Source organism: Pelophylax lessonae (assembly GCF_965119305.1).
Source record: "Pelophylax lessonae genome assembly, chromosome: 5".
In the NCBI taxonomy this organism is placed as follows: Eukaryota; Metazoa; Chordata; class Amphibia; order Anura; family Ranidae; genus Pelophylax; species Pelophylax lessonae.
The window spans coordinates 558,976,708-559,048,796 of NC_138772.1; the positions used below are offsets into that span (position 1 = coordinate 558,976,708).

Consider the following 72,089-nt stretch of genomic DNA (forward strand, 5'->3'; position numbering starts at 1 on the left):
GGTGAGGGGTATTGCCTGGGTCGTCCTGGGTTGTGGTGAGGGGTATTGCCTGGGTCGTCCTGGGTTGTGGTGAGGGGTATTGCCTGGGTCGCCCTGGGTTGTGGTGAGGGGTATTGCCTGGGTCGTCCTGGGTTGTGGTGAGGGGTATTGCCTGGGGAATCCTGGGTGTGGTGATGAGGGGTATTGCCTGGGTCATCCTGGGTGTGGTGGGGTGGGAAGGAGTGTATTGCCTGGATTGTGGTGAGGGGCATTGCCTGGGGAATCCTGGGTTGTGGTGAGGGGTATTGCCTGGGCCATCCTGGGTTGTGGTGAGGGGCATTGCCTGGGGAATCCTGGGTTGTGGTGAGGAGTATTGCCTGGGCCATCCTGGGTTGTGGTGAGGGGTATTGCCTGGGCCATCCTGGGTTGTGGTGAGGGGTATTGCCTGGGCCATCCTGGGTTGTGGTGAGGGGTATTGCCTGGGCCATCCTGGGTTGTGGTGAGGGGTATTGCCTGGGCCATCCTTGGTTGTGGTGAGGGGTATTGCCTGGGGAATACTGGGTGTGGTGAGGGTACTGTCTGGGGAATCCTGGGTGTGGTGAGGGGTATTGTCTGGGGAATCCTGGGTGGTGGTGGGGGGGGGGGGGGGAGGAGTGTATTGCCTGGGTTGTGGTGGGGGCTATTGCCTGGGTCATCCTGGGTTGTGGTGGGGGCTATTGCCTGGGTCATCCTGGGTTGTGGTGGGGGCTATTGCCTGGGTCATCCTGGGTTGTGGTGGGGGCTATTGCCTGGGTCATCCTGGGTTGTGGTGGGGGCGTATTGCCTGGGTCATCCTGGGTTGTGGTGGGGGCTATTGGCTGGGTCATCCTGGGTTGTGGTGGGGGCTATTGCCTGGGTCATCCTGGGTTGTGGTGGGGGCTATTGGCTGGGTCATCCTGGGTTGTGGTGAGGGGTATTGCCTGGGTCATCCTGGGTGTAGTGAGGGGTATTGCCTGGGTCATCCTGGGTTGTGGTGAGGGGGTCATCCTGGGTGTGGTGGTGAGGGGTATTACCTGGGTCATCCTGGGTGTCATGAGGAGTATTGCCTGTGGAATTCTGGGGGGGGGGGGGGGGGTGGTTATTGCCTGGGGAATCCTGTGTGTCGGATGGGGGGGGGGGGAGTATTACCTGGGTCATCCTGGGTGTAGTGGGGGTAATGCATGTGTTTTTTGTGGGTGTACAGGTTGTGCCCGTATTGGTGTGGGGGTGGGTACTACTCATGTTCTGATCACCATAATATGACTTACCATGAAGTTTTCTCTTCCTTCAGGTCGGTTTCCTTATTACCCGCCATTCACTCTCTATGGAAGAGCATCCAAACTCACTTCAATGACATTTCCAAGCTGTGAGTACCGGCGTTTCCCCCCCCCCCCCCCCCTCTTACCGCTGTACCCGAGTGCAACCTCCCTATCCTTTATTACTGTACTTGCCCCTCCCCCGTCCTCGCTAACATACCCCAGTGCTCTCCCCTGTCCACAATACCCTCCCGAGTGCACTCCCCCCCCTCCCTTACCTGTCCCGTGTCTGTCCCTGCTTGTGGTTATACCAGAGAACTGTCATGGGAAATAACTTTCTCTCTCGGTTTCTCCTCAGTTGTGATTGGAACCGATACAACATGAAGTTTGCGGTTTGCCTGTCCCGCCAGCGAGGACTGAAGCGGTCGGCGGAGAACGGGGATATGGAGGGCGGAGACAGTGATGTGGAAGGTGGGGACAGTGATATGGAGTCTGAAGGGGCGTCGTCAGAGGACGTTATGGAAGAGATTGCCTAGTGATGTGATGGAGATCTCAGATGGAAGAGAAGAGGCGCTCTCTGGACCTCGGAGAGAAGTGATTGGGCGTCTGTTGTGTCCTCACCAAACCTCTTCCATGTCTGCCAGAGGAAATGATAGGATTCTGCTGGAAGATAATCCGGTGTGCGCAGGGGGCGGAGACTGGTCACATGGGGGGGCGACTGTTGGACTTGTCTCAGTGATACACGGGGACACTTCACTCTTTGTAATTCAAACTCCCAAATAAAGTTCTATATATTTTCTTATGTTGTTGTCATCAGATGTCTAATCTCACGCACAGCGCCTTTAACCACTGGGCAATTGCAATGCTCTTTCCTGCCATTCAGCGTCAAGGAAGCTCTCTGTGCCTGTCTCTGTACACTCTGCACTCCACACTGTGCCTGTCTCTGTACACTCTGCACTCCACGCTGTGCCTGTCTCTGTACGCTCTGCACTCCACGCTGTGCCTGTCTCTGTACGCTCTGCACTCCACGCTGTGCCTGTCTCTGTACGCTCTGCACTCCACGCTGTGCCTGTCTCTGTACGCTCTGCACTCCACGCTGTGCCTGTCTCTGTACGCTCTGCACTCCACGCTGTGCCTGTCTCTGTACGCTCTGCACTCCACGCTGTGCCTGTCTCTGTACGCTCTGCACTCCACGCTGTGCCGGTCTCTGTACGCTCTGCACTCCACGCTGTGCCTGTCTCTGTACGCTCTGCACCCCACGCTCTGCCCGTCTCTGTACACTCTGCATAAAGGGCAGATTTGTGGAGCGCATGACTAATAGTTGTCCTGTGGACAGATTCTCCCACCTGAGCTGTGGATCTCTGCAGCTCCTCCAGAGTTCCCATGGGCCTCTTGGCTGCTTCTCTGATGAATGCTCTCCTTGCCCGGCCGGTCAGTTTAGGTGGACGGCCATGTCTTGGTAGGGTTGCCCGGCCGGTCAGTTTAGGTGGACGGCCATGTCTTGGTAGGGTTGCAGTTGTGCCATACTCTTTCCATTTTCCCATGATGGATTGAACAGCGCTCCGTGAGATCTTCAAAGCTTGGGAGATTTTTTTTATAACTTAACCCTGCTTTACACTTCACTACTTTATCCCTGACCTGTCTGCTGTGTTCCTTGGCCTTCATGATGCTGTTTGTTCACTAAGGTTCTCTAACAAACCTCCGAGGGCTTCACAGAACATCTGTATTTATACTGAGATTACATTACACACAGGTGGACTCTATTTACTAATTAGGTGACTTCTGAAGGCAATTGGTTCTGCTAGATTTTAGTTAGGGGTATCAGAGTCAAGGGGGGTGAATACAAATGCAGCCACACTTTTCACAGATTTATTTGTATCATTTTCCTTCCACTTCACAATTATGTGACACTTTGTGTCACTCTATCACATAAAATCCCAATTGAATACATTTTACTTTTTTGGTTGTAACATGAGAAAATGTGGAAAATTTCAAGAGGTATGAATATTTTTTCAAGGCGCTGTGAGTTATGCAGTCAGCAAGTGGGTAAAAAAATATTGCGTTTAAAAAAAGTGTAAAACAAATTGCAACACCCACCAATTTCTTCTTCAGGGTCTTCTTTTAAAAAAAAAAATACAGAATTTTTGAGGGGTTCTAAATAATTTTCTAGTAAAAAATACAGAATTTTACATGTAAGCAAAAGTATCAGAAAAAGGCCTGGGGGGGTCCAGTGGTAATAAACCGCCTCTGCCATTTAAAAACACATGGAATGTTCACCATAAGCCTGTTATAGCAGAGGAAAAGTTTCACTTACATAGTTAGTCAGGTTGGAAAAAGACACAAATCCATCCGACTCAACCAATAAAAAAAATAAAAGAAGCACTTGCACTTTTCCAATTTTCACACAAAATTTGATGTTAATCCACCGCTTCAAATTCCTGTCACTCATTTTCCACCAACAGTACAGACCTCTTATTTCTTCTACTACTCCCTAAAGACCGAGTCCACTGGCCCGTGACCCCAGAGAGAGCGAGTTGGAACATGTCAGAACACGCTGAGTGCGAGTGGCCGTGTGACTCATCACCATAACGCCACACCGTGGCCATTCCCGGAATTAGATTGTCACACCTCTTATATTTAGGAAGCTTCCCCTTTCTTCTTGGTAGCAACGGTGAACGATAGGGGTGACACTCTTCTTGCCGAATCCTCCAGCGGGGGTTTAAGTAGGAATGATTTGAATACGCAGAGCGGGATGATCACCTGGCGCTGTGAAGCCCCCGCTCCACATTAACCCGGATGGTGCGACTCATTTACACCCGGCTCATGTTCAATATTTTTATTTGCTGATCATTTCCTTCTAATTGCTTCTCTCAGGTTAATAGAAGTCGGTGTAAAAGCGCGCTAATTGGGGTGTAATGATTCATTGCGAATGTATTAGGCAGAGGTGGCTTAGCCGGCGTTACACTGGGGAATGCGGTGAGGAGACAACATTGCATTGTTTTCCCGTCTCTGCTTTCTCTGAACCGTCATCTGCAGAGATACGAGACCTTCCCCCGCCAATCATAGAAGGGTGACCCCCTTGACTGTCATTTCTAGGAGCCATGACCCCCTGACATTTTTAGGAGCGATGACCCCCTGACTGTTATTTCTAACAGCGGCGACCCCCTGACTGTTATTTCTAGCAGCGGTGACCCCCTGACTGTCATTTCTAGTAGCGGCGACCCCCTGACTATCATTTATAGGAGCGGCAACCCCTGACTGTCATTTCTAGCAGTGGTGACCCCCTGACTGTCATTTCTAGGAGCGGCGACCCCCTGACTGTCATTTCCAGAAGTGGTGACCCCCTGACTGTCATTACTAGGAGCGGTGACCCCCTGACTGTCATTTCTACAAGTGGTGACCCCCTGACTGTCATGTCTAGGAGCGGTAACCCCCTGACTGTTATTTCTAAGAGCGCTGACCCCCTGACTGTCATTTCTAGGAGTGGTGACCCCCTGACTGTCATTTCTACAAGTGGTGACCCCCTGACTGTCATTTATAGGAGCATTGACCCCCTGACTGTCATGTCTAGGAGCGCTGACCTCCTGACTGTTATTTCTAGGGGTGGTGACCCCCTGACAGTCAATTCTAGGAGCACTGACCCCCTGACTGTCATTTCTAGGAGTGGTGACCCCCTGACTGTCATTTCTAGAAGCGGTGACCCCCTGACTGTCATTTCTAGGAGTGGAGACCCCCTGACTGTCATTTCTAAGAGCGCTGACCCTCTGTCTGTCATTTCTAGGAGCAGTGACCCCCTGACTGTCATTTCTAGGAGCGGTGACCCCCTGACTGTCATTTCTAGGAGCAGTGACCCCCTGACTGTCATTTCTAGGAGCGGTGACCCCCTGACTGCCATTTCTAGTAACGGTGATCCCCTGACTGTATTTTCTAGAAGCGGTGACCCCCTGACTGTCATTTCTAGGAGCGGTGACCCCCTGACTGTCATTTCTAGGAGCACTGACCCCCTGACTGTCATTTCTAGGAGCACTGACCCCCTGACTGTCATTTCTAGCAGCGGTGACCCCCTGACTGTCATTTCTAGCCGCTGTGACCTCCGACTGTCATTTGTGGGAGCTAGGACCCCCTGACTGTCACCGCCCCTGCAAGGCGAGTGACCTACTTCTGGCCATCGCATCAGAGCAGCGCAGTGACGGTTCATCCTCGTGCTGGCAAGGATCTCCCTCTCTCAGCACACAGCAGCATTTGGCAATCGGCCATCCAGTCTCCAATCCTGAAGGTGCCCCTGCCTGGCTCTAGACCTAGGGTGGTATGTACCTTGTTGTTGTCCCCCCCCCCCTTTTTAATCAATAAACTGAGCTTTTTTTACCAGACATCTATTGCATTCCCTTGGATCCTGTTTGTGTTGTTCCTATTCGCTGCCATTACATGTTATATCTTGCTCCAGCATCTATCCCATGCCTCACTGGCTGGCAGCATAGTGACTTCCTTGGTGGCTCACTGGCCAGTTCTTATCCTTCATATAACAGGCACCCCAGGAGCACCTGGTTATTTGTTTTAACTCCTGAGTGAATCCTGTCTCCCAGCTCACACTCCGCTTCCTGGGCTGTCATTCACTTTGCACCGCCTGCACAAGCAAGTCACTGCAGTGCCTGCAGCCTCATGGACACTGTAGTGGAGAAGTAGTTTAATCTACAGGGTCTCCGCTGGTAGACAGGAAAACAGGTAATAATCCAAATAGGCAGGTACAGCATGCAACAATCCAGGTAGCGTTATACCATCCTTCCCTCCCAAGAACTAGACGACACATAGGCTGGGAGTCAAAACTCGATTGAATTGTTTATTGAAAACACAAGAGATCTACACTCTGCGAAAACCCCTCCCTCTTTGAGCCATCCCCCACACAAACACACATCCCATAATAAGCTTACAAGGCACACAGAAACACTAGGACAATGGAATGCAGGTATTCACAATAACAAATCCCACCCCACTGGCATGGGTCTATGAAACACTTCTACCATTTTCTAGCCATCTGCAATACATTAAAAATCATAAGTCTTCCATTATTCGGTACCTTTAAACGAGTGGACGATCGGTAGATAGCTGGGGTCTGAGCACACTTTTCGTGAGCTGTAAGGAAGGGTCTAGGGCCACCTCCGACCCAAATTCTAGAGGGGGCGCCCAGGGAGTGACATTAGGCATGGGGGGCTCATTGCTTACCTGAGCCTCAGAGTGGTTAGGTGGTGCGAGCCTGCTGCCGGGTCACAACCGGATAAGCTTCGTGGATGGCAGATTGGGGAACAAAAGCTGAAGTCAGCTCCCCCAGGTCGTTGCCCAAAATAACGTCTGCGGGTAAATCCTGCATCATGCCCACCTCCACATTCCCATTCCCTGCTCCCCAATTCAGGTGTACCTTGGCAGTGGGGATCTTGTAGATCGCTCCCCCTGCTACACGTACTGCCACACACTCCCCTGTGAGGTTGCGCTTGGGTACTAGGTGGTTGCGGACCAGCGTTATAGTAACTCCAGAGTCTCGCAACCCCTGTACCTTTCTCCCCTCCATCTGTACCTCTTGTTGGTGCCCTTGGCGGTTGTCAGAAGCTGCTTGGATAGGGTTGACTTCATGTAGCGTACCCAGAGGTTTCCTCGGTGGAAGCTCGGAACCTCGAGTACTCTGTAGGGTTCCGCTTGGGCACAATGAACCGCTGCCCAGTTGTCGGGTGCCGGGGTATTCCAGCTGGGCTGTGATCGGTTGCAGGGGCAGTCCCGCTGCATATGTCCCTGCTGGTTGCAGGTGTGGCATCGTATCGGGGGGCGAGCCTGATACCTGGGGATGTAGGTGTTATCGCTTACCCCCGGGCGTGCTGGGACGGCTGCGGTTACGGCTGGTACTGGTGCTGCCCCATAGGCTGCTCTTGGTTGAGTGCGCTGTTCCCTCCTGGTATCTTGGAAATCATCCGCTAACTTGGCTGCGTCTTGTAGAGCGCGTGGTTTCCGATCTCGCACCCAATTCTGCAGATGAGCGGGTATCCCGTTAAAGAACTGCTCCATTACCATTAGCTGGAACAGGTCTTCTAGGGTGTTGACTTGGGTGGCTTCCAACCATCCTTTTGCCGCTCGTTGTAGACAGTGCGCCCATTCTGTGTGAGTGTCTCTGGTGAGCTTTTTAATATCTCTGAACTTTAGGCGGTAGGCCTCTGAGGTAATCGCATACCTAGCTAGAATGGCCTGCTTCACCTTGGCATAGTCTGTACTGTCCTCGTCGGGTACAGCACGGTATGCCTCTGCTGCGTGACCAGATAATCTCCCTGCCAGTAGGGGTACTCGATCCTCCGCACTGATATTGTGCAGGTGGCATAACCTTTCGAAATCTTGTAGGTAATCATCCACCTTGCCGTCAGTTTCGGTATAGCTTTTAAACGCCTGGTACGGAATCTTGGGCCTCCCCTGGGTAATGTGGACAGACGTTGGAGCTCTCTCCTTGGCTCGCTGACTTGCTTGGTGTTTGACCACCAGGTATTCTTGTACGTCCGCCATCAGCCGGTCCAGTATTTCTCTTGAGTGGGGCTCTGGGTAGTAGGCCAGTCTGCCCTGTAGCTCCTTGTCAAATTTGCTGCGTTCTGCCTCCTGTGGGCCTGCTGCAGGGGTTGCTCTGTCTTCCTCCATGAGTTCTGCTACAAGGGTCGCTTTTGTTTTGTGGCTGGCGTTTCCCCCTCTAGCTTGCAATAATTCCTTCAATGTAGTTCTTTTCAATGCTGCATAATTCACCTCCATTCACCAAGCGTTCGTATACTTTGACATATTTCCCGAATGCTGGTTTTATCCGAATGGCTCGTTCCGTTGTGCTGCTGCCTCTCCTCTTTTTTCGGTAGGTACTGCCGATCGTGGATCTGCTGAGCGGTTTGAAATCCCGTTGCTTGCCACCAGTTGTAGCGGAGAAGTAGTTTAATCTACAGGGTCTCCGCTGGTAGACAGGAAAACAGGTAATAATCCAAATAGGCAGGTACAGCATGCAAAAATCCAGGTAGCGTTATACCATCCTTCCCTCCCAAGAACTAGACGACACATAGGCTGGGAGTCAACTCGAATGAATTGTTTATTGAAAAAACAAGAGATCTACACTCTGCGAAATCCCCTCCCTCTTTGAGCCATCCCCCACACAAACACACATCCCATAATAAGCTTACAAGGCAGACAGGAACAATAGGACAATGGAATGCAGGTATTCAACATAACAAACCCCACCCCACTGGCATGGGTCTATGAAACACTTCTACCATTTTCTAAACATCTGCAATACATTAAAAATCATAAGTCTTCCATTATTCGGTACCTTTAAACGAGTGGACGATTGGTAGATAGCTGGGGTCTGAGCACACCTTTCGTGAGAGTATCACTCAGATCCCAGCTGAAATAGCCGAACGCCGTACCAAATACATTTTACACTTGAGTTCACTTCAAACTACCGATGGAACCTAGGGAACCACATTACCAAAAGACCGGGCTCCGGAACGGTATGGAAGTCCAGCGGTATTTGTGCCGTTGAGTAGCAGATTTTAGTTCCAGGCGCTCGACGACCAAATACCGCTGGACGAACAAAGGATCCAAAATGGCCGACTGCTGCTTGGTCGGTAGTCGAACGACGGCTACCCTGAATCCTCTTAAAATACAGATTGCTTGTTTGATCCACATTACAACCACTTGGTTCTTAAAGGTATACACATGCAATAAACATAATGCATACACAAAGGACAATATACAGTGGCTGTGTTTGCCACAGACACATTCCAGCATCAGCTACATACCAGGCCAAGATGATCCTTGTCTCCTCCGCTGCACAGCGCCAGTCTTCCAGTGGGCACCAACCGAACTCCTGTGTCCCACAGGACTGACTCCGGTGATTGCATTAACTTTCCAGGCACTCCGCCAACAAGTGGGATAGCCCCTGCGTTCCGGCTTACTCCAGCATCTGCCATCTTGCTCCTCCACACACATGTCTGCTCCTCAGCTACACCCCAAGGCATGATTGATGTATCTTAAAAAAGAATAGCGCGCAAATGCAAAAGAAATAACTACCAAATCTGAAGACAATCCATAAATAAAAATGGGGGTTTGGTCCCACCATATGGCCATATCGTGCTCAAGCCCACTACTGCGTCAAAGTATTGATTGATGTATCAGCTCTCTTCCTCCGCTCGGAGACTAGCTGACCCTTCGGCGGTGGCTCCTCCAGTTAGGCAGGTCTCTTCCCGCGCGGCACAGTAACCTCTTCGCTGCTGCTACAACTCTGCTTAGCCAGCACGAACGTCACTGCGTGGCAGATTGTGTTAAACGTCACACACACATCTGCCCTTTCCGTCTGTACCTGGGCCTCAGCTGCACTTCTTTCTTCCCAAGCCAACTGACCTCCCATACTGTTTAGGAAAACTGTCCCGCTGTCATGAATTGCACGGTCAACAATTTTCTTCACAATACATTGTACAGACATGACCCCCGACACACCGATCCCTGTGTCCTGGGCAGGGGAGGACTGGGCCAGGGGGCAATTGCCCCCTGGGCTGTTCTGATGCCCCGTAAAAAGGCTGCACCGCTTCTGCCACAGGCATGCCTTAGGGATTCCTGGTGAATCCACATCCACCATCCACACTTGCACTGATTACTGTAAAGCAGACACAGTCCTTTTGTACAACACAGTGCATTTCTTCTCCATCAACTCTCCTGCATCTTACTTGAGAACACATGCTGTTTTCCTGGGTAAATGTCTATTTGTTACTAACTTGACTTGTCAGCACACTTTCACTGATCACTGTAGAGCAGATATCATCCTCTTCACTGACACTCCAGTACATTACTTGGGAAAGCATAGCATTACTTGGCGGGATTTCTCTAGCAACCGTTGCGGTAACCCATGGGTAGCACTGCCACCTTGAGGACTGCTGGATATTACACTTTCGGGTCCCCCCCGGGTTACCGTTTGCAATACTGGCATTCACAATTTAACACTTTATTTCTTGGCTCAGTAAATGATCAGTCCAGGGGCATGTAGTTGTTTTTGGTGTTTATTTAGGGATGGTAGAAGGAAATAGTGGGATACTCCAAATAAACTATGCACAAAGTTGGGAGGACATCTATCTGTAGATACAGCCAGGCTGTTGATCCACCTTGCCACTTAGGTGGATTTAGGGTTAAGTCTCTTTCCAGATGACTTGATGAACTAAAGATATCTTCAGGAAACTCTCCTAGTATCCTCTCTCGTGACCACTGACACCCGTCCACTGACTATCCTACTCCAGGGTGGCCCCCCTCAGGTCAGGCCCCTTGACACGATCCCCTGTACTCACGATACTGTTTTTCTAGGGTCTCCAGTGTCTGCCCCTCAGTCAGCTTTTCCTGGACCTCTGGGTTCAGCTCCGTTCCTCTGGCCCTCAGGATGACCTCCTGATGCCACGTGCCACTGTTACAGAGGAGGAGGCAGCCACCACCCTCCCTAGGAATGGAAAGGGGGGAGGTGGGGAAGAAGAGGGAATAGAGAAAATATGCATAGAAAAACAAAATAAAGTATAACCAACTGGTGTATATATAAATTTCACACATGTAACTGCGGAGTTCCGTGTGTGGGGGGCGAGATCGAGCAGCTAGCCATGGCGACACTTGTGGTCCAGCTAGAGATGTGGAAGGGCCGCTTGAGCTTGTTGACCCCAAAAGGAGGGGGGGCGTAGAATTTAGAAATGGGACACATCAAACCACGTGGCAGATAATTCCATCCAATGTACAGCTATAAAACAGAGAGAAACATACAGGCAATGCCAGTAACAACAATTAAAGATGGCAATTAAAGATAAACAGTAAAATATGAAAAAAGAAATAAAAAATAACCATTGTGAAGATCCGGGTACTCTGTGTACTGCAAATCGAAGGAGGAGACATATAAAGTCAGACACCGGTAATAATGCAGGTGACAGTGTCAAGAATAGGGATGATCGAACTTTTGAAAAGTTTGGTTCGACCAGAACACCCGAACTTCCCTTCCGGATTCCAGAACCCCATTGAAATCAATGGGACCCGAACTTCGGTAATCAAAAAACACAATTTTAAAGCCCTAAAACCCAATAAATGCCCCTAAAAAGTGCCAAGGGTTCTGGGTCATGCCCCAGGGACTATTAATCACACAAAAAAAAGTTCTTAAAAATTGTCGTTTTTGATATAGAGCCAATTATTGAAAAAATTATTGAAAAAAAAATGAGATTTCTTTAGACTTAGTGTCTGGGGGGTCTAAAAAGTGTACCTGTGAAGTTTCAGCTCTGTAGCATGTCCAGAACCAGAAAAAAAAGGATAATTTTTTTTAGAATTTTTATTAGCGCAGGGATGGGGTTCCGTTACTTTCACACCTGGGCGTTTTTGTTTCAGGCGTTTATTGGGCATTTTTTGGGCTTCTTTGGAGGCAGGTATGACATCTGAACTTCTGTATAAGGGTATATATACACACACACACACACACACACATATATATATATATATATATATATATATATATATATATATATATATATATACACATACACACATATAGGTGTGAAAGTAGCGGAACCCCATCCCTGCGCTAATGAAATTATTTGCAGGGATGGGGTTCCGCTCCTATCACACCTATATGTGTGTATGTGTATATATACATATATGTGTGTGTGTATATATACCCCTATACAGAAGTTCAGATGTTATGCCTGCCTCCAAAGACGCCCAAAAAATGCCCAAAAAACGCCTGCAACAACACACCTGGGCGTTTTTGTTGCAGGCGTTTATTGGGCATTTTTTGGGCGTCTTTGGAGGCAGGCATAACATCTGAACTTCTGTATAGGGGTATATATACACATACACATATATATATATATATATATATATATACACATACACACATATAGGTGTGATAGGAGCAGAACCCCATCCCTGCAAATAATTTCATTAGCGCAGGGATGGGGTTCCGCTACTTTCACACCTATTTGTGTATATGTGTATATATACATATATGTGTGTGTGTATATATACCCCTACACAGAAGTTCAGATGTCATGCCTGCCTCCAAAGACGTCCACAAAAAAGGCCAATAAACGCCTGAAACAAAAACGGCCAGGTGTGACAGGAGCGGAGCCCCATCCCTGCTCTACTATTAATTCTAAGAAAAATGATCTTTTTCTTATGGCGGTCACCCTGACATGGATAAGTTCTGTCACCCTGGCATAGCAGTCAGAGTCAGTTCACCCTAAACTATACTACGGTCACCCTGACACTTAACACTTTCCCTACAGAAACTAGAATATTGAATCTGACTATAGTGGTATATAGTACCCTAACTACACTAGATATCCCTTTCCTCACACTAATAATTGCTAAATGACACTTTTACAGCAGGAGTAACAGAACTGCTTCTACTCTCTTCCACAGCCCTGTATTACAGTGCTAGAGGTTTGGCGGGGCTATGTTATATACTGGGGGGCGTATTCTCTTCCGATTGGCCTCTGGACCCCCTAGTCACTCCAATCACATTCCTAGCATCCTCCTGCCCCCTCAATTGGCTTTTACTGATGTTTCTGGTCCAATCACTGGCTTTTAAAGCCCAGTTCCTGTCCCATTGCATTTTGGGCGGTTCTGGTTGCCGAATTCCGAACTTTTTCCGCAAAAAGTTCGGAATTCGGCCGAATTTCGAACAGTCAATGTTCGGGTCGAATCGATGGTCGACCCGAACCGTTCGATCATCCCTAGTCAAGAATACTTAGGAAATGTTAGGGGAGTAAGAACACAGTTATCTTATCCATTCTTCTGGGTAGATCCAGGGATAGAGGGACACTTTTTCTTAGATGGTGTCTTGCACCACTGGGAGTCAGGAATGACCGAAAAGACAGGGATGGAGTCGTGCCAGCCTGGGAGCTCCATGGATGTCATATTGAGATCATGGCAAAAGCCTGGGAGGTCTTCTGGGAAATGCAGAGTAGAAGAGCGCCAATAGTGGCAATGAGGCAAAAAGGGAAACCCCATCTGTACGTAGCACCATCGGACCAAATCTGATCAAGAAGAGGTCTGAGGGCTCTGCCGCGTTCCAGGCTCTATTTAGACAAGTCAGGGTATCTAGTATATTGAGAGCAGCGCCATCAAAGTCGATAACCGGAGTGCCTCGGAGCTTCACCATGATGGCATTCTTATATTCAAAATAGTGTAATTGGCAGATCACATCTCTGGGTTGGTCTGAGGATAAGTTTTTCAGGCAAAGTGCACGGTGTATACGGTCAAACAGTAGTGATTCACTGGCGGGTCTCTCTAGGATAGTGTTGAAGATTCCCCGGACTGTGTCTTCCAAATCGTCATCTTTAGTGGCTTCAGGGAGACCTCTAATCTGCAAATTGTTGCGGCGATTCCTGTTCTGTTGGTCCTTTGAGTTTGTATAAGGTGGAGCGACGGGCGATTGTTAGTTGGGTGACTGTTCTGAAGCTCTCTTATAGCTTCCTCTTGTGAGTCATGACGCTTTTCCAAATCTTCCACCCGGGTCAGCAAGTAAGAGATGTCAGATCTCAAGCCGTCTGTAAGTTTTGGAACATCCCTGCTAATTCTATATAAGACCCCGCATTAGGGATGACATATCTGAGCCAGCGGGAGAGCCGGGATCATCCATGTTTTCAGATATGAATGAAGATGTTGGTGAGCTCTTATGAGGTGAGGCAGCGTGGGTGGACGGAGACCTACTGGTTCTGGAGACACAGGCCTTGTCACTCTGCGTGCTTGGGCTGCCTTTGCCAGACGCTAGGAAGCATTTATTGGAGCATGTGGAAGGCGGTTTTGTGGGCGATCGCCTCCCGGATGGTTTACCTACAGTGGTACGGGATTCAGAGGCTTTTGTAGGCATTGCGAGGGTAGGAAAGCTGTGTCCTGGACAGAGCTCTGCTTAGAAGCGTCTTGTCGGCACCATGCGCAACACCCCCCCCACGATGCCTCTTTGTATGTGGCTCCCTTGATTTCTAAGTTCTGTTTTAGCAGTGGTGCTTAGGCGTGTATTGTGGCTTAAGTGTTGGTCTGCGGAACGGACTTCTGAATAAGCTCTGACTGATTTACCCTTTCAAGGCGATGGCCTGTTTGGGGCTATCATGGATGACATCATTAGGAGTCTCAGGGGGGGAAGAATACCTTTCTTCCACAGTCTGGGAAGGGGAAAGAACCTCGTTGCAGACATGGCCCTTCTTTCTCGGCACACAAAAAAGTTTTTTTCGTCCCACAGTGTCCACTGACAAGGGTTCAAAACCTTTCAAGCCCTCCTCGGGGGGTTCCAAGCGGCCCTGGTCTGGCAAGCCGAGAGCGGGATTCTCTAGACCCTCGGACAAGGCCCCTTCAGCATGAAGGTGCGCCCTTACCAATGCCTGGGGTGGGGGGACGTCTACATTGGTTTCAAGGCCCGTGGAGCTTCTTGGTAAATCACAAATGGGTCCACAAAGTCACTCGGTCCAGTTACAAGAAAGAGCTTCGTTCTTGCCCTCTGGAAAGGATTTTTTTCCTTCCAATGTACGTCTGTCCCTGGACCAATTGCAAGCTCTCTTCGGGGCGGTGCAGGACCTGTTGCTTCAGTGACTGATTGTCCCAGTTCCAGTATCAGAATGGTTTCAGGGTTTTTATTCAAACCTGTTTATGGTCCCAGATAAGGAGGGCAAAGTCCATTCTATTCTGGGCCTCGAGGCCCTGAACTGCTTTGTATGGCTACAGAAATTCAGAATGGAGTCTATTCACATGGTAGTGGCTTCCCTACATTAGGGGAATTCTCTTGCCTCTATCGACATCAAGGATGCTTATCTGCACATTCCAATCTGTGCCCGTCACCAGCGTTTCCTCCGCTTTGCTGTAGGAGGGGAGCACTATACAGTAAGTGTTTGCCCCAGTTCTAGTGTTTCTACATCAGCGGGGGATTGCGATACTGGGCTATCTGGACAACCTCCTCTTGTGACAGGAGTCTTCTTCTGCCATGATGGACGACGTAGAGATCACTATACAGACCCTGAAGGAGTTTGGTTGGCTTCTGAACTACCAGAAGTCTGCTCTGATGCCATCCAGAAAATTGGATTTTCTGGGTCCATCTCTGGATTGAACTTTAGACAGAGTATTCCTTCCTCTGGACAAACTCCAGAAGTTTCATGCTGTGATTCATCAATTGCTGTCAAGGAGATGGTCCTCCATCCGTGCTTGCATGCGGGTGCTGGGCCTGATGGTGTCTACCTTTGTGGCGGTTCCGTTTGCACAGTTCCATACGAGGTCCCTCCAAAGGGAGATCCTGGTGAAATGTAACAAGTGTCCAAAGTCTCTGGACAATCAGAGGGAAAGCTGGGAAACCAGGGGGTCTCTGGTCTGGTGTCTTCGCTCACCGGCTCTTCGGGAGGGCAAATCTTTTCTCCCCTTATATTGGACAGTGGTCACTACGGATGCCAGTCTGTCTGGGTGGGGATGTGTCCTGAGACTGATCTTCGCTCAGGGTTGTTGGACGCTGGAGGAATCCAGACTACCAATTAATGTTTTGTAATTTTGGGCAATCAAGCTGTGCCTGGTTCACTGGACAGTTCGTCTCCGGGGGCTCCCGATGTGGATGAAGTTGGACAATGCCATGGCTTATGTCAATCACCAGGGCGGAACAAAAAGTGTGTTGGTGGCTCTGGAAGTATCCCACATTCTCCAGTGGGCAGAACGCTTCTCTTCGGCCCTCTCTGCTGTAAACATTCCAGGTGTGGAAAACTGGCAGGCGGACTATCTCAGTCGGCAGGCGTTGGACCAGGGGGAGTGGTCCCTTCATTTGAATGTGTTTCATCTGATATGTCTGAGGTGGGGCACCCCTGAGGTGCACCTATTGGCGTCTCTGCTCAACAGAAAGGTACCAAGGTTTGTGGCAAGGTCACAGGATCCTCTGGCGGATGCCACGGAGGCTCTGGTGGTCCTATGGGGGCCAGTACTGTCTGATCTACGCCTTCCCTCCTATCAATCTTCGCCCGCATCTTCTGCACAGGATCGAGGCAGAAGGGATTCTGGTCATTCTGGTGGCCCCTGGACTGGCCTCGCTGGCCTTGGTATGCCGACCTGCTGCGATTGTTCGCCGACATCCCTTGGAGACTGCCTCTCAGGGAGGACCATCCTGCTTTACAATTGCTGGATTTGACAGCCTGGATGTTGAATGCCAGGTGCTGAGGGATAGAGGTTTGCCTGGGTCAGTGATTCCGACAATGCTGGAGGCTAGGAAGAGAGAGCAAGTAAGCCAGGCAGAATCTGACAATTATATTCTCCCTCCACGCTTTTCTGATACTACACCTCCGCTATGTTCTCTACTGACATCTAGTGGCCATACCTGGTTATACACCGCCGCTATGCTCTCTCCTGACATCTAGTGGCCATACCTGGTAATACACCGCTGCTATCTCTCTCCTGACATCTAGTGGCCATACCTGGTAATACACTGCCACTATGCTCTCTACCGACATCTAGTGGACATACCTGGTAATACACCGCCGCTATGCTCTCTACTGACATTTAGTGGCCATACCTGGTAATACACCGCCAATATGCTCTCTACTGACATATATGTAGCACTGTCCCCTAGAGGACTGCTGAGAATTACACTTTCTGGATTCCCCTGGGTTACCCTTAGCAACTGACAGCAAATAAACAGCAATGAAAGTTCTTGGCTCAGTCAATAATCAGTCCAGGGGATGTTGTTTTTGTGTTTTTATTGAGAACTTGAATAGGAGATGGGATGAGTGGGATACTCCAACTATTAACTATTTACAGTCTTAAGGACAGCTAACTGTAGGATGCGGCAAGGCGATGCTTCACTCTGCCACTGAAGTGAAGATGCTTTAAATGTTCCTGCTTGGATATTCTCTTCAGGGTTCTAAACTTGGCACCCCCTTTACTCTCACGGCCTGAGTGCTGACACCCATCCACTGACTTTACACTCTGGAGTGGTCCCCTTCCTGGCAGACCCCTGGGCAAGTTCCTCTGTACTTACGGACACTGTTTTTCCAGAGTCACCGTTGCCTTCAAACTCCACCAGTCAGCCTCCACTGGACCTCTGGGTTCAGCCACACTTTCTGGTTCACCAGGCCGACTGCCTGTGACCATCTTCCACAACTTCAGAAGAGGAGACCGCCGTCACCCTCCTTCTGGGACTTGGCTTCCCGCCCAAAGACTGCCTGCCTCATGTGCCCTTGGCTTTTATAGCATACCCCAGGATGCACCACTTGTCTGTGCCAACCCACTGAGACAGTTACAAAAGCCTGTGTGTCACTGGCTGGGTTTCCTCCACTGTCCAACAGGCCTCCCCATTGGACACTCCTTCAGCCCAGAGGAATCACACATGGACAGATGGAACAGGCCTAACTAACAGATCCTGCTCCCTATCCTGCTCCCTGTGAAGCAGGGAGCACATAGATTTAGCCAGACAGAGCCAAAAACGATTCTGTCTATCTAGCACCTGACTAGGAGGGTGCTAAATTTAGTGGCCATACTTGATAATACACGGATGCTATGCTCTCTACTGACATCTAGCGGTCATACCTGGTAGTACAGCACTGCTCCGCTCTCTACTGACATATAGCGGTCATACCTGGTAGTACAGCACCACTCTGCTCACTGCTGACATCTAGTGGACATACTTGGTAGTACAGTGCTGCTCTGCTCTCTGCTGACATATAGCGGTCATACCTGGTAATACAGTGCTGCTCCACTTTTACTGATGACATCTAGCGGCCGCACATGGAACTACAGCGCTGTACAGCTCCCTTGACTGCCTGGAATACTCAGATTTGCTGCCATTAGTGCAGTCTGGACCCCTTGTTCTGTTGAGTAGTGCAACCCGTTGGATAATCCCCCTCTGATCTGTGCATGCGCAGTGTTAACATCACACCAGCTGATCAATAGATGAGCTGGCGTGACCTTGCACACTGCGCATGCACAGATCAGAGGGGGATTATCCAACGGGTTGCACTACTCAACAGAACAAGGGGTCCAGACTGCACTAATGGCAGCAAATCTGAGTATTCCAGGCAGTCAAAGGAGCTGTACAGAGCTGTAGTGCCATGTGCGGCCGATAGATGTCAGAGGAGGGCGGCGCTGTATTACCAGGTATGGCCGATAGATGTCAGAGGAGAGCGGCGCTGTATTACCAGCTATTACCGCTAGATGTCAGAGGAGAGCGGCGCTGTATTACCAGGTATGGCCGATAGATGTCAGAGGAGAGCGGCGCTGTATTACCAGCTAAGGCCGATAGATGTCAGAGGAGGGCGGCGCTGTATTACCAGCTATGACCGCTAGATGTCAGAGGAGAGCGGCGCTGTATTACCAGGTATGACCGATAGATGTCAGAGGAGAGCGGCGCTGTATTACCAGGTATGACCGATAGATGTCAGAGGAGAGCGGCGCTGTATTACCAGGTATGACCGCTAGATGTCAGAGGAGGGCGGCGCTGTATTACCAGGTATGACCGATAGATGTCAGAGGAGGGCGGCGCTGTATTACCAGGTATGACCGATAGATGTCAGAGGAGAGCGGCGCTGTATTACCAGGTATGACCGCTAGATGTCAGAGGAGGGCGGCGCTGTATTACCAGGTATGACCGATAGATGTCAGAGGAGGGCGGCGCTGTATTACCAGGTATGACCGATAGATGTCAGAGGAGAGCGGCGCTGTATTACCAGGTATGACCGCTAGATGTCAGAGGAGGGCGGCGCTGTATTACCAGGTATGACCGATAGATGTCAGAGGAGGGCGGCGCTGTATTACCAGGTATGGCCGATAGATGTCAGAGGAGAGCGGCGCTGTATTACCAGGTATGACCGCTAGATGTCAGAGGAGGGCGGCGCTGTATTACCAGCTATAGCCGATAGATGTCAGAGGAGAGCGGAGCGGCGCTGCAGTGGCGGGAGTTGTTGGTGGGGGCGGGACCGGAAGTGACGCAATGCGCTGCTCGGGGTCGGGAGCCATTAGCCGTTGCACGCCGCATGACTGACCGCTTCTCCCTCCGCCAACCCGGGAACACCGACCGACCCACCGGAGCCTGGGTGAGTGATGGGTGGGGGGAGGGGACCGATCTCCGGAGGACTGACCACGTGTGTGCGGAGCCAGCGATCTCCTGAGGAGCGATCTGTGGGGGAGGGGCCGCCTGCTGTACAATCTGCGGGTGGGATTTCTGTTTTCTGATCGACCAATCAGATCTGTGCAATCATTGGGTGGGTGAGGGGGATCATGGTGCATGTGGGTGGGGGGAGGATCGCTGTGCATTGGAGGGGTGGGGGAGCAACTTGAGGGGGGATTGCTGTGCATGCCATACGTTGGGGGGGGGGGGGGAGAGATCGCTGTGCATGCCATACGTTGGGGGGGGGGGAGAGATCGCTGTGCATGCCATACGTTGGGGGGGGGGGAGAGATCGCGGTGCATGCCATACGTTGGGGGGGGGGGAGAGATCGCTGTGCATGCCATACGTTGGGGGGGGGGGAGAGATCGCTGTGCATGCCATACGTTGGGGGGGGGGGGGGGAGAGATCGCGGTGCATGCCATACGTTGGGGGGGGGGGAGAGATCGCGGTGCATGCCATACGTTGGGGGGGGGGGGGAGAGATCGCGGTGCATGCCATACGTTGGGGGGGGGGGGGGAGAGATCGCGGTGCATGCCATACGTTGGGGGGGGGGGGGAGAGATCGCTGTGCATGCCATACGTTGGGGGGGGGGGAGAGATCGCTGTGCATGCCATACGTTGGGGGGGGGGGGGAGAGATCGCGGTGCATGCCATACGTTGGGGGGGGGGGAGAGATCGCGGTGCATGCCATACGTTGGGGGGGGGGGGGAGAGATCGCGGTGCATGCCATACGTTGGGGGGGGGGGAGAGATCGCTGTGCATGCCATACGTTGGGGGGGGGGGAGAGATCGCTGTGCATGCCATACGTTGGGGGGGGGGGGGAGAGATCGCGGTGCATGCCATACGTTGGGGGGGGGGAGAGATCGCTGTGCATGCCATACGTTGGGGGGGGGGGGGGAGAGATCGCGGTGCATGCCATACGTTGGGGGGGGGGGGAGAGATCGCGGTGCATGCCATACGTTGGGGGGGGGGGGGGAGAGATCGCGGTGCATGCCATACGTTGGGGGGGGGGAGAGATCGCTGTGCATGCCATACGTTGGGGGGGGGGGGGAGAGATCGCTGTGCATGCCATACGTTGGGGGGGGGGGGGAGAGATCGCGGTGCATGCCATACGTTGGGGGGGGGGGGGAGAGATCGCGGTGCATGCCATACGTTGGGGGGGGGGAGAGATCGCGGTGCATGCCATACGTTGGGGGGGGGGGGAGAGATCGCTGTGCATGCCATACGTTGGGGGGGGGGGGGGAGAGATCGCGGTGCATGCCATACGTTGGGGGGGGGGGGGAGAGATCGCGGTGCATGCCATACGTTGGGGGGGGGGGGGAGAGATCGCGGTGCATGCCATACGTTGGGGGGGGGGGAGAGATCGCTGTGCATGCCATACGTTGGGGGGGGGGGGAGAGATCGCGGTGCATGCCATACGTTGGGGGGGGGGGGGAGAGATCGCGGTGCATGCCATACGTTGGGGGGGGGGGGAGAGATCGCGGTGCATGCCATACGTTGGGGGGGGGGGAGAGATCGCGGTGCATGCCATACGTTGGGGGGGGGGGAGAGATCGCGGTGCATGCCATACGTTGGGGGGGGGGGGAGAGATCGCGGTGCATGCCATACGTTGGGGGGGGGGGGGGAGAGATCGCGGTGCATGCCATACGTTGGGGGGGGGGGAGAGATCGCGGTGCATGCCATACGTTGGGGGGGGGGGAGAGATCACGGTGTATGCCGCACATTGGGGAGGGGTATCTGGGTATCCGGTTCGTCTTGGGAATGTAGGAGGAGCCGACGGTTGGTTTGGTTGAGGTCACACCCCAACCTCACTAACTGACTCCAACATGACCCCCTAATCCATCTCTGACCCCCAACACCAAAACACGACCACCTGACCCCCCCCCCCCCAACATCGTCTTGTTGAGGTTTTGTTGTCAGGTGGTCGTCTTCTCCCAACACAACCGTCTGACCCCTCCCTGACCACAACCCCCCCCCCCATCTACTCCTCCCTCATCCCAACACCCCAACATAACCATCTTCTCCACCCTCACCCCAACATGATTAACTAAACCCTCCCTAACACCCCAACATAACCATTTGACCCCTCCCTCACCCTAACACAGCAACATGGCTACCTGGCCCCAACATGACCCCTCCCCAACCCGAGTACCCAAACATGACCCCAACCCCACCATCTACTCCTCCCCCCTCACCCCACCATCCACTCCTCCCTCACCCCAACATGAACATCTGACCCTTTCCTGACTCCATGGCCAACTGACCCCCCTCTGACCCCAACCTGATCACTTGACCTTAACACCCTGACCACTCTAACACCAACATGACCACCTGACCCCTCCCCTCAAAACATGACACCAACCCCACTCATCATCTCCTCCCTCACCCCCAAATATCCGCCAGACCCCAACACCACAACATATCCATCTACTCCTCCCTCACCCCAACATCACCACCAGACCCCAACACCACAACATATCCATCTACTCCTCCCTCACCCCAACATGACCACCAGACCCCAACACCACAACATATCCATCTACTCCTCCCTCACCCCAACATGACCTCCAGACCCCAACACCACAACATATCCATCTACTCCTCCCTCACCCCAACATGACCACCAGACCCCAACACCACAACATATCCATCTACTCCTCCCTCACCCCAACATGACCTCCAGACCCCAACACCACAACATATCCATCTACTCCTCCCTCACCCCAACATCACCACCAGACCCCAACACCACAACATATCCATCTACTCCTCCCTCACCCCAACATGACCACCAGACCCCAACACCACAACATATCCATCTACTCCTCCCTCACCCCAACATGACCTCCAGACCCCAACACCACAACATATCCATCTACTCCTCCCTCACCCCAACATGACCACCAGACCCCAACACCACAACATATCCATCTACTCCTCCCTCACCCCAACATGACCTCCAGACCCCAACACCACAACATATCCATCTACTCCTCCCTCACCCCAACATGACCACCAGACCCCAACACCACAACTTATCCATCTACTCCTCCCTCACCCCAACATGACCGCCAGACCCCAACACCACAACTTATCCATCTATTCCTCCCTCACACCAACATCACCACCAGACCCCAACACCACAACATATCCATCTACTCCTCCCTCACCCCAACATGACCTCCAGACCCCAACACCACAACATATCCATCTACTCCTCCCTCACCCCAACATGACCGCCAGACCCCAACACCACAACTTATCCATCTATTCCTCCCTCACACCAACATCACCACCAGACCCCAACACCACAACTTATCCATCTACTCCTCCCTCACCCAAACATGACCACCAGACCCCAACACTACAACATATCCATCTACTCCTCCCTCACCCCAACATGACCACCAGACCCCAACACCACAACTTATCCATCTACTCCTCCCTCACCCCAACATGACCACCAGACCCCAACACCACAACTTATCCATCTACTCCTCCCTCACCCCAACATGACCACCAGACCCCAACACCACAACATATCCATCTATTCCTCCCTCACACCAACATGACCACCAGACCCCAACACCACAACATATCCATCTACTCCTCCCTCACCCCAACATGACCACCAGACCCCAACACCCCAACATATCCATCTATTCCTCCCTCACCCCAACATCACCACCAGACCCCAACACCACAACCTATCCATCTACTCCTCCCTCACCCCAACATGACCACCAGACCCCAACATATCCATCTATTCCTCCCTCACCCCAACATGACCACCTGACCCCAACACCACAACATATCCATCTATTCCTCCCTCACCCCAACATATCCATCCATTCCTCCCTCACCCCAACACTACAACTTATCCATCTACTCCTCCCTCACCCCAACATGACCACCAGACCCCAACACCCCAACATATCCATCTACTCCTCCCTCACCCCAACATGACCACCAGACCCCAACACCACAACATATCCATCTATTCCTCCCTCACCCCAACATGACCACCAGACCCCAACACCACAACATATCCATCTACTCCTCCCTCACCCCAACATGACCACCAGACCCCAACACCACAACATATCCATCTACTCCTCCCTCACCCCAACATGACCACCAGACCCCAACACTACAACTTATCCATCTACTCCTCCTAGAGCTGCATAATTTTTGATAAAATGAGAATCACAATTTTTTTGCCTAGAATAAAGATCACGATTCTCGGCGTAACCTCTTTTACATTTTACAAAAAATTGGGCTAACTTTACTGCTTGTTTTTTGTTTTTAAATTAAAGTGTATTTCTCTTTCGTTCATTGACGGACACAGCTCCAGATCTTCTTGACCATTGGGTTATGCTGCCCCCTACAGGAGTAGAACACTAGGCAGGAAAACACTTTACCACGCCTATGGGGAAGTCCAGGGGATATACTCCCAATTCCTGCTATAGGCACTCCGTTTTTTTTCTGCCTCGTCAGGAGTGAGGACCTCGTTCCTTGCTGGGTTCTCTGGTCCTGGCATTTTTGTCTTTTTTTTTTTTTTTTTTTTCCTCTTCTTATTTTCTGTTCTTGTGAGAACTGCCGGACTGGGCGATGTACTGGATATTCTTAATCCATACGGTCTCCCCAGTCTGGGCAGTGAGCGCGACCCAATCTCAGCTCCGCGCTCGGTTGGCCACAAGATAGCCCCACTGGACAGGGGCTTAGCCGGCAAGTTAAACGTCCCGTGAGGACGCTCAGACCCGGTCAAGGCTTGAGTTGCAACGTACCTCTGGCCCGCAGCACCCCCATTCCAAGAGGGTGCGGTGGTCTACCTGGAGTCGTGCCCACCCTGTTTCCATGGTGCAATAAGTAGTGTCCCCCCCTCTTCTCGGCTCACAGGAGGCTTATTCCTTCCTCAGGATCTCAGTACAAAGGTTTGGAACCCCCTCGTAAGGTTCTAAGAGGCCCTGGTCTGGTAAGCTGAGAGCTTCAGGCCCACAGACAAGCCCACTTCTGCCTAAAGGGGCACCCTCATCTGTATCCGGATGTCTTCGCTTTTTTCTGGACCTCCTTGATTCAAGGCAGGTGGGTCCACAAGCTGATCCGGTCTGGTTACAAGATTGAGTTTCAGTCCATGTTTGTCCCCAGACCGCCTGCGCAGCCTCCTCGGGGCAGTGGAAGATTTACTTTTACAAGGGGTCATTTTACCGGTTCGGAATGTTTTTTTTTTTTTTTGTTTTTTTTTTAGTGGTTTTACTCAAATTTGTTTACTGTTTCCAGGAAGGAGGGAAAAGTTCGTCCAATCCTGGACCTCAAGACCTTGAACTGCTTTGTGTGGGTACAAAAATTCCAGATGGAGGCTATTAGCCCGGTAGTGGCATCCCTTCATCAAGGGGATCTTCTGGCCTCTATAGATATCAAGAACACTTACCTTCTTATCCCAATATATGTCAGACATCAGTGTTTGCTTTGCCGTGGGTGAGGAGCATTATCATTTCGTGGCATTACCCTTTGGTCTAGCCTCAGCTCCTCAGGTATTCACAAAAGTGTTGGCCCCGGTGTTAGCATTGTTGCGTCAGCGGGGGATTGTAGTACTGGGGTACCTGGATGATCTCCTTCTGTGAGCAGAGTTTCCTTGTTCCTTGAAGATCAACCTGGACATCACTGTGAGAACCCTTCAAGACTTCGGCTGGAAACGGAATTTCCAAAAATCTGCTCTGGTTCCATCCACCAAGCTGGACTACCTGGGCCTGACCTTGGACTCGGCCTTAGCCCGAGTGTTTCTTGCGGGGGAAAAAACTCCAGAAGTTGTAGGATGCGAGTTAGACTCCTGTTGTCTTAACAGGAGATCTTCTCTCAGGACTTGGATGTGAGTGCTGGGCGTGATGGTCTCCACCTTTTTTAAGGCGGTTCCGTTTGCACAGTTCCATGCGAGACCTCTGCAAAGGGAGATTCTTGCCAAGTGGAACAAGAATCCACAGTCTCTAGACAATGTGATCCTGTTGAGCCAGGGTATGAGAGGGTTCCTGATTTGGCATCTTTGCTCTTCAGTAGGGAAAATCCTTTCTCCCCCTGTACTGGTCGGTGGTCACCACGGATGCCAGCATGTCCGGGTGGGGAGGAGCCTGGGGCACGGATTGTGTTCAGAGTTTGGACTCTGGAGGAGTCCAGACTGCCGATCAATATTCTGGAACTTCAGGTGATCAGGCTTTGCTCAATCCATTGGACGGATTGTCTGCAGGGGCTCCCGATCAGGATGCAATCGAACAATGCCACAGCCGTGGCATATGTCAATCGCAAAGGGGGCACAAAAAGTGTCTTAGCAGCCTGGGAAGTTGCTGGCATTCTACAGTGGGCAGAACGCTTTGTTCCAGCCCTCTCTGCTGTGCATATTCCAGGGGTGGAAAACTGGCAGGCCGACTACCTCAGTTTGCAGGCGTTGGACCAGGGAGAATGGTCCCTTCACACGAAGGTGTTTCATCAACTGTGTCTCCAGTGGGGAACTCCCGATGTGGACTTGTTGGCCTCTCGTCTCAACAGGAAGGTACAGAGGTTTGTAGCAAGGCCTCAGGATCCTCTGGCCTATGCCACAGACACTCTGGTGGCCCCTTGGGACCAGTATCCTCTGATATACATCTTTCCCCTTCTAAAACTTCTGCCAAGACTTCTGCGAAGAATCAAGGCAGAAGGGATTCCGGTCATCCTAGTGGCCCTAAAACGGGCTTCGCCGGTCTTGGTACTCCAGATCTGGTATGGCTGGTCCCCAACGTCCCTTGGAGACTCCCTCTCAGAGAAGATCTTCTGACTCAAGGGTCGATCTTCCATCCTGCTTTAATGGCTTGGCTATTGAAAGCCAGGTGCTGAGGGATAGAGGGGTGTCAGAATCGGTGATTCCCACGCTGTTAAAAGCTATAAAATCTACGTCTAGGAAGATTGATCATCGCGTCTGGAAGGCTTACATTGCGGGGTGTGAGGCTCGTGGGTTCTCTCCCCCCCCCCCCCCCCCCGTTCCTTTTCGATGGCTAGAATTTTGGAGTTCCTCCAAAAAAGGGGTAGATCAATGCTTGGCCTTGGGAACCATCAAGGGCCAAGTTTCGGCCTTGGTGATTTTCTTTCAATGCCCTTTGGCTACCAACTCCTTGATTCATACTTTTATTCAGGGGGTCCGCCGATTGGCTCCCACGTTGAGGTCTCCATTGCCTATGTGGGACCTCAACTTGGTGCTGTCGGTTCTTCAAAAACCGCCTTTTGAAAACATTTGTGAGACTCCTCTGCTCACGTTGACACAGAAGGTAGCCTTCTTTGTGGCTATTACGTCTGCATGCAGGGTGTCGAGTTGGCTGCATTGTCTTGTCGTTCACCTTTTATATGGTGGTCCACAGAGACAAAGTGGTTTTGTCATCAGGCATCCGTGGTGCAGGTTTGTAAAGCAGCCACCTGATCGTCTGTGCACACGTTCACAAAATTTTACCAGGTGGATGTGCTGGTATCTGCGGATGCCGCCTTTGGCCGCAAGGTTTTTGCGGGCTGCGGTTTGAGAGGACTAGTCCTCTTGGAGGGTGTATTTTTAGGTTGAGCTCCAGTTGTTCTTGGTTGAGATCTTGTTACCTGGTTGGCTAGGCTTAGCTTTTGGGAATTTTTTTTTTTTTTTTATTTTCTGCGTTTTTTTTTTTCCCAGCCCTCATTTTTGACACTGCTTTGGGAAGTCTCAATGGTCAAGCAGATCTGGAGCTGTGTCCGTCAATGAACGAAAGAGAAAATTTTATTTTTGCCTTACCGTAAAATCCTTTTCTCTGATGTTCATTGACGGACACAGCACCCACCCCTCTGAGTTGGGTTATTTTTTCTTCTGACACTACAACAAAATGGAGTGCCTATAGCAGGGAGGGAGTATACTGGGCCTGCCCCATAGGCGTGGTAGAGTTTTTTTTTTTTTTCTGCCTAGTGTTCTACTCCTGTAGGGGGCAGCGTAACCCAATGGTCAAGAGGATCTGGAGCTGTGTCCGTCAATGAACATCAGAGAAAGGGATTTCATGGTAAGACAGCTGTTGGAGGAATCAGCTGAAAACACAGATGTTGTACATGTTTGGGGGGGGGGGGGATATTTTATTTTCGTGCTGCACTTGTGTAGTCATCGGAGAGCACAAACCGCTGGGAGCCAATCTGAGTGTGTGATGACCTCTTTGATAGATCAGTGCTGTCTGGTATTGGTCTAAATGAGATCTTCCCACTATGCCCCCCCCCCCCAATTGAGAGAATGGATTTTCCCTACCTCCCTCAACAAAATGGATTTCTCCTCACCCTACCTGTCGGGTCCCCCCATCTTCCTTCTGTAGCATACCAGTCCCATCCCAGGTTGTGCATCCCCCACTCTTCTCTCATGTGCGGTTGGTTGCCTCTCTTTTAAGGTCTATCTCACTGTTATTTCCTTTTTTCCGGCAGATCTGATTGTCATGGTTGGAGTGTGATTTCTCCACCCCACCACCCTCTCCCCCCCTGCTGCCTCCATGTCTGAGGGAACTCTTCCCACCCGTAGAATCGGCACCCGAGCCGTAGTTCGCCAGGAGAACTCGGCCATGGCGGAATCTGAAGCCACCACAGCCACAACCACCACTACCTCCTCAGAGACCTCCTCTTCCCAGACTGTTCCCCCCTCAGAGTCACCAAAATTGGAGATCAAGGTGGTCCCGAAAGAGGAGCCAATACCAGAACCAGTGGTGACCCCCACTATGCCGGTGACGCCGGTGACCACCATGGGAGCCACAGTGACCACCATGGGAGCCACAGTGACACTAGTGGCCACAGCGGTACCGGTCTCCACTTCCCAGAACTCCACCCCCACCATCACCTCCCTAGCCTCCACTATCGCCACCCCCGCCATTACCACAGTCCAGGTAAAGGACGCTCTGTTGCTGCAGCCGCTGGGGCCGAGTCCCTTCACCGGCAGGAAACGGAAAGCCAATTTTTCCAACGAGGAGACGGAAACACTGGTGAAGTACGTGGTCAAACATTTCAGTGCTCTGTATGGCTCGGAGGCGCTCCGCACAGAGTCAACCCGCAGGAACCAGAGGCGGAGCCAGCTGTGGAATCAGATCCAGAAACATGTCAACGAACTCGGTTACACCCCGCGCAGCATCGACGACCTCAAACACAAATGGCGGGACCTCCGCCTGGAGGTAAAGAGGAAGATCACCCATCGCAGAACTGGCAACAAGGCGCCTACGCCTCCCGGTGTCACCCCAATCATTGACACTAAACTCACCCCTTTGGAGGAACAGGTGGCCTCCACAATTGGACATCACTGCTCGCTGGACGGAGAACAAGAGGGACTCTACATCGAGCCGGGTGAGTAAGCATCTGGAAAATGGGCCCATTTCCCTCCTGTGTCTACCTCCTCTCCATTCTCTGTAATAGAAGAGGTACAGTGCCTTAAAGTATTTGTACCCCTAGAAATTTCCCACATTTTCTCATGTTACAACCAAAAACGTTTTATTTTGTGTGATAGACCGACACAAAGTGGCCATAATTGTGAAGGAAGTCAGTACTTTGTAGAACCGCCTTTCCCTGCAATTACAGCTGCAAGTCTTTTTGGGGATGTCTTTACCAGCTTTGCACATCTAGAGAGGGACATTTTTTGGCCATTTTTAGCAAAATATCTCAAGCTCTGTCAGATTGGATGGAGAGCGTCTGTGATCAGGAATTTTCAAGTCTTGCCACAGACTCTCAATTGGATTTAGGTCTGGACTTTGACCGGGCCATTCTAATACATGAATATGCTTTGATGTAAACCATTCCATTGTAGCTCTGGCTGGATGTTTCGGGTTGTTCTGCTGGAAGGTGAACCTCCGCCCCCAGTCTCAAGTCTTTTGCAGACCGGCCTTCTTGTGGCTCTCTTTTTGTCACGCTTCCATAAAGGGCAGATTTGTGGAGCGCACGACTAATAGTTGTCCTGTGGACAGATTCTCCCACCTGAGCTGTGGATCTCTGCAGCTCCTCCAGAGTTTCCATGGGCCTCTTGGCTGCTTCTATAATTGAAGCACTCCTTGCCCGGCCTGTTGGTTTGGGTGGACAGCCATGCCTTTGTACAGAGCATCCATAAAGTATTCAGTGCTTCACTTTTTCCACATTTTATGTTACAGCCTTATTCCAAAATGGATTAAATTCATTATTTTCCTCCAAAATTGTACAAACAATCCCCCATAATGACAATGTGAAAGACGTTTGTTTGAAATCTTTGCTAATTTATAAAAAAAAAAATCCCATGTACATAAGTATTCACCCCCTTTGCCCAATACTTTGGTGAAGCTCCTTTGGCACCAATTCCAGCCTCCAGTATTTCTGAGTATGATGCTACAAGCTTGGCACTCCTATTTTTGGGCAGTTTCTCCCATTCTTCTTTGCAGGACCTCTCAAGCTCCATCAGGTTGGATGGGGGAGGGTCGGTGCACAGCCATTTTCAGATCTCTCCAGAGATGTTCAATCGGGTTCAAGTCTGGGCTCTGGCTGGGCCACTCAAGGACATTCACAGAGTTGTCCCGTAGTCACTCCTTTGTTATCTTGGCTGTGTGCTTAGGGTCGTTGTCCTGTTGGAAGATGAACCTTCACCCCCAGTCTGAGGTCCAGAGCGCTCTGGAGAAGGTTTTCATCAGGGATGTATCTGTACATTGCTGCATTCATCTTTCCCTCAATCCTGACTAGTCTCCCAGTTCCTGAAAAACATCCCCACAGTATGATGCTGCCACCACCATGCTTCACTGTAGGGATGGTATTGGCCAGGTGAGGAGCGGTGCCTGGTTTCCTCCAGACATGACGCTTACCATTCAGGCCAAAGAGTTCAATCTTTGTTTCCTCAAATCAGAGAATTTTGTTTCTCGTGGTCTGAGAGTCCTTCAGGTGACTTTTGGTAAACTCCAGACGGGCTGTCATGTGACTTTTACGGAGTGGCTTCCTTCTGGCCACACCCATACAGGCCTGATTGGTGGAGTTCTGCAGAGATGGTTGTTCTTCTGGAAGGTTCTCTCTCCACAGAGAAACGCTGGAGCTCTGTCAGAGTGACCATCGGGTTCTTGGTCACCTCCCTGACTAAGGCCCTTCCCCCGATCACTCAGTTTGGCCGGGTGGCCGCTCTAGGAAGAGTCCTGGTGGTTCCAAACTTCTCCCATTTACCGATGATGGAGACCGCTGTGCTCATTGGGACCTTCAATGCTGCAGAAATGTTTCTGTACCCTTCCCCCGATCTGTGCCTCCATACAATCCTGTCTCCGAGGTCTACAGACAATTCTTTGGACTTCATGGCTTGGTTTGTGCTCTGACATGCACTGTTACCTGCGGGACCTTCTATAGACAGGTGTGTGCCTTTCCAAATCATGTCCAATCACCTGAATTTACCACAGGTGGACCAATCAAGTTGTGGAAACATCTCAAGGATGATCAGTGGAAACAGGATGCACCTGAGCTCAATTCTGAGTGTCATGGCAAAGGGTGTAAATACTTATGTACATGGGATTTTTTTTTTTTTTTTTAATACATTTGCAAAGATTTCAAACAAACTTATTACTCCTTTATATTTAGGTGACTTGAAGGCAATTGGTTCCTCTAGATTTTAGTTAGGGGTATCAGAGTAAAGGGGGTGAATACAAATGCAGCCACACTTTTCACAGATTTGTATAATTTATCATTTTCCTTCCACTTCACAATTATGGCCACTTTGTGTCGGTCTGTCACATAAAATCCCAATAAAATACATTTACGGTTTTGGTTGTAACATGAGAAAATGTGGAAAATTTCAAGGGGTGTGAATACTTTTACAAGGCGCTGTATTCCTCTGTCTTCTCTCCGGTGTCCTGTGTCTCCTACCTCCCTCCATTCCCTGTAATAGAAGAGGTATTATACTCTTCTCTCCGGTGTCCTGTGTCTCCTACCTCCCTCCATTCCCTGTAATAGAAGAGGTATTCTATTTCTATTTCCGGTGTCCTGTGTCTCCTACCCCCCCTCCATTCCCTGTAATTGAAGAGGTATTATACTCCCCTCTCTGGTGTCCTGTGTCTCCTACCTCCCTCCATTCCCTGTAATAGAAGAGGTATTATACTCTCCTCTCCAATGTCCTGTGTCTCCTACCTCCCTCCATTCCCTGTAATAGAAGAGAATAGAAGAGGTATTATACTTTCCCCTGTGGTGTTCTGTGTCTCCCACCTCACCTCCATTCCATGTAGTAGAAGAGGTAATATACTCTCCCCTCCAGTGTCCTGTGTCTTCTACCTGCCCCCCCCCCCCCCCTCCATTCTGTGTAGTAGAAGAGGTATTCTACTCCCCTCTCCGGTGTCCTGTGTCTCCTACCTCACCTCCATTCCCTGTAATAGATGAGGTATTCTACTCTCCCCTCCGGTGTCCTGTGTCTCCTACCCCCCCTCCATTCCCTCCATTCCCTGTAATATAAGAGGTATTATACCCCCTCTCCGGTGTCCTGTGTCTCCTACCCCCCCTCCATTCCCTGTAATATAAGAGGTATTATACCCCCTCTCCGGTGTCCTGTGTCTCCTACCCCCCCTCCATTCCCTGTAATATAAGAGGTATTATACCCCCTCTCCGGTGTCCTGTGTCTCCTACCTCCCGTCCATTCCCTGTAGTAGAAGAGGTAATATACTCTCCCCTCCAGTGTCCTGTGTCTTCTACCTGCCCCCCCCCCTCCATTCTGTGTAGTAGAAGAGGTATTCTACTCCCCTCTCCGGTGTCCTGTGTCTCCTACCTCCCCTCCATTCCCTGTAATATAAGAGGTATTATACTTCCCTCTCTGGTGTCCTGTGTCTCCTACCTCCCCTCCATTCTCTGTTATGGAAGGGGGATTACAATATGTCGATCTTGTAGATTAAATCGGACATGGATTATGATGTGTTTGGGCCCCTTTATTGTTTGCTGTCCCTGGAGCAAAAAGTGCCATCACTTGTCTGGCTGGAGTGTTCCTATAGGGGGCAGTCTAGTTCCATCCCACCTTGTCAAGATGGGGATACCTTCAGGATAGTCCAGGGATCCTTATTTCTCTTGGGGATCGATCCAATCCAGTGGTGGTGTGACGCTGACAATTTGTGCCCTTTTTCCATGTCTGTTGAAGGGTCTCTGTATAGTACCAGGTCCTGCCAGTACCCTCGTGTGAGCCCTTTGCTGCCCCCTGTATGTGAGACTATCCAGATGCATTATGGGAGAATTTTACTCTGACTGTGCAGATGTCGTAGAATATTTTGTTTCTAACCACCTTCTGTCCCTCAGGTGTCCCCCGACAGTCCATCTTCTTCAACTGCAGAGGTTCCCCTGGGGCCCCAATGTCTGAACTCAGCATTGGCACAGGTAGGTACAGGTGGGTGGGGTGGGGGGGTGCGCGCTGGTTTGTTGGGTGAAGGAAGGGGTAGATTTGGAAGGTTTTTTTTACTGATCATATTTGTCTTCTGTCTCCAGGGAGCCCCCGACCAAATGCTGAGATCTCTCTGATGTCACCGCTTCTCAGCACCTCCCCCGCCCAGCTTTCCTTTGTGCTGTCAGAAGACGGGGACAACGAAGAGCAAGAAATGGACGTCACACCCTCAGGCGCCCCAACAATCCTCCCGACAATCACTCCGGTTGTCACGCCGGCGGTCACAATTAAACCTTTCTCAGAGACTTGGTCAGCAGTGAAGGATTTGGGCGCCTTGGTTACCACACCGAATCTCCTGCCGCTCCAACAGACCATCATCGCGGCCACGCAGCAGCTCCTCACTGTGAAGCAAGAAGTGTTAACGGCACAGCCCGCCATGATCCCAGCCCGCTGCGAGTCTCAGAGCTCCCTTGTCTCCTCCCCTGAGGGATCTGTCTCCAATGTGACCGCCTCCACCGAATGGAACGGAGACAATTCAGCGGTTGCCCGGGGCAGCACTGAGATGGTGAAGCTGAAAGTAGAAGAGGATGACGATGAGGGCGACAGCCAGGACGCAGGGAAGAATTCTCCCCTGCCGGAGAGCCAAGACGAGTGGGAGGGGCAGTCTGCATCCCCGCAGCCCAGTGACAACGCAGTGGAGGACTCTCTGCCTTCCACCACTTCCCAGGATGGCGATCCAACTTCTGGTACCGATCTTCCCACCAATGGGGACTGCTCCTGCGAGGCCGCCGACGGCAAGGACGAGGTGAAGGCCAAGATGCAGAGGTTGTTGGAGCTGGAGGAGCGATGGGACCGGATGTACGACCAGGAGCTTGGCATCTGGGAGGAGGAGAGGTCCCGGCAGCAGCAACAACGCACACAGGACAGAGAGCTGCAGCAACAGCTGCTCACTGTGCTCACAGACATTCGTGACGAGCTGCGCCAGCTCAGGCAAGAGAGAGCCGCCGCCCGGCAGAACCAAACTGCTGCTAACTGCTCACTGCCGCCCACCAAGGTAGAGGAACCTGAAAGCCCTAAAGCTGCTCCTGAATCCCCCAAGGCAGTTGCTGAGCCTCGAACCCCCCCGACCTCCACAGGAAAGCGCAGGGGGCGCCCGCGGCTTGTCAGACCAACCCCCGAACCCGTGCGCTCCATCCGGCCGGCTGCAGGATCATCTTCCAAAAGTTGAGCTCGGCCCTCCCACCCCTTTTTAGACTTTGCTAGCTCATTGGCTGCAGAGATTATAATCCCGCCTACCTGTATGGGGAGAGGGGGGGAAGAAACCACACTGGAAAGAGGAGGGGAGTATCGTCCCAATAAACTGTCCTGTCCTGCTAGGTTCAGACTGCATAGACATCCGTTTGTCCGTGAGAATTTCCAACCGTGAAGGAGGCTGCCCCTTAGTCACATGACCTCAGGCTGTTCGCCACTCTGGGATATCTAAGGGGCGTTTTGTAAAGAGAGTTGGGGGGGGGGGGGGTGATAGGGAAATATAAAATATAGTTCTATTTTTCTGATATCCTTTAGTTACGAGCCTTAAACCGATTTATTGAATTCTCCCTTCGGTCTTTTCCTGGAAGCCGATTGGCCGCGGGAGGGTGATGAATTCTTATTTTTTGTGAGACGCCGCGGGAGGGTGATGAATTCTTATTTTCCGTAGCAGGAATGAATTGTATGTTCTGTAGAAGTCACTGTTCTGTTTTTTTGTACGGAGACCGAACGCTTTAAGAAGAGCGTCTAGATTTTTTTTTTTTTTTTATAATTTTATTGTTTAAAATTTTTTTTTTTTTTTTTTTTTTTCCGTTTTATGATAAATTCCCGATCCAAAGCACGTCCCATTGGGGGCCCGATCATCACTTGCTGGCTTCGCTCCTGGGACCACAGCGCATGAAATAAAGGGGACAGGCCGGGGCGGGGTCGGAAGTTTCCGGTGACTGGACCTTTTACGCTTTTCATGCAATAAATGAAATGTTTTATGAAACGCCATTGCTGCTTCTTTTGACGCAAACGCGCACACACACACTTTGGTGACTATTCACTTAACCTGATTGCCAAGCGCATATGCGCGGCGGCGGCAAAAGGGTGAGCTTTAACACCAGCCACACCGCACATATGTGTCGCTGGGTGGGCGTTGTGCCGTCAGACGGCATAAAGATCGGTAACCAGCAGGACCAGCTTCTGATTTATGTGACCACTAAGCATCAAACCTTCCCGTAACCCCCCTGGGGCTTTCAGGACTGTTTAAAGGGATGGGAAGGGGTAACTTTCCAGGAATAGCAGGGGAGCTTCGTGTTTCACTTTTATTAACCACTTCCGGACCCCCTGCTGCAGTTTTACGTTGGTACTTTGACGTTAAATACTTGGGTTATGGTAGCAGATAGCTGCCATAACTCCGGTATCTCCTTACAGGGAGGGCGGTCCTTTGTCACCCCACCGCTTCCCGGTCGTTTTCACTGCTTACCGGAGCCGTCGGTAGCGGGGAAAATGATCCGGTCCATTGTAGTCCTAGGCAGGAAGTTGTGAGGGCAAGATGGCCCTCACTCCACTCTATGGCTTTGGAGGACTGGAGCGACGTCATGTGTCCCTTCCTCAACGGCCCTAAAGGGCCCTTTTTTTTTTTTTTTTTTTTTTCTCTTCATGCTGAAAAATAAATGTTTTTTTTGCCTTTAAGGGTAGATGTGATCTCTTTTTGATCCCGGATCTCACATTAAGGAGGACCTGTCCTACTTATTTCTATTACAAGGGATGTTTACAAAAAAAGTGAGCAAAACTTTTTTTTTTTAAAGGGACTATAAAAGGTAAAATAAAAAAGGAAAAAAAAATGCCCCATCCCTCCGAGCTCGCGCCCAGAAGCGAACGCATACACAAGTCGCGCCAACATATGTAAACGGTGTGCAAACCACACCACACGTGTGAGGTATTGCTGCGATTGCTAGAGCGAGAGCAATAATTTTAGCCCTGGACCCCCTCAGTATCTCTAAACTGGTAACCTGTAGACATTTTTTTAAAGCTACACCTATGGAGATTTTTAAGTACCAATGTTTGTCGCCATTCCACGAGCGTGCGCAATTTTTAAGCATGACATGTTTGGTGTCTATTTACTTGGCGTAACATTATATTTCATATTATGAAAAAAAATTTGGCTAACTTTACTGGTTTCTTATTTTTTAATTTAAAAAAGTGTATTTTTTTCAAAAATATTGCGTTTTGTAAGACCACTGCGCACATACGGTGACATACGATCTCCATTTTATTCTACTCTGGGGTCTCTGCTACAAAAGATATATCATGTTTGGGGTTCTAAGTAGTTTTTTTAGCAAAAAATACAGATTTTTAACTTGTAAACAACATGTGTCAGAAATAGGTCTGGTCCTTAAGTGGTTAAATAAAAATTTCCCCAGGTCCATTAGATGGTGAAAATTCAAATTTGATGCAAATGTTCTGAAGAAAATCCACAAACAAGCAATTCCAACTTCCTTATGTGTTCAACACAACAAAAAAAAATTGTATCAAATACACCTTTCCTGGTGCCAATCAATGGCGGCATGCTACCATGTTAGCGCCAGGAAAATTATATCAAACACTTACCATAATTTTCCCTTCCTGGCACCAATCCATGCTGGCATACGTGTGGTAGTATGTAGGTGCCATGAAAAAAGAAAATTGTATCAAATACACCTTTCCTGGCGCCAATCCATGACAACATACTACCACATGTATGCTACCATGTTAGCGCCAGGAAAATTGTATCAAACTCCTACCATAATTTTCCCTTCCTGGCACCAGTCCATAATTGCGTACATGTGGTAGTATGTAGGTGCCAGGAAAACAGAAAATTGTATCAAATACTTAACTATAATTTTCCTTTTTCTGGCACTAATCCATGGTAGCATGCATGTGGTAATATGCTACCATGTTGGCGCCAGGAAAATGCAAACTATATCAAACCCTTACCTTAATTTTATTTTCCTGGTGCAAATCAATGGCCGCATACTACTACATGTATGCACCAGGAAAGTTGTATCCAATACTCACCATCATTTTCCAGTCCTGGCACAAGTTCACGCTAGCATGTGTGTGGTAGTATGTAGGCGCCAGGAAAATGGAAAATTGTATCAAATACTGTAATTTTCCTGGCACCGGTCCATGGTAGCATACATGTGGTAGTATGCTGCCATGTTGCAGCCAAGAAAACAGAAAATTGTATCAAACACTTATAATTTCCTTTTCTGGGGCAAGTTCATGGCAGCATACCACCACATGTAATTTAATGTAATGATCATGCTTGCAATGCTGTACAGACTTCAGGGCAAAAACTTAATGAATGTATGTAATAGACCCGCCAACCCACACTGTGTGTGTGGTCTTCTGTCAGTATACGGCTTCTTTGCAGTCATGAACATGTATACCAGATTTTCCCAGCCGCCCTCCTACAAAGCTAGCCGACAACTTGGCTTGTACTGGAATCACTCTTTTATTGAACAGTCACACAGAATTTATATACATTATGGACCTCCCCCTCCTGATCAAATTACCACACATAGGTCAGGGGTTGCCTAATTACATTATCATATGCAAATTAAATTGTATATATAAACCAAATTAACCTGAACTAATAATCTAGCCATCTGGACAGAACAATGTGAGCTCATTAACATTTAACAATGGGACAGGCAGAACTAACACAATCCACGTTCCACCTCAATAGGTAGACAATAGGACAAGACTGCTAATGACAGTCTGTCCGTCTCCTACATTGAAGCACATCTATGTATTGCTATGATTATTTAGGAGTCAGACTTCATGGCAACAGGCTATAGGTCTCACAGTGTAAAGTGGGATTAAATCTTCATATTCCTTGAGAGATATTGCTGACAAATATTACTGTCCTACTTGAAGCAATCCAGACCATTAAGTATCTGTCTTTTACTCCCAGTGACGGTGAGTGCCATCACAATGTATTTATGTTAATCATGCAGGACTTTTATCCATAGGTTAAAGCCGCTACCTTCAGATGATTGGATTTGGTTACTGTTGGTATGTACATTTAAGGACAATACCTGGCAGAGGTGTAACTATAGCCCAGGGCCCTTTACTCCTGCTGCAGGACCCTTTCACATGTTCTGCCCCCCACAGTGATGGAACAGGGCCGGATCGTAAGTTCGAACTTGTAGTCCTGCTACTGGTGTCAGTAGTTTTTTTTTTTTTTTTTTTTTCCATTTTATGATCTGTATTTTATCTCACAATAGTGCGTACACCCCTCATTTTTGTAAATATTTTATTCTATCTTTTCATGTAACAACACTGAAGAAATTACACTTTGCTACAATGTAAAGTAGTGAGTGTACAGCTTGTATAACAGTGTAAATTTACTGTCCCCTCAAAATAACTCAACACACAGCCATTAATGTCTAAACCGCTGGCGACAAAAGTGAGTACACCCCTAAGTGACAATGACCAAATTGGGCCCAAAGTGTCAATATTTTGTTGGCTGCCATTATTTTCCAGCGCTGCGTTATCTCTCTTGGGCATGGAGTTCACCAGAGCTTTAGAGGTTTCTACTGGGGTCCTCTTCCACTCCTCCATGATGACCTCATGGAGCTGGTGGATGTTGGAGACCTTGCGCTCCTCTACCTTTTTGGTTTTGAGGATGCTGCACAGATGCTCAATAGGGTTTAGGTCTGGAGACATGCTTGGCGAGTCCATCACTTTTACCCTCAGCTTCTTTAGCAAGGCAGTGGTCGTCTTGGAGCTGTTTGGGGTCGTTATGTTTGAATATTGCCCTGCGGCCCAGTCTCCAAAGGGAGGAGATCATGCTCTGCTTGAGTATGTCACAGTACATGTTGGCATTCATGGTTCCCTCAATGATCTGTATCTCCCCAGTGCCGGCAGCACTCATGCAGCCCCAGACCATGACACTCCCACCACCATGCTTGACTGTAGGCAAGACACACTTGTCTTTGTACTCCTCACCTTGTTGCTGCCACACGCTTGACACCAAATAAGTTTATCTTTAGAAGAGGCTTCCTTCTGGGACGACAGCCATGCAGACCTTATTGGTGTGGCATATGGTCTAAGCACTGAGAGGCTGACCCTCTCCCCCATCCCTTCAACCTCTGCAGCAAAGCTGGCAGCATTCATACGTCTGTTTCCCAAAGACAACCTCTGGATATGACGCTGAGCACGTGGACTCCACCACTTTGGTCGACCATGACGAGGCCTGTTTTGAGTGTAACCTGCCCTGTTAAACCACTGTATGGTCTTGGCCACCATGCTGCAGCTCAGTTTCAGGGTCTTGGCAATCTTCTTATAGCCTAGGCCAGTGATGGCAAACCTTGGCACCCCAGATGTTTTGGAACTACATTTTCCATGATGCTTATGCACTCTGCAGTGTAGGTAAGCATCATGGGAATGTAGTTCCAAAACATCAGGGGTGCCAAGGTTCGCCATCACTGGCCTAGGCTATCTTTATGTAGAGCAACGATTCTTTTTTTCAGATCCTCATAGAGTTCTTTGCCATGAGGTGCCATGTTGAACTTCCAGTGACCCATATGAGAGAGTGAGAGCGATAACACCAAATGTAACACACCTGCTCCCCATTCACACCTGAGACCTTGTAACACTAACGAGCCACATGACACCGGGAAGGGGAAAATTGCTAATTGTGCCCAATTTGGACATTTTCACTTAGGGGGGGTGTACTCACTTTTGTTGCCAGCGGTTTAGACATTAACCACTTGCCGACTGCTCACATTGCTGCTACTGCAGCAGAGCAGCTCGGCTGGGTCTGGTGATGTATTCCTACGTCGCGCGCATTCACGAGCCGAGCCTGGTGTGATTGGGCTCAGAACCAATCAGTCACCAGATGCAGACCAATGATTTTTGGTCTGGATCTGGTGATCGGTTCTAGCCAATGGATTAATGTCCCCTGCCTGTGTTTAGAAGTGATGCAATTTTCCTCCTGGAGCCCTTTCTGTTCCAGGAGAAGGAGAGACATCTAAAACGTGAGTTCCACCAACAGCACACTAACACCACCTCACATAGGCACACTTTGACCCCTTGTTCACCCCCCCAAACCCCTCAGTGTACACTATATACAGTGGTATACAGATATTTTACTGATCACTGTATTTAGTGTCACTTGTGACCCTAAATCGCGTTTGCGCTAGGCCCAAATAGGTTTAGGGGCACCCGCCATGTATCCCCTAATAAAGTTTTAACCCCTTGATCACCCCCAGTTCACCCCTTCACTCCCTATCACACTGTGCACAAAATGCAGTATATAGGTAACTACGGATCACTGTATTTAGTGTCACTCGTGACCCTAATTTGCTCTTGCGCTAGGCCCAAATAGGGTTAGGGCACCCACCATCTATCCCCTAATAAACTTTTAACCCCTTGATCTCCCCCAGTTAACCCCTTCACTCCCTATCACCCAGTGCACTAATATATACAGTATATCGGCTAACTACTCATCACTGTATTAGTGTCACTTGTGACCCCAGTTTGCGCTAGGCCCAAATAGGTTTAGACCACCCGCCATACATCCCCTAAAAAGGTTTAACCCCTTGATCTCCCCCAGTTAACCCCTTCACTCCCTATCACCCAGTGCACTAATATATACAGTATATCGGCTAACTACTCATCACTGTATTAGTGTCACTTGTGACCCCAGTTTGCGCTAGGCCCAAATAAGTTTAGGCCACTCGCCATACATCCCCTAAAAAGGTTTAACCCCTTGATCTCCCCCAGTTAACCCTTTCACTGCCCTGTCACAGTGTTCACTATATACAGTGATTACCGATCACTGTATTAGTGTCACGGGTGATGCTAGGTAGCGTTGGGGTCCCACCACACCACCGTTATTTAACGTCAGTTAGAGTCAATTACACTAACACACACACTTCCATTACTAGTATAGTGTTTGAACAGATTAATATCTGATCAGAACTAAACGAGCTTCCCCATAGTTTAGCGTTCCCAAAATGCGGTGTTTGCACAATCAGCACTGATTCCTGCCAGCACCTGCGTTAAGCCCCTCCGCCCAGCCTACCCCACCCCACCCCGGCAAGTGCAGTAATCAATAGATTACTTTCACTTCCAAAAAACACATCACGCAAAACCGCTGCGTTAGCAGAGTCAGGCCTGATCTCTGCTAGCACTAGCAGTTTTTTTTTGTAGCGACCAAATAGTCCTTGACAACCAGGTGCTTTTTTACCTGTTAGTCACACTACTGTACCTTTTTAAATTTAGTTGCTAAAATGTCCACAAACGGTGGTACAGTAGTGCAGAGGCCTACAGTATACTGACCATGTCAGATGAGAGCGATGGGGAAGCCTCACTGGCAGAATCGGGGTCAGTATACGAACCTTTAGAGCAGTGGTTCTCAATTCCGGTCCTCGGGACCCACTAACAGGCCAGATTTTAAGTATTACCTTGGGGGATGCAGACTAGAATACTGCAATCACTGAGCAGCAAATTAGATCACCTGTGATGTAATTTAGTTATCTTGCAAACCTGGCCTGTTGGTGGGTCCCGAGGACCGGAGTTGGGAACCACTGCTTTAGAGAACAATGGCTCCCTGACAGACATCTCTGACGACGGGTGGGTCCCTGCTAAGGTCAGGCGTACCCGACCCCATTCTGGAGTTGCTGAGTTGCAAGAACTGGATGTTTCTCGTATGCAGCAGAGTGCCAGTACTAGTGCCGCTCACACTTCTCGTAATCTGGCAAGCACCAGAGGCCTAGTACAACCAGCACTGCAGTAAGACTTGGTGCCAGGGCGAGTCCCATAAGTGCAGTTGAAGCTGGTGCGGTGACTAGCATGAGTAGGGGACTGCAGCCACCGCGTATTCGAAGACAGGCCATAGAGCCCATAGTGCCCTCCCTGAAGCACTGGCATACCCTAATTGGTAGCCCACAGATTCTACAGCGCCCGTACTTCCCCCATTCACTGCCCAACCTGGAATTCGAGTGGAAACAGCTGGTTTTAATCCCCTTAATTTTTTGAGCTGTTTTTCACTGACGATCTTTACAGATCTATTGTGGATCAAAGTAATTTGTATGCTAGTAAATTTATTACCGCCAATCCAAATTCGCCCCTTGCTAGACCATTCGGCTGGAAACCTATAACGGTATCCGAATTTAAGATCTTTCTGGGCCTATCCTTCAACATGGGCATCACAAAAAAGAGTGAATTGCGAGAATATTGGTCCACTGACCAAATTCACCAAACGCGCATGTTCTGTGCTGTTATGTCCAGGGCTCGATACGAGCAAATATTTCAGTTCATGCATTTCAACGACAATGAACTCTGTCGTCCTCAGGGAGACCCTGAATATGATCGGCTCCACAAAATTTGGCCCCTCATAGACCACTTCAATTAGCGGTTTGCAGCCTTGTTTACCCCCCGAACAAGATGTCTGCATTGGCGAATCCCTGATAACGTTTACTGACCGCCTTGCTATGAAACAGTACCTCCCCAGCAAGCGTGCCAGATGCGGGGTCAAGCTGTATAAGCTGTGGGACAGGCCACAGGCTATACAGTTAGTTTCCATGTCTAAGAGGGAAAAGATAGCACTGTGGAGCCCCCAGACTGCCCAGACTACATAGGGAGCAGCGGTAAGGTAGTTTGGGACTTGGTGTCACCCTTATTCGAAAAGGTACCATTTGTACGTGGACAATTTTTATTCGAGCGTGCCACTTTTTAGACACCTCTTTCAATTACAAATTGTCGCATGTGGCACCGTGCGATCTAATCGGCAGGGCTTCCCCCCAACTGCTAGTAAATGCCCCACTGAGTCAGGGGGAGAGAGCCTGCTTGAGGTGCGATGAATTGCTTGCAGTGAAGTGGAGGGACAAACGGAACGTTTTCGATCTGTCCTCCATTCACCCAGACACGGCAGTCGAAATTACTATGGTCACTGGTGTTGTTGAGAATCCCCTCTGTGTCCACGACTATAACTGTAAAATGGGAGGGGTGGACTTCCAACGACCAGATGATGGGACCGTACTTAATTGCCCGTAAGGCCAGACGCTGGTACAAAAAAGTGTCTGTATACTTATTTCAATTGGCTATTTACAACGCTTTTGTCTTATACAAAGCGTCTGCCGGAACATTATCCTTCCTACACTACCAAGAAGAGATAATCAGAGCCCTTCTGTTTCCAGCAGGTGCTCCTGCCCAACTTCCCCAACCAGATGCAGTGAGCCGTCTGCATAAGAGGCATTTTCGGGAATTCCTCCTGAGTCCCCCTACCCAAAGATACCCCCAAAAAAGATGCCGTGTCTGCAGCAAGTGCGGATTTAGGCGTGACACCCGTAATTATTGTCCTGACCGACCTGGTCTGCCATGGTGACTGTTTCCGTTGGTACCACACACTAGTGGATTATTAGCGTAGGGTACAGCACAGCACAGTTTAGGGCACACTTACACAGGGTCTCAAAAGCTGTTCGTTGGCTATCGACATTTTGAGAGACGCGAACCTGGAACTTTTAACGTTGAAGAAAAAAAAAAATAACAAAGGTAAAATTATAAAAAAAAAAACAAAATAAAAAAGCCAAAAATATTGGTCGTCTGAGTTATTTTTCTGTTCTTACTCTGCTCTTATACGCTTCCTACTTTTACTGTTTTTCATTGGTACTTTTCAGGTACCAATGTAATGTTTTATGTTTACTGTTCACTTTGCCTTGCAGGTACCCGTCGGCTGCCACACTGATTTTATATATTCTGACACAAACAGCGTTTGCGCTCAGCATATATGGATACCTCTGATGGCAGCGCTGTGTTTAGGTATACGTGGAATATTGTCATGTATATCCGCCATTAAGAAGGGGGGTTTGGATGTTTGGGCGGTTAATGGTGTGTATACTACACAATTTTTCTGTGGTGATTTCTGTTAGGTTCTCTTTTTTTTCGTTCCTCCTACAGGCTGCATGAAAAAAAAAAAAAACCTTACACTACATGCCAAACATGGACCAGCAATGTACTGGTACGTTGCTGGACTTTGAGTGGTTATACCAGGATGATGCCTGCAGATTTAGGCATCACCTTGGTATCGTTTTTTACAGCCAGCGGTTGGCTTGCATGTAAAAGCAATCCTAGCGGCTAATTGGCCGCTAGACTGCTTTTACAAGCAGTGGGAGGGGATTCCCCCACCCCCCCCTCTGCAGCCCATACCCTCCCGCCGCCTTCTGCGGTTTTTCTTGGGCTCTCCTGTCCCACCGGTTAACCCGAGAGTGCAGCCGGTGGTTAAATTATCTAACCATAGAGCTGATTGGAGACGAGAATGGTTCCAATCATATCGATGGCTTAAGATACCGGACACTACGACCATTTCATGACTTCTGATTCGCCTGAAATAATCAGCACCATTGGGAAAGCATATTATCACACCTATCTTGCTGTGGTCAGATGCGTTAAGGTCAGAGGAGAGATCTAGAGTCTAAAAAACCCCAATTTTTTTTTTTTAAAAAAGAGTGCCTGTCGCTACAGATTGCTATCATAGGTGATATTTCAATTCACTGTGATAACAATAAAAATTATTAAAGAAAGGAAAGGTGTCAAAATAACATAAAAAAAAAAATCAAGCCCCCTGTCCCCCCGTTTTCGCGCGCAAAGGCGCACGCAAGCGTTGGTCTAGTGTCATATGGAAACCGCAATTGCAGCATGCATGTGAGGTATCGCCGCGAACGCCAGGTCAAGGGCAGTAATTCTTGCAGTAGACCTCCTCTGTAAGTCCAAAGTGGTAACCTGTAAAGACTTTTAAAGGCTTTTAAAAACATATGTAGTTTGTTGTCGCTGCACGGGCGAGTGCAATTTTTAAAGCATGTCATGTTTGGTATCTATGTACTCGGCATAAGATCATCTTTTAAATTTTACAAAACAATTAGGAATTATATAGTGTAATTCTACATTAAATATAAAAGTGTTTTTTTTTTCACAAAAATTGCGTTTGGAAAATCTGTTTGCAAATACCGTGTGACGACAAAAAAATTGCAACAGCCACCATTTTGTTCTGTAGGGCCCCTGCTTTAAAAAATATATAATGTTTGGGGGTTCAAAGTAATTTTCTAGTAAAAAAATATATATATTTTTCATGTAAACAAAAAGTCACAGAAAAGGCTTGGTCTTCAAGTGGTCAGAAGAGTGGGTGATGTGTGGCTAAGATTGAGCATAAAATGCCGGGACAGTTTAAACACCCCCCAAATGACCCCTTTTGGAAAGTAGACACATAAAGCTATTTGCTGAGAGGCATATTGAGTCCATGGAGTATTTTATGTTTTGCCCTAAGTGTCAGGAAAATGACAATTTGTTGTTTTTTTTTTTTTAAACAAAGTTGTCACTAAATGATATATTGCTCACGAATGCCATGGGTATATGTGAAATTACACCCCAAAATACATTCTGCTGCTTCTCCTGAGTACAGGGATACTGAAGGCGGTGTGAACAGTGGTTCAGCCATTTTTAGTTATCTTAGTTTTATAGAAGTCAGTTATGTGTTAAAATAATTACAGCTAATACTGTTGTAATAATGTTTGAGACTTTTGCACACTCCACATGTGTGAGACTTTTTGGGAGCCTAGCTGTGTACGGGACCCCGAAAACCATTCCCCACCTTCAGGTTTTCTAATGGTACAAATTGCTTATTTTACTTCCTCACTACCTGTCACAGTTTCGGAGGCCCTGAAATTTCAAGATAGCACAACCCCCCCCCCCCCAAATACCCCATTTTGCAAAGTAGACACTCCAAGCTATTTGCTGACAGGCATGGTGAGTCCATGGAATATTTTATATTTTGCCTCAAGTTTCGAAAAAGTTATGATGTTTTTTTTTTACACAAAGTTGTCACTAAATGATATATTGCTCACACATGCCATGGGTAAATGTGAAATGACACCCCAAAATACATTCTGCTGCTTCTGAGTACAGGGATACCACATGTGTGAGACTTTTTGGGAGCATAGCTCTGTACGGGACCCCGAAAACCTATCCCCACCTTCAGGTTTTCTAATGGCGTAAATTGTGCATTTCACCTTTGCATTACCTGTCACAGTTTCGGAGGCCCTGAAATTTCAAGATAGCACAAAACCCACCTAAATGACCCCATTTTGCAAAGTAGACACTCCAAGCTATTTGCTGAGAGGCATGGTGAATCCATGGAATATTTTATATTTTGCCACAAGTTTTGGGAAAATTATTTTTTTTTTGTTTTTTTACACAAAGTTGTCAGTAAATGATATATTGCTCACACATTCCATGGGTATATGTGAAATGACACCCCAAAATACATTCTACTGCTTCTCCTGAGTACAGGGATACCCCATTTGTGAGACTTTTTGGCAGTCTAGCCGCGTACAGGACCCCGAAAACCAATCACCACCTTCAGGTTTTCTAAGGGCGTAAATTTTGATCTCACTCCTTACTACCTATCACAGTTTTGAAGGCCACGAAATGCCAAGATAGCACAACCCCCCCCCCCCCCCAATGACCCCATTTTGCAAAGTAGACACTCCAACTTATTTTCTAAGAGGCATGGTGAGTATTTTGCAGCTCTCATTTATTTTGGAAAATGAGGAAAATTCATTTTTTCCCCTCTTTTTTTCAATTTCCAAAATTTTGTGACAAAAAGTGAGCCCGGCGGTCGGTTTACCCGCCAATTTTGCGAACACATAGCGTTGTTCGCGGCTGCCATATTAGTTTACATTGGGGAGAACTTTGACCCATGACACAGCCGTCAGGTGGAACGGGACAGCCAATTGAAACATTTCAGCACATGGACATGCCCCCTACCTTATAAATAGACCAGAGCTGTCGGCCATTTCACATTCTGCTTTTTGTCAGTGTAGGGAAAGGTTGGCTGTGTTCATCAGGGACAGATTGCCAGTGACACAAATAGCTCTGTTAAGATCCACAAAAGTCCTTTTCAGGGCTGGTATTTGGTATAGGTCTACTACAGTCTCTTCAGTGTAGGGACAGGTATGCTGTGTTCATCAGGGACAGATCGGCAGTGACACAAATCGCTCTGTTAAGGTCCACAAAAGTCATTTTCAGGGCTGCTATTTTTTTGGTATAGGTGTGCAATTCACTATATAGGGGTGTAATCCATGCATAATATACTTTGTAATATAGAAAGCATATTATAGTGGCTTTGTATTGTGCACTGTGCAGCATTGTGACAGGTGTGGTGACTGAGCGTAGCTGCAGCAATACTACAAACAGTGACAAAAGCACTTTTAATGTATTATAACTGGTGTGATAGACCAGTGGCCCCCCCAATACCACATATTGAAGTAGGGCCAGATGTATCTTGACACCAACACCATGTTCCAAAGATATATTAACTTGCCGCTAAACATGGCCATACAGCTCTGGAATGCCATTCTGCTTGAAATATTTCCTGCCTGGGACCTTCCATTGTGGTGCTCCAATGGCCACAAATTTACAAAAGGCCTCCGAGTCCACCAGTTGATATGGCAGTAGTTGGGGCCCCCCAATACCACATATTGAAGTAGGGTGTTATTTAACAGTATACTTTTCTAATAGTGTATTTTAGTCCTGCAAACATTTGGCCTCTTTTGCTGTGTTAACTGTGCTACACACAGTGACAACAGTTACTGGCCAATTATTTGTAGAACTGGTGTGATAAACCTGTGGCCCCCCAATACCACAGATTGAAGCGGGGTGTTATCAGAGTATACTTTCATAAGTGTATTTGTGTCCTGCAACAATATTGCCTCTTTTGCTGTGTTAACTCTGATACACACAGTGCCAAACTCCCTGGCCAATTTTTTGAACAACTGGTGTGATAAACCAGTGGCCCCCCAATACCACATATTGAAGTGGGGTGTTAACAGTATACTTTTCTAAGAGTGTATTTTAGTCCTGCAAAAATTTGGCCTCTTTTGCTGTGTTAACTGTGCTACACACAGTGACAACAGTTACTGGGCAATTATTTGTAGAACTGGTGTGATAAACTTGTAGCCCCCCAATACCACAGATTGAAGCGGGGTGTTATATACCTTCTTCCACATATACTGCGCTTCTCTAGAGACTTTTGTCACAGGGTAATTTAAAAAATGACAGGCAGAGGAAGAGGCAGGTCCTTACGCAGGGGTGGTAGGGCTAGGGCAGGAGCAGTAGGCCGGAGCCAAAGTGTGAAGTTTCAGAAGTCAAAGGACGCACCAGACTTAGTTGAGTGGCTCACTCAGCCTTCCTTTTCTGCACCCTCCTCATCCTCCCTATCTGCACCCTCTTCACTCTCTGCTGTGTGCACCCCCAAGGACACCACCACAAACACCACCACATACCCTCCACTTGAGTCACTGGAATTATTTTCCGATCCATCACAAGACATTTGCGATGCGCAGCGGATCAGGAAGAGGAGGTAGCAACAGCCGCCACTCAGCAGTCTGACGACAGTACCCAGATCAGCCCAAGGAGGTTGGTCCCCGCTGTTGCTGCCTACTCCGAGATCTCGAATGTTAGTGGTGGGGAAGGTGACGTGGATGATGACGTGTCTATGGATGTCACGTGGGTGGCCACAAGAGAGGAAGAGGAGGGGAGTTCAGAGGGAGAGACGGACCGGCAGATAGGGAGGAGAGGCAAGCAGAACTTGTATTGCACAAGAGGTAAAAAGCAGACTGCAAATGTATCAGGAGTGAGCCATCAACCATGTACAGTCACATCTGGCGCTCCCAGGACACCGGGACATGGCTTCGCAGTGTGGGCTTTTTTGAATGTGTCCGTTGCTGACAACAGTGTTGCAATCTGCAGCCTTTGCAGTCAACGCATAAGTCGCGGTAAGCCCAACACTCACCCTAGGGACGACCGCCTTAAGGCACCTGAACTCCCATCACCGAGCCCAGTGGGAGCAACACCATCAGAACCCACAAAGCCACACTCCAGACTCTCACTGTCCAGCCTCTTCTGTCTCCTCACAATTATCCTCCACTCCACCTTCCATGATGCCGTTGTCACGTTGTTATGGAAAAAGGCAGGCTTCTGTGGCCCAAATGTTGGAGCGGAAAAAAATGATGACGCCAGATAACCCTCTTGCCCAAAGTTTGACTGCTGGCTTGTCGGAACTGATAGCCCCCCAACTACTGCCATATCAACTGCTGGACTCGGAGGCCTTTCGTAAATTTGTGGGCATTGGAGCACCACAATGGAAGGTCCCAGGAAGGAAATATTTCACGCAGAAGGGCATTCCAGAGCTGTATGGCCATGTTTAGCGGCAAGTGAATATATCTCTGGAACAGGGTGTTGGTGCCAAGATACATCTGACCACAGACATATGGTCTAGCAAACACGGGCAGGGAAGGTATATCACTTTTACTTGAACCTTCTGACGGCCGTCAAGCATGTAACCCGTGGCACCCCTGTAGATTTGGTTGTACCGCCATGGATTTCATGCAGGCCTGCCTCTTCTTCTCCTCCTCCATCCTCCCTCTCCTCCTCGGCTGACTCCTCCTTTTCCGCTGCTACCGTCTCTTCATTTAGCTGTCAGGTAAACCCATGTGGACTAATTTTTGGGGCCTATAGTGGCCGACACTTACTTCTGTATCCGGTCAATGCATAATGTACCTCCAGCCACAGAAAACAAGGTTCTGAGCTGTCAGGTAAACACATGTGGGCTAATTTTGGGGCCTGTACTGTACACTTATTTCTTTATCCTGTGAATGCCTAATTTTTCAGGCATTGGGTGGCGAGGAGGAAGGGTTGGGATGAGGATGATGATAGGTTGGGATGAGGATGATAGGTTGGGATGAGGAGGATGATGGGTTGGGATTAAGATGATGATGGGTTGGGATGAGGATGATGATGGGTTGGGATGAGGATGATGATGGGTTGGGGTGAGGATGATGATGTTGGGGTGAGGATGGTGAGGAGGAAGGGTTGGAATGAGGATGATGATGGGTTGGGGTGAGGATGATGATGTTGGGGTGAGGATGGTGAGGAGGAAGGGTTGGAATGAGGATGATGGGTTGGGATGATGATGATGGGTTGGGGTGAGGATGATGATGGGTTGGGATGATGATGATGGGTTGGGATGAGGATGATGATGGGTTGGGATGATGATGATGGGTTGGGGTGAGGATGATGATGGGTTGGGATGATGATGATGGGTTGGGATGAGGATGATGGGTTGGGATGATGATGATGGGTTGGGATGAGGATGATGGGTTGGGGTGAGGAGGATGATGATGGGTTGGGGTGAGGATGATGATGATGGGTTGGGGTGAGGATGGTGAGGAGGAAGGGTTGGAATGAGGATGATGATGGGTTGGGATGAGGATGATGATGATGGGTTGGGGTGAGGATGGTGAGGAGGAAGGGTGGAAATGAGGATGATGATGGGTTGGGATGATGATGATGGGTTGGGGTGAGGATGGTGAGGAGGAAGGGTGGGAATGAGGATGATGATGGGTTGGGGTGAGGATGATGGGTTGGGGTGAGGATGATGATGGGTTGTGATGATGATGATGGGTTGGGATGAGGATGATGATGGGTTGGGATGATGATGATGGGTTGGGGTGAGGATGATGATGGGTTGGGATGATGATGATGGGTTGGGATGAGGATGATGGGTTGGGATGATGATGATGGGTTGGGATGAGGATGATGGGTTGGGGTGAGGAGGATGATGATGGGTTGGGGTGAGGATGATGATGATGGGTTGGGGTGAGGATGATGATGATGGGTTAGGGTGAGGATGGTGAGGAGGAAGGGTTGGAATGAGGATGATGATGGGTTGGGATGAGGATGATGATGATGGGTTGGGGTGAGGATGGTGAGGAGGAAGGGTGGAAATGAGGATGATGATGGGTTGGGATGAGGATGATGATGATGGGTTGGGGTGAGGATGGTGAGGAGGAAGGGTGGGAATGAGGATGATGATGGGTTGGGGTGAGGATGATGATGATGGGTTGGGGTGAGGATGGTGAGGAGGAAGGGTTGGAATGAGGATGATGATGGGTTGGGATGATGATGATGGGTTGGGATGAGGATGATGGATTGGGATGAGGATGATGATGATGGGTTGGGGTGAGGATGGTGAGGAGGAAGGGTTGGAATGAGGATGATGATGGGTTGGGGTGAGGATGATGATGATGGGTTGGGGTGAGGATGGTGAGGAGGAAGGGTTGGAATGAGGATGATGATGGGTTGGGATGAGGATGATGGGTTGGGATGATGATGATGGGTTGGGATGAGGATGATGGGTTGGGATGAGGATGATGGGTTGGGATGAGGATGATGGGTTGGGATGATGATGATGGGTTGGGATGATGATGATGGGTTGGGATGAGGATGATGGGTTGGGATGATGATGATGGGTTGGGTGAGGAGGAGGATGGGTTGGGATGATGATGATGGGTTGGGTGAGGAGGAGGATTGGTTGGGATGATGATGATGATGGGTTGGGGTGAGGATGATGGGTTGGGATGATGATGATGGGTTGGGATGAGGATGTTGGGTTGGGATGAGGATGATGGGTTGGGATGATGATGATGGGTTGGGTGATGATGATGGGTTGGGATGATGATGATGATGGGTTGGGATGAGGATGTTGGGTTGGGATGAGGATGATGGGTTGGGATGATGATGATGGGTTGGGGTGAGGATGATGATAGGTTGGGATGATGATGATGGGTTGGGATGAGGATGATGGGTTGGGATGATGATGATGGGTTGGGATGATGATGATGGGTTGGGATGAGGATGATGGGTTGGGATGATGATGATGGGTTGGGTGAGGAGGAGGATGGGTTGGGATGATGATGATGGGTTGGGTGAGGAGGAGGATTGGTTGGGATGATGATGATGATGGGTTGGGGTGAGGATGATGGGTTGGGATGATGATGATGGGTTGGGATGAGGATGTTGGGTTGGGATGAGGATGATGGGTTGGGATGATGATGATGGGTTGGGTGATGATGATGGGTTGGGATGATGATGATGATGGGTTGGGATGAGGATGTTGGGTTGGGATGAGGATGATGGGTTGGGATGATGATGATGGGTTGGGTGATGATGATGGGTTGGGATGAGGATGATGGGTTGGGTGATGATGATGATGGGTTGGGTGATGATGATGGGTTGGGATGAGGATGATGGGTTGGGATGATGATGATGGGTTGGGATGAGGATGATGGGTTGGGATGATGATGATGGGTTGGGTGATGATGATGGGTTGGGATGAGGATGATGGGTTGGGATGATGATGATGGGTTGGGTGATGATGATGGTTTGGGTGATGATGATGGGTTGGGATGATGATGATGGGTTGGGTGATGATGATGGGTTGGGTGATGATGATGGGTTGGGTGATGATGATGGGTTGGGATGAGGATGATGGGTTGGGATGAGGATGTTGGGTTGGGATGAGGATGATGGGTTGGGATGATGATGATGGGTTGGGTGATGATGATGGGTTGGGATGAGGATGGGTTGGGTGATGATGATGGGTTGGGATGAGGATGAATGGGTTGGGATGATGATGATGGGTTGGGATGATGATGATGGGTTGGGATGATGATGGGTTGGGATGATGATGATGGGTTGGGATGAGGATGTGGTTGGGATGATGATGATGGGTTGGGATGTGATGATGGGTTGGGATGAGGATGATGGTTGGGTTGGATGATGGATGATGGGTTGGGTGATGATGATGATGGGTTGGAGTGAGGATGGATGATGGGTTGGATGAGGATGAGGATGGGTTGGGATGATGGGTGGGTGAGGATGATGGGTTGGATGATGATGATGGGTTGGGATGATGATGGGTTGGGTGATGGGTTGGGATGATGATGATGGGTTGGATGAGGATGATGGGTTGGGATGAGGATGATGGGTTGGGATGATGATGATGGGTTGGGTTGATGATGATGGGTTGGGTGATGATGATGGGTTGGGTGATGATGATGGGTTGGGATGATGATGATGGGTTGGGATGATGGATGATGGGTTGGGATGATGATGATGGGTTGGGATGATGATGGGTTGGGATGATGATGGGTTGGGATGATGATGATGGGTTGGGATGATGATGATGGGTTGGATGATGATGATGGGTTGGGTGATGATGATGGGTTGGGTGATGATGATGGGTTGGGATGAGGATGATGGGTTGGGATGATGATGATGGGTTTGGGTGATGATGATGGGTTGGGATGATGATGATGGGTTGGGATGAGGATGATGGGTTGGGATGATGATGATGGGTTGGGATGAGGATGATGGTTGGGATGATGATGATGGGTTGGATGATGATGATGGGTTGGGATGATGATGATGGGTTGGGATGAGGATGATGGGTTGGGATGAGGATGATGGGTTGGGATGATGATGATGGGTTGGGTGATGATGATGGGTTGGGATGATGATGATGGGTTGGATGATGATGATGGGTTGGATGATGATGATGGGTTGGGATGAGGATGATGGGTTGGGATGATGATGATGGGTTTGGGTGATGATGATGGGTTGGGATGATGATGATGGGTTGGGATGAGGATGATGGGTTGGGATGATGATGATGGGTTGGATTGAGGATGATGGGTTGGATGATGATGATGGGTTGGGATGATGATGATGGGTTGGGTGATGATGATGGGTAGGGATGATGATGGGTTGGGATGATGATGATGGGTTGGGTGATGATGATGGGTTGGGTGATGATGATGGGTTGGGATGATGATGATGGGTTGGGATGAGGATGATGGGTTGGGATGATGATGATGGGTTGGGATGAGGATGATGGGTTGGGATGATGATGATAGGTTGGGATGAGATGATGGGTTGGGATGATGATGATGGGTTTGGTGATGATGATGGGTTGGATGAGGATGATGATGGGTTGGGATGAGGATGGGTTGGGTGATGATGATGGGTTGGGTGATGATGATGGGTTGGATGAGGATGATGGGTTGGGATGATGATGATGGGTTGGGTGATGATGATGGGTTGGGATGATGATGATGGGTTGGGTGATGATGATGGATTGGGTGATGATGATGGGTTGGGTGATGATGATGGGTTGGGATGATGATGATGGGTTGGGATGAGGATGATGGGTTGGGATGATGATGGGTTGGGTGATGATGATGGGTTGGGATGATGATGATGGGTTGGGATGAGGATGATGGGTTGGGATGATGATGATGGGTTGGGATGAGGATGATGGGTTGGGATGATGATGATGGGTTGGGTGATGATGATGGGTTGGGATGATGATGATGGGTTGGGATGAGGATGATGGGTTGGATGATGATGATGGGTTGGGATGAGGATGATGGGTTGGGATGATGATGATAGGTTGGGATGAGGATGATGGGTTGGGATGATGATGATGGGTTGGGTGATGATGATGGGTTGGGATGAGGATGATGATGGATTGGGATGAGGATGATGGGTTGGGATGATGATGATGGGTTGTGTGATGATGATGGGTTGGGAAGAGGATGATGATGGGTTGGGATGATGATGATGGGTTGGGTGATGATGATGGGTTGGGATGATGATGATTGGTTGGGATGAGGATGATGGGTTGGGATGAGAATGATGGGTTGGGTGATGATGATGGGTTGGGAAGAGGATGATGATGGGTTGGGATGATGATGATGGGTTGGGTGATGATGATGGGTTGGGATGATGATGATGGGTTGGGATGATGATGATGATGATGATGGGTTGGGATGATGATGATGATGATGATGATGGGTTGGGATGAGGATGATGGGTTGGGGTGAGGATGATGGGTTGGGATGATGATGATGGGTTGGGATGAGGATGATGGGTTGGGATGATGATGATGGGTTGGGATGAGGATGATGGGTTGGGATGATGATGATGGGTTGGGTGAGGATGATGATGGGTTGGGATGATGATGATGGGTTGGGTGAGGAGGAGGATGGGTTGGGATGATGATGGGTTGGGGTGAGGATGATGGGTTGGGATGAGGATGATGGGTTGGGATGATGATGATGGGTTGGGTGATGATGATGGGTTGGGATGATGATGATGGGTTGGGATGAGGATGTTGGGTTGGGATGAGGATGATGGGTTGGGATGATGATGATGGGTTGGGTGATGATGATGGGTTGGGATGAGGATGATGGGTTGGGTGATGATGATGGGTTGGGTGATGATGATGGGTTGGGATGAGGATGATGGGTTGGGATGATGATGATGGGTTGGGATGAGGATGATGGGTTGGGTGATGATGATGGGTTGGGATGAGGATGATGGGTTGGGATGATGATGATGGGTTGGGTGATGATGATGGGTTGGGATGATGATGATGGGTTGGGTGATGATGATGGGTTGGGTGATGATGATGGGTTGGGATGATGATGATGGGTTGGGATGATGATGATGGGTTGGGATGAGGATGATGGGTTGGGATGATGATGATGGGTTTGGGTGATGATGATGGGTTGGGATGATGATGATGGGTTGGGATGAGGATGATGGGTTGGGATGATGATGATGGGTTGGGATGAGGATGATGGGTTGGGATGATGATGATGGGTTGGGTGATGATGATGGGTTGGGTGATGATGATGGGTTGGGATGATGATGGGTTGGGATGATGATGATGGGTTGGGTGATGATGATGGGTTGGGTGATGATGATGGGTTGGGATGATGATGATGGGTTGGGATGAGGATGATGGGTTGGGATGATGATGATGGGTTGGGATGAGGATGATGGGTTGGGATGATGATGATAGGTTGGGATGAGGATGATGGGTTGGGATGATGATGATGGGTTTGGTGATGATGATGGGTTGGGATGAGGATGATGATGGGTTGGGATGAGGATGATGGGTTGGGTGATGATGATGGGTTGGGTGATGATGATGGGTTGGGATGAGGATGATGGGTTGGGATGATGATGATGGGTTGGGTGATGATGATGGATTGGGTGATGATGATGGGTTGGGTGATGATTATGGGTTGGGATGAGGATGATGGGTTGGGATGATGATGATGGGTTGGGTGATGATGATGGATTGGGTGATGATGATGGGTTGGGTGATGATGATGGGTTGGGATGATGATGATGGGTTGGGATGAGGATGATGGGTTGGGATGATGATGGGTTGGGTGATGATGATGGGTTGGGATGATGATGATGGGTTGGGATGAGGATGATGGGTTGGGATGATGATGATGGGTTGGGATGAGGATGATGGGTTGGGATGATGATGATGGGTTGGGATGATGATGATGATGGGTTGGGATGATGATGATGATGGGTTGGGATGATGATGATGGGTTGGGTGATGATGATGGGTTGGGTGATGATGATGGGTTGGGATGATGATGATGGGTTGGGATGAGGATGATGGGTTGGGATGATGATGATGGGTTGGGATGAGGATGATGGGTTGGGATGATGATGATAGGTTGGGATGAGGATGATGGGTTGGGATGATGATGATGGGTTGGGTGATGATGATGGGTTGGGATGAGGATGATGATGGATTGGGATGAGGATGATGGGTTGGGATGATGATGATGGGTTGTGTGATGATGATGGGTTGGGAAGAGGATGATGATGGGTTGGGATGATGATGATGGGTTGGGTGATGATGATGGGTTGGGATGATGATGATTGGTTGGGATGAGGATGATGGGTTGGGATGAGAATGATGGGTTGGGTGATGATGATGGGTTGGGATGATGATGGGTTGGGTGATGATGATGGGTTGGGATGATGATGATGGGTTGGGATGAGAATGATGGGTTGGGTGATGATGATGGGTTGGGATGATGATGATGATGGGTTGGGATGAGGATGATGGGTTGGGTGATGATGATGGGTTGGGATGATGATGATGATGGGTTGGGATGAGGATGATGGGTTGGGATGATGATGATGATGGGTTGGGGTGAGGATGAGGATGATGGGTTGGGATGATGATGATGATGGGTTGGGATGAGGATGATTGGTTGGGGTGATGATGATGGGTTGGGATGATGATGATGATGGGCTGAGGATGATGATGGGTTGAGGATGATGATGGGTTGGGATGATGATGATGGGTTGGGATGATGATGATGATGATGGGTTGGGATGATGATGATGATGATGGGTTGGGATGATGATGATGGGTTGGGATGAGGATGATGGGTTGGGATGAGGATGATGGGTTGGGGTGAGGATGATGGGTTGGGATGATGATGATGGGTTGGGTGATGATGATGGGTTGGGATGAGGATGATGGGTTGGGGTGAGGATGATGGGTTGGGTGATGATGATGATGGGTTGGGATGAGGATGATGGGTTGGGGTGAGGATGATGGGTTGGGATGATGATGATGATGGGTTGGGATGAGGATGATGGGTTGGGATGAGGATGATGGGTTGGGATGATGATGATGATGGGTTGGGATGATGATGATGATGGGTTGGGATGAGGATGATGGGTTGGGATGATGATGATGATGGGTTGGGGTGAGGATGATGGGTTGGGATGATGATGATGGGTTGGGATGAGGATGATGGGTTGGGGTGATGATGATGGGTTGGGATGATGATGATGGGTTGAGGATGATGATGGGTTGGGATGATGATGATGGGTTGAGGATGATGATGGGTTGGGATGATGATGATGGGTTGGGATGATGATGATGATGATGGGTTGGGATGATGATGATGATGATGGGTTGGGATGATGATGATGATGATGATGATGGGTTGGGATGAGGATGATGGGTTGGGGTGAGGATGATGGGTTGGGATGATGATGATGGGTTGGGATGATGATGATGGGTTGGGGTGATGATTATGGGTTGGGATGAGGATGATGGGTTGGGATGAGGATGATGGGTTGGGATGATGATGATGATGGGTTGGGATGATGATGATGATGGGTTGGGATGAGGATGATGGGTTGGGATGATGATGATGATGGGTTGGGGTGAGGATGAGGATGATGGGTTGGGATGATGATGATGATGGGTTGGGATGAGGATGATGGGTTTGGGTGATGATGATGGGTTGGGATGATGATGATGGGTTGAGGATGATGATGGGTTGGGATGATGATGATGATGGGTTGGGTGATGATGATGGGTTGGGATGCTGATGAAGGGTTGGGATGAGGATGATAGGTTGGGGTGAGGATGATGGGTTGGGATGATGATGATGGGTTGGGATGATGATGATGGGTTGGGTGATGATGATGGGTTGGGATGAGGATGATGGGTTGGGGTGAGGATGATGGGTTGGGATGAGGATGATGGGTTGGGATGATGATGATGGGTTGGGATGAGGATGATGGGTTGGGATGAGGATGATGGGTTGGGATGATGAGGATGATGGGTTGGGATGATGATGATGGGTTGGGATGAGGATGATGGGTTGGGGTGATGATGATGGGTTGGGATGATGATGGGTTGGGATGAGGATGATGGGTTGGGGTGATGATGATGGGTTGGGATGATGATGATGATGATGGGTTGAGGATGATGATGGGTTGGGATGATGATGATGGTTTGGGTGATGATGATGGGTTGGGATGATGATGATGGGTTGGGATGATGATGATGGGTTGGGATGATTACATAGTTACATAGTTAGTGAGGTTGAAAAAAGACATCAGTCCATCCAGTTCAACCTATGATGTGTGTGTGTTTGCTTTTAACCGTACATTGTATACCCCTGTATGCTGTACATTGTATACCCCTGTATGTTGTACATTGTATACCCCTGTATGTTGTACATTGTATACCCCCTGTATGTTGTGGTCTTTAAGGTGCCCATCTAATAGTTTTTTGAAACTATCGATGCTCCCTGCTGATACCACTGCTTGTGGAAGAGAATTCCACATCCTTACCGCCCTTACAGTGAAGAACCCCTTACGCATTTTAAGGTTAAACCGCCTTTCCTCTAGCTTTAGTGAGTGGCCACGTGTCTTATTGTATTTCCTTACTCTGAATAGTTTGTTCCTTATGCTAGGGTCACCAGTACAGTTATGGTGCTTTTCCACTGCATAGAACCGTACCGGCTTGGCACGCTTTTGTGCTTTTCCACTGCGGTACCGCATGGTATAGGGTCGGAACGGTTCGGTACGGTACGGTATAGGTTTGCTTTTCCACTGCATGGAACCGAACGATACGGTACGGCTCTGAAAAAACAGTACCTACTCGATTGTGGTTCCAACAGGTACCAAACTGGTACCATATCCCACAATCCTTTGCATGCAGTCACTACTAGCCACTGATTGGTCAGAGAATCACACCCACCCCGTTGTTATCCCACCCACTTAAATTTAGTACTACTTTAGTGGAAAAGCAAACCTATACCGTACCGTACCGAACCGTTCCGACACCGTACCATGCGGTATCGCAGTGGAAAAGCAAACCGGGCCAAGCAGGGCCGAGTAGAGCCGAGCCGGTACTAGCCGGTACTTGCAGTGGAAAAGTGCCATATTTGTACATTGATATCATATCCCCCCTCAATCGTCTCTTCTCCAGAGAGAATAAGTTCAGTGCTTGTAGCCTTTCCTCATAGCTGATGTCCTCCATTCCCCTAATTATTTTTGTTGCCCTTCTCTGGACTCTTTCCAATTCCAGCACATCCTTCCTGAGGACCGGTGCCCAGAACTGGACAGCATACTCCAGATGTGGCCGGACCAGAGTATTGTAGAGTGGAAGAATAATCTCTTTATTTCTGGAGTGAATCCCCTTTTTTATACATCCCAGTATTCTGTTGGCTTTGCTTGCAGCTGCTTGGCATTGCATGCCACTGCCAAGCCTGTTGTCTACCAGTACCCCCAAGTCTTTTTCCATCCTAGACTCCCCCAGAGGTTCCCCCCCTAGTGAGTAGCTTGCTTTCTGGTTTCTGGCCCCCAAGTGCATTACTTTACATTTATCAACATTAAACCTCATCTGCCATGTAGTTGCCCACCCCGTTATTTTGTTTAGGTCCGCTTGTAAGGTTTCCACATCCTGTATAGAAGATATTGGCATGCTTAGTTTAGTATCGTCCGCAAATACTGAGATTGTACTCGATATCCCCTCCTCTAGATCATTTATGAATAAATTAAACAGGATTGGCCCCAGGACAGAACCCTGGGGGACCCCACTTTCCACCCCCGCCCAATCCGAGTACTCCCCATTAATCATCACCCTCTGGACTCTCCCCTGGAGCCAGTTCTCTATCCAGGTACTCACCTTATGGTCCATACCTATCTTCCTTAGTTTGTACAGTAAGCGTTTGTGGGGAACGGTGTCAAAGGCCTTTGAAAAGTCCAGATACACCACATCCACAGGCCTTCCTTTATCCAGATACACCACATCCACAAGCCTTCCTTTATCCAGATACACCCCATCCACAGGCCTTCCTTTATCCAGATACACCACATCCACTGGCTTACCTTTATCTAGATGGCAGCTCACTTCATCGTAGAAGGTTAATAGATTGGTTTGGCAAGAACGATTTTTCATAAATCCATGCTGATTACTACTAATTATATTGTTTTCATTACTAAAGTCTTGTATGTGGTCCCTTAACATCCCCTCCAAAATCTTGCAGACTACAGATGTTAGGCTGACCGGCCTATAGTTACCCGGGATACACCTCGGCCCCTTTTTAAATATTGGTACTATGTTGGCTTTTTTCCAATCAGCTGGCACCATACCTGTCTGTAAACTATCCTTAAAGATCAAGAATAATGGTCTGGCAATCACCTGGCTGAGCTCTTTAAGAACCCTCGGGTGCAAGCCAATCCTGTCCCGGTGATTTATTTATGTTAAGTTTCTCTAGTTTAGTTCTAAGTCTGTCTTCTGTTAGCCATGGCGGCACTTCCTGAGGTGTGTTGTTTAGATTGGCCTTTACAAGCTAGGTTCGTGTAGCCCCCCGATTCTTTTGTGAAGACTGAAGAGAAGAAATTATTTAACACTTCCGCCTTTTCCCTGTCCTCAGTGGCCATATTTCCTTTGTCATCTTTTATGGGGCCAATGTGTTCTGACCTCGCTTTCTTACTGTTTATATACTTAAAGAACTTCTTGGGGTTCTTTTTACTCTCCTCCGCTATGTCTCTCGTGTTCTATTTTAGCCGCCCTGATTTCATCTTTACATTTCTTATTGCACTCTTTGTAGTGCTTAAATGCTGCCAATGACCCCTCAGCCTTGTATTTTTTGAAGGCCTTTTCTTTAGCACTAATATACATTTTTATGTTGGAGTTTAGCCACCCAGGGTTTAGTTTTGCTCTTTTAAATTTATTTCCCTTTGGAATGCACTGGTCAATCCCCTTGTTAAGTATGCTCTTGAAGCACTCCCATTTTTCCTCCGTGTTCTTTGTTCCCAGGGTTTTATCCCAATTGATATTTTCTAGCAGCGAGCGCAGTTTTGGGAAATTGGCTCTTTTGAAATTCAGCGTCCTTAAATTACCCCTCTGCTTCCTATTACTGTAATTAATACTGAAACTTATTGACCTATGGTCACTGCTCCCTAAGTTGTCTCGTATTTCTATATCCGTGGGCAGGTCTGTATTGTTGGTAATCAGTAGTTCAAGTACCGCATTGTTTCTTGTCGGTGCATTCACCATCTGACCCATGAAATTGTCCTGCAAAACATTTAGGAACTGCCTAGCCTTGGCTGAATGCGCGGTTCCTTCTGCCCAGTCTATATCAGGATAATTAAAGTCCCCCATTATAATGACATTTCCCATCCTTGCTGCCAATCCTATCTGTAACATGAGGTCCGCCTCCCCCTCCTCCCTCAGGTTAGGGGGCCTATAGCATACGCCCAATATTACCTTCCCCACCGTGCCTTCCCTTTGAAGCTCTACCCATAGGGATTCTGCCTCGTCCATAGCTCCATTATTAATATCATCCCTCATATTTATCTGTATACTGTTCTTAATATACAGACATACCCCTCCCCCTTTTTTACCCTCTCTATCTCTGCGATAAAGGGAATACCCCTGAATGGTCGCCATCCAGTCATGAGAGCTGTCAAACCAAGTCTCAGTTATCCCCACAAAATCTAAGTCCTCCTCCAACAACAGCAGCTCCAGCTCTCCCATCTTGTTGGCCAGGCTTCTGGCATTGGTATACAAACCTCTTAATTTTGATCGGTTACATTTATCCTCATTTGATGTTTTTAGGTTGCCCTCCTGATTTTTCCCCATACCCATCCTGGGTATAGGAGCTCCGTACACCCTACCGCTAATGCCCCCATTTCTGCCCTCTGAAACTTGCTTTCCACTGGCTAATTCTACATCTGTACCCTCCCCCCCATTCCCTAGTTTAAAAGCCCCTCTAACTTTTTGGCCATCCTCGCACCCAGTACGGCTGCACCCTCCCCATTTAGGTGCAATCCGTCCCTACCAAAGAGCCGGTGACCGACTGAGAAGTTGGCCCAGTTCTCCAGGAACCCGAAACCCTCCTTACTACACCAGCTCCTCAGCCACTCGTTAACTTCCCTAATCTCCCGCTGCCTCTCTGGTGTGGCTCGAGGTACAGGGAGTATTTCGGAAAATACTACCTTGGAGGTCCTACTCCTCAACTTAGCTCCTAAGTCCCTGAAATCGTTTAGGACTCTCCGTCTTCCTCTGCCTATGTCATTGGTACCCACGTGTACCATGACAGCTGGGTCTTCCCCAGCCCCACCCAATAATCTGCTCACCCGATCCGCGATGTGCCGAACCCGAGCGCCCAGCAAACAACAGACTGTTCGGCGCACACGGTCTATGTCACAGATTACACTGTCTGCCCTTCTAATAATTGAGTCCCCTACCACCAGCACCTGTCTTTCCTTTCCCTTTCTCCCGGCCTCACTGGAGGAGTTCTTCCCCTGGCAGCTAGGGGCGTCGCTCTGCTCCAGCAATGCTGGTCCCTGACTGGTTTCCCCAACATCACACAACGGGGCGTATCTATTGGGGTGCTCCAGTCCAGGATCAGCCTCCTTGCCTTTTTGCCCTCTACCCCTCCTAACTGTCACCCCTCTACTCTGCTCTGATGCCTGCACCTCCAATACTCCGCCCACCTCTGTGCAGACCCCTGCCTGCACCTGATTGGTACAATCCTGGCTCTCCTCCGGTATGGACATTCGTCTCAGTGTTGCCAGCTGCTTCCCTAGATTCAGGACCTGAGCTTCCAGGGAAGCAACGTGCTTACATTTTGCGCATTTGTATTCGCCCTCGATCACATGTCCGAGGAACGCATACATAGTTACATAGTTACATAGTAGGTGAGGTTGAATAAAGACAATAGTCCATCCAGTTCAACCTGTGTAGGTGTGTGTGACTGTAATCATCTAACATAGCCCTCAATCTCCTGATCCTTGAGATGTAAGTCTAAGAGTCTTTTGAAAGTCACCATACTACCCGCAGAAACCACCTCTTGTGGTAGACAATTCCACAATCTTGTAGCCCTAACAGTAAAGAACCCCCCACGTTGCCTGAGGTTAAAACGCTTCTCCTCTAATCGCATTGTATGTCCTCGAGTCCTCATGCAATTCCTTCGAATGAACAGCTTTTCTTCTAAGCTGAGATCCCCATTAAGATATTTATAAATTGCTATCATGTCCCCTCTCAGACGTCTTTTCTCCAGGGAAAATAAATCGAGCGATTGCAGCCGCTCTTCATAGGTAAGGTCCTCCAACCCCCTAATCAGTTTAGTTGCCCTTCTCTGGACTTTCTCCAGCTCCAACACATCCCTCCTGAGGACTGGCGACCAGAACTGGACAGAATACTCCAGATGCGGTCGGACCAGAGTTTTATAAAGTGGAAGGATTATAGTCTTATCTCTGGAATACATCCCTTTCTTTATGCATGCTAATATTCTGTTGGCTTTGGAAGCTGCCGCTTGGCATTGCATGCTGTTGCCTAATCTATCATCAACTAAGACTCCCAGATCCTTCTCCATTTTTGATTCCCCCAAGGGTTCCCCTCCTAACGTGTATTGTGTTTTTATGTTTTTGGTCCCCAAGTGCAAAACCTTACACTTCTCCACATTAAACCTCATTTGCCATGTCGTTGCCCACTCGGTAATTTTGTCCAGGTCATTCTGTAGGATATCTGCTTCATGCTGTGCAGTTATTGCCCTGGCCAATTTTGTGTCATCTGCAAAAACTGATAACGAACTACTGATCCCGTCCTCAATGCTGTTTATGAATAAATTGAACAAGGTTGGTCCCAGGACTGAGCCCTGGGGCACCCCGCTTACTACCTCAGACCAGTCTGAGTATGCGCTGTTTATTACTACCCTTTGGACACGGCCTTTTAGCCAATTCCGTATCCAAGAGCAAACCCTGCTGTCGATACCTGCAGACCTTATTTTATAAATTAAGCGCTTGTGGGGAACTGTATCAAACGCCTTAGCGAAATCCAAGTACACCACATCCACTGGTCTCCCCCTATCTAGCTCACAGCTTACCTCCTCGTAGAATGCTAAGAGATTGGTTTGACAAGATCGCCCATTTGTAAACCCGTGCTGGTTACTACTGATGATGTTTTTGTCTTTAGCATACTCTACGATATAGTCCCTTATCATCCCCTCCAGAAGTTTACATATTATTGATGTCAGACTGACAGGCCTATAATTTCCCGGGATATGTCTCTGGCCCTTTTTGAATATCGGAATCACGTTAGCCTTCCTCCAATCCCCTGGTACATCTCCTGTCCTAATACTGTCAGCAAAGATCAGGAACAGTGGTCTAGATATAACCATACTGAGTTCCTTGAGCACTCTCGGATGTACGCCATCCGGGCCTGGTGATTTGTTTGTGTTAAGTTTATCCAGTCTTTCCCTGATTTCCCCCTCTGTTAGCCATAGTGGCAAGTCCTGTGTATTACTACTAACCATACAGTCATGGTCAGTGTACCCCTCCTTTTCCTGCGTAAAGACTGACGAGAAAAAAGAATTCAGCACGGTTGCTTTTTCAGTGTCCTCTGTAACCATCCTCCCATCATCGCTAATTATGTGTGCAATATGCTCTGCCCTAGTTTTTTTGCTGTTGATATATTTAAAGAATTTCTTTGGGTTTTTTTTACTATCCTCCGCTATTTGTCTCTCAAAGTTGATTTTAGCCATCTTGATTTCGTGTTTACACTTCTTATTTTCCTCCTTGTATTGCTGGAAGGCCGATACGGTGCCCTCTGATTTATATTTCTTGAAGGCCAATTTTTTTCCCCTAATAAGTTTTTTAACGCTACGGTTTAGCCAGCCAGGTTTGGCTTTGTCTCTTCTAAATTTATTCCCCATAGGAATGCACTGCAAGATGCCTTTGCTTAATATTGTTCTAAAGCATTCCCATTTTTCCTCTGTGGTCAGTGATCCCAGGGTTTGGTCCCAGTTTACCCTTTCCATCAATGAGTACAATTTTGGAAAGTCTGCCCTTCTGAAGTTTAGGGTTCTTATGTTCCCCACTTGCCTTTTTATATTGTTATTTATACTAAATGTGATCATCCTGTGATCGCTAGAGCCCAGGTTGTCCTGGACTCCTACCTCCGAGATTATGTCTGAGTCATTAGTGATCAATAGATCCAGGATAGCATTCTCTCTAGTAGGGGAATCCACCAACTGCGACATGTAGTTATCCTGTAAGGTTTCCGTGAATAGCCGGGCCTTATGCGAGTGTGCAGTCCCCTCTTCCCAGTCAATGTCGGGATAATTGAAGTCCCCCAATATGATGACTGATCCTAGTTTTGCCGCTTTACCTATTAGTGCTAAAAATTCCAGCTCTACCTCCTCCCCTTGGTTAGGTGGCCTATAGCAAACCCCCACAACTACTTTTCCCTTATCTTCTTCCCTATCGAGTTCAACCCACACAGATTCTAAATCCATGCTCATCCCATCCGTAATGTCACTCCTTTCTAGCACCTTTATATTGTTCTTGACATAGAGACATACCCCTCCCCCTCTTTTACCAACCCTGTCCTTCCGGTACACCGAATACCCTTGGATATTGGCCAGCCAGTCATGTGAGGGGTCGAACCAAGTCTCCGTTATTCCCACAAGGTCTATGTCCTCCTCATGTACTAACATGTCCAACTCATCCATCTTATTAGCTAGGCTCCTGGCATTAGCATATACCCCTCTTAGTTTTACGGAAGTTAAACGTGATTGGCGGTTTTGTTTATTTCTGTTTGGTCTGCTGTTCTCCCGCACAGACCCGCCAATTGATGTTGTTGACCTACTGTCGCTATTGACCCTACAACTGCCTTCAGTCCTCTGCTCCCTCCTGACTGATTCTATTTCTGAGCCCTCCCCCCCGTCTCCTAGTTTAAAAGCCCCTCCAACTCGGTGGCCATCTTTCTCCCCAAAAGAGCTGTACCGCCCCCATTAAGGTGCAGCCCATCCTTACTAAAGAGCCGGTAGCCGACTGAGAAGATCACAAGATGTACACCGAGTCGCATCTCCACACCCGCCGGGCATTGTACCTACTAATCTAATCTAATGGGGATTCAGCGATTTAAGTCTATCCTATGTGGCTATTTCCTGGCTTCCTAACTCTACCTTCTCACCCTCTGGTGTTCCGCTACACTCACTTGACACTCAGTTGCACAACACTCACAATCTCACAGCCCGGTCAGTCGCACGACACTCCCAGCCGCACCACCCGGTCAGTCGCACCACACTCCTGTCGCACTCACTCACAGTCTCACAGTCTCACAGCCCGGTTCAGTCGCACCACTCTCACAATCGCACAGCCGGTCAGTCGCACCACACTACCAGTCGCTAGGACACTCACCAGTCGCAAGGACACTCACCAGTCGCAAAGATACTCACCAGTCGCAAAGATACTCACCAGTCGCAAAGATACTCACCAGTCGCAAGGAAACTTCACCAGTCGCAAGGAAGCTTCACCAGTCGCAGGGACACTCACCAGTTGCAAGGAAACTTCACCAGTCACAGGGACACTCACCAGTCGCAAGGACACTCAGCAGTCGCAAGGAAACTCACCAGTCGCAAGGACACTCACCAGTCGCAAGGACACTCACCAGTCGCAAAGATACTCACCAGTCGCAAGGAAACTTCACCAGTCGCAAGGAAACTCACCAGTCGCAAGGACACTCACCAGTCGCAGGGACACTCACCAGTCGCAGGGACACTCCCAGTCGCAGGGACACTCACCAGTCGCAAGGAAACTCACCAGTCGCAAGGACATGATGATGATGGGTTGGGATGATGATGATGGGTTGGGGTGAGGATGATGGGTTGGGATGATGATGATGGGTTGGGGTGAGGATGATGGGTTGGGGTGATGATGATGGGTTGGGATGATGATGATGGGTTGGGATGATGATGATGGGTTGGGTGATGATGATGGGTTGGGTGATGATGATGGGTTGGGATGAGGATGATGGGTTGGGATGATGATGATGGGTTGGGATGAGGATGATGGGTTGGGATGATGATGGGTTGGGATGATGATGATGGGTTGGGATGATGATGATGGGTTGGGTGATGATGATGGGTTGGGATGATGATGATGGGTTGGGTGATGATGATGGGTTGGGATGATGATGATGGGTTGGGATGAGGATGATGGGTTGGGATGATGATGGGTTGGGATGATGATGATGGGTTGGGATGATGATGATGGGTTGGGTGATGATGATGGGTTGGGATGAGGATGATGGGTTGGGTGATGATGATGGGTTGGGATGAGGATGATGGGTAGGGATGATGATGATGGGTTGGGATGAGGATGATGGGTTGGGGTGATGATGATGGGTTGGGTGAGGAGGATGATGGGTTGGGATGATGATGATGGGTTGGGATGATGATGATGGGTTGGGTGATGATGATGGGTTGGGATGAGGATGATGGGTTGGGTGATGATGATGGGTTGGGATGATGATGATGGGTTGGGATGATGATGATGGGTTGGGTGATGATGATGGGTTGGGATGAGGATGATGGGTTGGGTGATGATGATGGGTTGGGATGATGATGATGGGTTGGGATGATGATGATGGGTTGGGTGATGATGATGGGTTGGGATGAGGATGATGGGTTGGGTGATGATGATGGGTTGGGATGATGATGATGGGTTGGGATGATGATGATGGGTTGGGATGAGGATGATGGGTTGGGGTGAGGATGATGGGTTGGGTGAGGAGGAGGATGGGTTGGGATGATGATGATGTGTTGGGTGATGATGATGATGGGTTGGGATGAGGATGATGGGTTGGGATGATGATGATGGGTTGGGATGAGGAGGATGGGTTGGGATGATGATGATGATGGGTTGAGTGATGATGATGGGTTGGGATGAGGATGATGGGTTGGGGTGAGGATGATGGGTTGGGTGAGGAGGAGGATATGTTGGGATGATGATGATGGGTTGGGTGATGATGATGGGTTGGGATGAGGATGATGGGTTGGGATGATGATGATGGGTTGGGATGAGGAGGATGGGTTGGGATGATGATGATGATGGGTTGGGTGATGATGATGGGTTGGGATGAGGATGATGGGTTGGGGTGAGGATGATGGGTTGGGATGATGATGATGATGGGTTGGGATGATGATGATGGGTTGGGATGATGATGATGGGTTGGGATGAGGATGATGGGTTGGGATGATGATGATGGGTTGGGATGAGGAGGATGGGTTGGGATGATGATGATGGGTTGGGATGATGATGATGATGATGATGGGTTGGGTGATGATGATGGGTTGGGATGATGATGATGGGTTGGGGTGATGATGATGGGTTGGGATGATGATGATGGGTTGGGATGATGATGATGATGATGGGTTGGGATGATGATGATGATGATGGGTTGGGATGATGATGATGGGTTGGGATGAGGATGATGATGATGGGTTGGGTGATGATGATGGGTTGGGATGAGGATGATGGGTTGGGATGATGATGATGGGTTGGGATGATGATGATGATGGGTTGGGATGAGGATGATGATGGGTTGGGATGATGATGATGATGATGGGTTGGGATGATGATGATGATGATGGGTTGGGATGATGATGATGATGATGGGTTGGGATGATGATGATGGGTTGGGATGATGATGATGATGATGGGTTGGGTGATGATGATGGGTTGGGATGAGGATGATGGGTTGGGATGATGATGATGGGTTGGGATGATGATGATGATGGGTTGGGATGATGATGATGGGTTGGGATGAGGATGATGATGGGTTGGGTGATGATGATGGGTTGGGATGAGGATGATGGGTTGGGATGATGATGATGATGGGTTGGGATGATGATGATGGGTTGGGATGAGGATGATGGGTTGGGATGATGATGATGATGGGTTGGGATGAGGATGATGGGTTGGGATGAGGATGATGGGTTGGGATGATGATGATGATGGGTTGGGATGATGATGATGGGTTGGGATGAGGATGATGGGTTGGGATGAGGATGATGGGTTGGGATGATGATGATGGGTTGGGTGATGATGATGGGTTGGGATGAGGATGATGGGTTGGGTGATGATGATGGGTTGGGATGATGATGATGGGTTGGGATGATGATGATGGGTTGGGTGATGATGATGGGTTGGGATGAGGGGTTGGGTGATGATGATGGGTTGGGATGATGATGATGGGTTGGGATGATGATGATGGGTTGGGTGATGATGATGGGTTGGGATGAGGATGATGGGTTGGGTGATGATGATGGGTTGGGATGATGATGATGGGTTGGGATGATGATGATGGGTTGGGATGAGGATGATGGGTTGGGGTGAGGATGATGGGTTGGGTGAGGAGGAGGATGGGTTGGGATGATGATGATGTGTTGGGTGATGATGATGATGGGTTGGGATGAGGATGATGGGTTGGGATGATGATGATGGGTTGGGATGAGGAGGATGGGTTGGGATGATGATGATGATGGGTTGAGTGATGATGATGGGTTGGGATGAGGATGATGGGTTGGGGTGAGGATGATGGGTTGGGTGAGGAGGAGGATGGGTTGGGATGATGATGATGGGTTGGGTGATGATGATGGGTTGGGATGAGGATGATGGGTTGGGATGATGATGATGGGTTGGGATGAGGAGGATGGGTTGGGATGATGATGATGATGGGTTGGGTGATGATGATGGGTTGGGATGAGGATGATGGGTTGGGGTGAGGATGATGGGTTGGGATGATGATGATGATGGGTTGGGATGATGATGATGGGTTGGGATGATGATGATGGGTTGGGATGAGGATGATGGGTTGGGATGATGATGATGGGTTGGGATGATGATGATGATGATGGGTTGGGATGATGATGATGATGATGATGGGTTGGGTGATGATGATGGGTTGGGATGATGATGATGGGTTGGGGTGAGGATGATGGGTTGGGATGATGATGATGATGATGGGTTGGGATGATGATGATGATGATGGGTTGGGATGAGGATGATGGGTTGGGATGATGATGATGGGTTGGGATGAGGATGATGGGTTGGGAAGATGGGTTGGGATGAGGATGATGATGGGTTGGGATGATGATGATGATGATGGGTTGGGATGATGATGATGATGATGGGTTGGGATGAGGATGATGGGTTGGGATGATGATGATGGGTTGGGATGAGGATGATGGGTTGGGAAGATGGGTTGGGATGAGGATGATGATGGGTTGGGATGATGATGATGATGATGGGTTGGGATGATGATGATGGGTTGGGATGATGATGATGGGTTGGGGTGATGATGATGGGTTGGGATGATGATGATGATGGGTTGGGATGATGATGATGGGTTGGGATGAGGATGATGGGTTGGGATGAGGATGATGGGTTGGGATGATGATGATGATGATGATGATGGGTTGGGTGATGATGATGGGTTGGGTGATGATGATGGGTTGGGATGAGGATGATGGGTTGGGATGAGGATGATGGGTTGGGATGATGATGATGATGATGATGATGGGTTGGGATGATGATGATGGGTTGGGATGAGGATGATGGGTTGGGGTGAGGATGATGGGTTGGGTGAGGAGGAGGATGGGTTGGGATGATGATGATGTGTTGGGTGATGATGATGATGGGTTGGGATGAGGATGATGGGTTGGGATGATGATGATGGGTTGGGATGAGGAGGATGGGTTGGGATGATGATGATGATGGGTTGAGTGATGATGATGGGTTGGGATGAGGATGATGGGTTGGGGTGAGGATGATGGGTTGGGTGAGGAGGAGGATGGGTTGGGATGATGATGATGGGTTGGGTGATGATGATGGGTTGGGATGAGGATGATGGGTTGGGATGATGATGATGGGTTGGGATGAGGAGGATGGGTTGGGATGATGATGATGATGGGTTGGGTGATGATGATGGGTTGGGATGAGGATGATGGGTTGGGATGATGATGATGATGATGGGTTGGGATGATGATGATGATGATGGGTTGGGATGATGATGATGATGGGTTGGGATGAGGATGATGGGTTGGGATGATGATGATGGGTTGGGATGATGATGATGATGATGGGTTGGGATGATGATGATGATGATGATGATGGGTTGGGTGATGATGATGGGTTGGGATGATGATGATGGGTTGGGGTGAGGATGATGGGTTGGGATGATGATGATGATGATGGGTTGGGATGATGATGATGATGATGGGTTGGGATGAGGATGATGGGTTGGGATGAGGATGATGGGTTGGGATGATGATGATGGGTTGGGATGAGGATGATGGGTTGGGAAGATGGGTTGGGATGAGGATGATGATGATGGGTTGGGATGATGATGATGGGTTGGGATGATGATGATGGGTTGGGATGATGATGATGGGTTGGGATGATGATGATGGGTTGGGATGATGATGATGGGTTGGGATGAGGATGATGGGTTGGGATGAGGATGATGGGTTGGGATGAGGATGATGGGTTGGGATGAGGATGGGTTGGGTGAGGATGATGGAGAAGGTGCGGTCATACATTGCATGAATGGTGTGAGCGGTGGGGGAGGGGGGGTCACACATGTGGTGGGGGAGGGGGTCGGGTCACACATGTGGTGGGGGAGGGGGGGTCACACATGTGGTGGGGGAGGGGGTCGGGTCACACATGTGGTGGGGGAGGGGGTCGGGTCACACATGTGGTGGGGGAGGGGGTCGGGTCACACATGTGGTGGGGGGAGGGGGGGTCACACATGTGGTGGGGGAGGGGGTCGGGTCACACATGTGGTGGGGGAGGGGTCGGGTCACACATGTGGTGGGGGAGGGGGTCGGGTCACACATGTGGTGGGGGAGGGGTCGGGTCACACATGTGGTGGGGGAGGGGGGGTCACACATGTGGTGGGGGAGGGGGGGTCACACATGTGGTGGGGGAGGGGGGGGGTCACACATGTGGTGGGG

The 72,089-nt window shown here is 49.1% G+C and overlaps 2 protein-coding genes and 1 pseudogene across 3 annotated transcripts in view; 2 read left to right on the forward strand and 1 right to left on the reverse strand.

Moving 5' to 3' along the window:
- Positions 1 to 1,797, forward strand: part of LOC309556218 (periodic tryptophan protein 2 homolog) — a 36,681-nt gene extending 34,884 nt beyond the window's left edge. Inside the window, exons 20-21 of the mRNA XM_082258620.1 lie at positions 1,289 to 1,363; positions 1,612 to 1,797. Of these exons, the coding sequence (XP_082114746.1) occupies positions 1,289 to 1,363; positions 1,612 to 1,789 (253 nt within the window). The 3' untranslated portion in view covers positions 1,790 to 1,797. The remainder of the gene's footprint in view (positions 1 to 1,288; positions 1,364 to 1,611) is intronic.
- Positions 1,798 to 6,489: 4,692 nt separating this feature from the next.
- LOC309556214 lies at positions 6,490 to 8,027 on the reverse strand (annotated as a pseudogene). The gene has a single exon. The product of its transcript is annotated as an uncharacterized misc_RNA (transcript).
- Positions 8,028 to 19,224: 11,197 nt separating this feature from the next.
- Positions 19,225 to 34,264, forward strand: LOC309556212 (uncharacterized protein). The gene is made up of 4 exons (XM_082258614.1): positions 19,225 to 19,324; positions 27,840 to 28,742; positions 32,661 to 32,738; positions 32,847 to 34,264. Exons 2-4 carry the CDS (start codon positions 27,905 to 27,907, stop codon positions 33,968 to 33,970), a joined length of 2,040 nt encoding a protein of 679 aa, XP_082114740.1. The 5' UTR covers positions 19,225 to 19,324; positions 27,840 to 27,904; the 3' UTR covers positions 33,971 to 34,264.
- The last annotated feature ends 37,825 nt before the right edge of the window (positions 34,265 to 72,089 follow it).

Bases quoted from the DNA above. Each gene is read 5' to 3' on its own strand.
- LOC309556212 (XM_082258614.1), top strand. From the start codon at position 27,905: ATGTCTGAGGGAACTCTTCCCACCCGTAGAATCGGCACCCGAGCCGTA. The intron at 28,743-32,660 runs GTGAGTAAGCAT...TCTGTCCCTCAG, and splicing joins GGGACTCTACATCGAGCCGG to GTGTCCCCCGACAGTCCATC. The intron at 32,739-32,846 runs GTAGGTACAGGT...TTCTGTCTCCAG, and splicing joins TGAACTCAGCATTGGCACAG to GGAGCCCCCGACCAAATGCT.